We start from the raw sequence: 72,089 nt of genomic DNA on the forward strand, positions 1-72,089 counted from the left end.
CCTCTAGGTGGTCACAAAGCACCAAGCTGATCTCCCTGTGCTATGCGGCTGCTTCCCACTAGCTATCTATTTTACATTTGGTAGTGTATATATGTCCATGACACTCTCTCACCCTGTCACATCTCACCCCTCCCCCTCCCCATATCCTCAAGTCCATTCTCTAGTAAGTCTGTGTCTTTATTCCCGTCTTGCCACTAGGTTCTTCATGGCCTTTTTTTTTTTTTTTCCTTAGATTCTATATATATGTGTTAGCATACTGTATTTGTTTTTCTCCTTCTGACTTACTTCACTCCGTATGACAAACTATAACTCCATCCAACTCATTACAAATACCTCCATTTCATTTCTTTTTATGGCTGAGTAATATTCCATTGGATATATGTGCCACATCTTCTTTATCCATTCATCTGTTGATGGACATTTAGGTTGCTTCCATGTCCTGGCTATTGTAAATAGAGCTGCAATGAACATTTTGGTACATGAGTCTCTTTGAACTATGGTTTTCTCATGGTATATGCCCAGTAGTGGGATTGCTGTGTCGCATGGTAGTTCTATTTGTAGTTTTTTAAGGAACCTCCATACTGTTCTCCATAGTGGCTGTATCAATTTACATTCCCACCAACAGTGCAAGAGAGTTCCCTTTCCTCCACACCCTCTCCAGCATTTATTGTTTCTAGATTTTTGATGATGGCCATTCTGACTGGTGTGAGATGATATCTCATTGTAGTTTTGATTTGCATTTCTCTAATGATTAATGATGTTGAGCATTCTTTCATGTGTCTGTTGGCAATCTGTATATCTTCTTTGGAGAAATGTCTATTTAGGTCTTCTGCCCATCTTTGGATTGGGTTGTTTGTTTTTTTGTTATTCAGCTGCATGAGCTGCTTGTAAATCTTGGAGATTAATCCTTTGTCAGTTGCTTCATTTGAAAATATTTTCTCCCATTCTGAGGATTCTCTTTTGGTCTTGTTTATGGTTTCCTTTGCTGTGCAAAAGCTTTTAAGTTTCATTAGGTCCAATTTGCTTATTTGTGTTTTTATTTCCATTTCTCTAGGAGCTGGGTCAAAAAGAATCTTGCTGTGATTTATGTCATAGAGTGTTCTGCCTATGTTTTCCTCTAAGAGTTTGATAGTGTCTGGCCTTACACTTAGGTCTTTAATCCATTTTGAGTTTATTTTTGTGCATGGTGTCAGGGAGTGTTCTAATTTCATACTTTTACATGTACCTGTCCAATTTTCCCAGCACCACTTATTGAAGAGACTGTCTTTTCTACACTGTATATGCTTGCCTCCTTTATCAAAGATAAGGTGACCATATGTGCGTGGGTTTATCTCTGGGCTTTCTGTCCTGTTCCATTGATCTATATTTCTGTTTTTGTGCCAGTACCAAACTGTCTTGATTACTGTAGCTTTGTAATATAGTCTGAAGTCAGGGAGCCTGATTCCCCCAGCTCCATTTTTCGTTCTCAAGATTGCTTTGGCTATTCGGGGTCTTTTGTGTTTCCATACAAATTGTGAAATTTTTTGTTCTAGTTCTGTGAAAAACGCCAGTGGTAGTTTGATAGGGATTGCATTGAATCTGTAGATTGCTTTGGGTAGTAGAGTCATTTTCACAATGTTGATTCTTCCAATCCATGAACATGGTATATCTCTCCATCTATTTGTATCATCTTTAATTTCTTTCATCGGTGTTCTATAATTTTCTGCATACAGATCTTTTGTCTCCTTAGGTAGGTTTATTCCTAGATATTTTATTCTTTTTGTTGCAATGGTAAATGGGAGTGGTTTCTTAATTTCACTTTCAGATTTTTCATCATTAGTGTATAGAAATGCAAGAGATTTCTGTGCATTAATTTTGTATCCTGCTACTTTACCAAATTCATTGATTAGCTCTAGTAGTTTTCTGGTAGCATCTTTAGGATTCTCTATGTATAGTATCATGTCATCTGCAAACAGTGACAGCTTTACTTCCTCTTTTCCGATTTGGATTCCTTTTATTTCTTTTTCTTCTCTGATTGCTGTGGCTAACACTTCCAAAACTATGTTGAATAATAGTGGTGAGAGTGGGCAACCTTGTCTTGTTCCTGATCTTAGTGGAAATGGTTTCAGTTCTTCACCGTTGAGGACAATGTTGGCTGTGGGTTTGTCATATATGGCCTTTATTATGTTGAGGAAAGTTCCCTCTATGCCTACTTTCTGCAGGGCTTTTATCATAAATCGGTGTTGAATTTTGTCAAAAGCTTTCTCTGCATCTATTGAGATGATCATATGGTTTTTCTCCTTCAATTTGTTAATATGATGTATCACATTGATTGATTTCCGTATATTGAAGAATCCTTGCATTCCCACTTGATCATGGTGTATGATCCTTTTAATGTGCTGTAGGATTCTGTTTGCTACTATTTGGTTGAGGATTTTTGCATCTTTGTTCATCAGTGATATTGGCCTGTAGTTTTCTTTCTTTGTGACATCTTTGTCTGGTTTTGGTATCAGGGTGATGGTGGCCTCGTAGAATGAGTTTGGGAGTGTTCCTACCTCTGCTATATTTTGGAAGAGTTTGAGAAGGATAGGTGTTAGCTCTTCTCTAAATGTTTGATAGAATTCGCCTGTGAAGCCATCTGGTCCTGGGCTTTTGTTTCTTGGAAGATTTTTAATCACAGTTTCAATTTAGTGCTTGTGATTGGTCTGTTCATATTTTCTATTTCTTCCTGGTTCAGTCTCGGCAGGTTGTGCTTTTCTAAGAATCTGTCCATTTCTTCCAGGTTGTCCATTTTATTGGCATAGAGTTGCTTGTAGTAATCTCTCATGATCGTTTGTATTTCTGCAGTGTCAGTGGTTACTTCTCCTTTTTCATTTCTAATTCTATTGATTTGAGTCTTCTCCCTTTTTCTCTTGATGAGTCTGGCTAATGGTTTATCAATTTTGTTTATCTTCTCAAAGAACCAGCTTTTAGTTTCATTGATTTTTGCTATTGTATCCTTCATTTCTTTTTCATTTATTTCTGATCTGATCTTTATGATTTCTTTCCTTCTGCTAGCTTTGGTGTTTTTTGTTCTTCTTTCTCTAATTGCTTCAGGTGCAAGGTTAGGTTGTTTATTCGAGATGTTTCCTGTTTCTTGAGGTAGGCTTGTATTGCTATAAACTTCCCTCTTAGCACTGCTTTTGCTGCGTCCCATAGGTTTTGGGTCATCGTGTCTCCATTGCCATTTGTTTCTAGGTATTTTTTGATTTCCCCTTTGATTTCTTCAGTGATCACTTCGTTATTAAGTAGTGTATTCTGTAGTCTCCATGTGTTTGTATTTTTTACAGATCTTTTCCTGTAATTGATATCTAGTCTCATAGTGTTGTGGTCGGAAAAGATACTTGATACGATTTCAATTTTCTTAAATTTACCCAGGCTTGATTTGTGACCCAAGATATGATCTATCCTGGAGAATGTTCCATGAGCGCTTGAGAAAAATGTGTATTTTGTTGTTTTTGAGTGGAATGTCCTATAAATATCAATTAAGTCCATCTTGTTTAATGTATCATTTAAAGCTTGTGTTTCCTTATTTATTTTCATTTTGGATGATCTGTCCATTGGTGAAAGTGGGGTGTTAAAGTCCCCTACTATGATTGTGTTGCTGTCGATTTCCCCTTTTATGGCTGTTAGTATTTGCCTTATGTATTGAGGTGCTCTTATGTTGGGTGCATAAATATTTACAATTGCTATACCTTCCTCTTGGGTCGATCCCTTGATCATTATATAGTGTCCTTCTTTGTCTCTTGTAATAGTCTTTATTTTAAAGTCTATTTTGTCTGATATGAGAATTGCTACTCCAGCTTTCTTTTGATTTCTATTTGCATGGAATATCTTTTTCCATCCCCTCACTTTCAGTCTGTATGTGTCTCTAGGTCTGAAGTGGGTCTCTTGTAGACAGCATATATATGGGTCTTGTTTTTATATACATTCAGCCAGTCTGTGTCTTTTGGTGGGAGCATTTAATCCATTTACATTTAAGGTAATTATTGATATGTATGTTCCTATTCCCATTTTCTTAAATGTTTTGTGTTTGTTATTGTAGGTGTTTTCCTTCTCTTGTGTTTGTTGCCTAGAGAAGTTTCTTTAGCATTTGTTGTAAAGCTGGTTTGGTGGTGCTGAACTCTCTCAGCTTTTGCTTGTCTGTAAAGGTTTTAATTTCTCCATCAAACCTGAATGAGATCCTTGCTGGGTAGATTAATCTTGGTTGTAGGTTTTTCTCCTTCATCACTTTAAGTATATCCTGCCACTCCCTTCTGGCTTGCAGAGTTTCTGCTGAAAGATCAGCTGTTTACCTTATGGGGATTCCCTTGTGCGTTATTTGTTGTTTTTCCCTTGCTGCTTTTAATATGTTTTCTTTATATCCAATTTTTGATAGTTTGATTAATATGTGTATTGGCGTGTTTCTCCTTGGATATATCCTGTATGGGAATCTCTGTGCTTCCAGGATTTGATTAACTATTTCCTTTCCCATATTAGGGAAGTTGTCAACTATAATCTCTTCAAATATTTTCTCAGTCCCTTTCTTTTTCTCTTCTTCTTCTGGGACCCCTATAATTCGAATGTTGGTGCATTTAATGTTGTCCCAGAGGTCTCTGAGACTGTCCTCAGTTCTTTTCATTCTTTATCCTTTATCCTGCTCTGCAGTAGTTATTTCCACCATTTTATCTTACAGGTCACTTATCCTTTCTTCTGCCTCAGTTATTCTGCTATTGATCCCATCTAGAGTATTTTTAATTTCATTAATTGTGTTTTTCATCGTTGCTTGGTTCCTCTTTAGTTCTCCTACATCCTTGTTAAATGTTTCTTGCATTTTGTCTATTCTATTTCCAAGATTTTGGATCATCCTTACAATCATTATTCTGAATTCTTTTTCAGGTAGACTACCTATTTCCTCTTCATTTGTTAGGTCTGGTGTGTTTTGACCCTGCTCCTTCATCTGCTGTGTGTTTTTCTGTCATCTCATTTTGCTTATCTTACTGTGTTTGGGGTCTCCTTTTCACAGGCTGCAGGTTCATAGTTCCCGTTGTTTTTGGTATCTGTCCCCAGTGGCTAAGGTTGGTTCAGTGGGTTGTGTAGACTTCCTGGTGGAGGGAACTAGTGCCTGTGTTCTGGGGGATGAGGCTGGATCTTGTCTTTCTGGTGGGCACGTCCACGTCTGGTGGTGTATTTTGGTGTGTCTGTGGCCTTATTATGATTTTAGGCAGCCACTCTGCTAATGGATGGGCTGTGTTCCTGTCTTGCTAGTTGTTTGGCATAGGTTGTCCAGCACTGTAGCTTGCTGGTCGTTGAGTGAAGCTGGGTCTTGATGTTGAGATGGAGATCTCTGAGAGATTTTCGCCATTTGGTATTACGTGGAGCTGGGAGGTCTCTTGTGGACCAGTGTCCTGAAGTTGGCTCTCCTGCCTCAGAAACACAGCCCTGATGCCTGGCTGGAGCGCCAAGAGCCTTTCATTCACACAGCTCAGAGTAAAAGGGAGAAAAATAGAAAGAAAGATAGAAAGAGGAAATAATATAGTGAAGTAAAATAAAGCTATTATAAAGCAAAGCTATACAGACAAAATCTCACCCACAAGCATATATATATACACTCACAAAGAAAGGAAAAGGGGAAAAATTAATATATCCTGCTCCCAAAGTCAATCTCCTGAATTTGGGATGATTCGTTGTCTATTCAGGTATTCAACAGATGCAGGCACATCAAGTTGTTTGTGGAGTTTTAATCCGCTGCTTCTGAGGCTGCTGGGAGAGATTTCTCTTTCTCTTCTTTGTTCGCACAGCTCCCGGGTTTCAGCTTTGGATTTGGACCTGCCTCTGCGTGTAGGTCACCTGAGGGCATCTGTTCCCCGCCCAGACAGAACGGGGTTAAAGGAACAGCTGCTTCGGGGACTCTGGCTCACTCAGGCCGGTGGGAGGGAGGGGTACAGAGGAGGTGGGTCAAGCCTGCAGCGGCAGAGGCCTGCGTGACGTTGCACCAGCCTGAGGCGCGCCATGTGTTCTCCCAGGGAAGTTGTCCCCGGATCATGGGACCCTGGCAGTGGCGGGCTGCACCGGCTCCCGGGAGGGGCGGTGTGGAGAGTGACCTGTGCTCGCACACAGGCTTTTTGGTGGTGGCTGCAGCAGCCTTAGTGTCTCATGCCCGTCTCTGGGGTCTGCGCTGATAACCGCAGCTCACACCCATCTCTGGAGTTCGTTTAGGCAGCGCTCTGAATCCCCTCTCCTTGCGTGCCATGAAACAAAGAGGCAAGAAAAAGTCTCTTGTCTCTTCGGCAGCTGCAGACTTTTTCCCGGTCTCCCTCCCAGCCAGCTGTGGTGCGCTAAACCCTTCAGGCTGTGTTCATGCCGCCAACCCCAGTCCTCTCCCTGCGACCAAAGCCCGAGCCTCAGCTCCCAGCCCTGCCCGCCCCGGCCTGTGAGCAGACAAGCCTCTCGGGCTGGTGAGTGCTGCTCAGTGCCGAGCCTCTGTGCGGGAATCTCTCTGCTTTGCCCTCCGCACCCCTGTGGCTGTGCTCTCCTCCGTGGCTCTGAAGCTTCCCCCCTCTGCTACCCGCAGTCTCCACCCGCGAAAGGGCTTCCTAGTGCGTGGAAACCTTTCCTCCTTCACGGCTCCCTCCCACTGTTGCAGGTCCCATCCCTATTCTTTTGTCTCTGTTTTTTCTTTTTTCTTTTGCCCTACCCAAGTATGTGGGGAGTTTCTTGCCTTTTGGGAGGTCTGACATTTTCTGCCAGCATTCAGTGGGTGTTCTGTAGGAGCAGTTCCACGTGTAGATGTATTTCTAATGTATCTGTGGGAAGGAAGGTGATCACCGCGTCTTACTCTTCCGCCATCTTCTCTGGTTCCCCCTCCTACTTTTTCAAAAAAGAAACTCGATTAGTGAAAATGTTATGGTAGAACATAAAAAAAAATTAATGAAACATTTCAGAATTGTGTAAATTGTTTGCTTTAAAACATTGCTACTAGTATGTGAATGGAAAAAAATCTGACATTACAAAACTCCTTGTTTAAAAAATATCTTTAATTATACTATAATTTAAGTACATAGGAATTATTTCCCATATAATGGAATTTGCTCTTCACCAAAACAATGAAGAGCTATAAAACTGATTAACATTAGCTAACAAATTATTTTATTACTGAGAATGATTTTTACTTTTTAGTAATTTGTTAATTTTAGTTGACATTTTCCAAGTAACTGAATACATTAACAATTTATTAGAAACAATTGTGCTTATTTAAAATGTAATATATTCTCAAATTATAATGCAGCCATTGTGTTCTTTATTATGTAAATATCGGTTGACCACTATGCAGAGTTTTCTTTACCTGAGGATTTGACTATTCCCACATTGTCAAGGATAAAAATCCCCAATTGTTATGCATTATCACCAGTGTAGCGTACAAAATAAAGGCACTGTGTGGCAAGGAGGAAGCGGTCAACATCTCATTAGTCCACTGAACAAGATTTACACTGCAACACATCCTCAAGCTTCAAACTATAAATTATATAGAACCTTTACCCCAAACCCGGGGACATATTTGAGGCTGCTATTCAAAAGGTAGACAAAAAAATCCTTTCATGTGCTGAATTTAAGTAAAGGCATGGGTTCTAAAAAAGCAAGTTTAACATAAACACTTTAAAGTTATGTAGATGGATAAATGTAATTTTTATAAAATAGTATTCTACAATGGTGGATATATAATATGTTTGTAAGTCTCTTTAAAATACATAATAAACTAAAGGGCAGATAATTATATGAGATTAGAACTTATTTTATAAAAAAAGAATTGATAATTATTTTTGAATAACTTGTATTTAGGCCTTAAGTGTTTGTGTGTTCTTCTGTACTCTGGATTTATTTTTCCTCCAGAGGTCTTAAAAATAGAAAAATAGCATAAAGCCTATTCTATTAAAACACCAAAGGTATTTTAAAGAGGCAGAATAATAGTTTTCTAGAGTAAGTTGGGGAATTTATTATGTATCTTTCACAATTCTGATAAACGGAGAAAGAATTAATAGACATCATTTGGAAAAAGAAGTTAGTGGGACCCGAATTTGACAGCTGATGCTGTTAAGGGAACAGCATGTTAAGGGAACATGATTTAAACATTCTGATGCTCAGTTTGCTCATCTAATAAAATGGGGGTAACCATTTCTAATAATAATTATGAAACAAAAACTTGTGTAAAACTCTTAACATATGTGCATTAGGGTCCCTCAAATAATATGCATCTCTAAATATATAGGCTATTGTTGTTTTATTTTTATTCTTGGCCCTAACAAATGTCTTCATTATTACTATTTGTAATGACGCCATAGTGACTTATCAGTAATGTAATGTTTTAGAGCCTCTTATTCATTACATCATCACCCTATTCACAAACTTTCTTTTAATTTCTTTAATCAAGTGTTTAAGTGCTTCTACTATTTTTCCCCTAAAATCTATTTTTTCTTTCCTCTAGCTCTCTTCCCCAAACATACACCTCTGTCAAACTATATGACTTCATATTTCTTAGAAATTTCTTCCTCTGTGCCTTTATCCGCATCATTGTTTTCTCATTCTCAATTACCTTTCCCTCACTGCTGGTCTGGTCTACAGAAATTTCTCATTTTTAAAGAATCAGTCAAATCCTGTATATAATTTTTACTGACTCTCATCTTTCCCCTCCTTTGTGCTGTTTTTGTGTATAATATTTATATAACATACATAATAAATTGCTTTATGTTACAATTGTATAAACTTTTCATTTACTTTCATGAATTATAAAACATTTGAAGGCCCCACTACTGTCTTATATATCCCTATAACCATGACATCAAGTATATTATATATGTAGCTTTTTTCTTGAAGAGTAATACTGTGCATTGAGTTTACCTGAAATCATGTCTGCTCACAGAAATGAATCAGTTCCCAAATGAAAATCAAACAATTTGATGTGCTTTTTTTTTTTGGCCATTAAACTTAACACTTAAATATGGAATATATACTACACTGTGTGATAGTATTGCAGTCCCAGTTTTATGTAAATGGCTTCTGACAATTTAGAAAACAGCATGAGTGCAAGAGTGATAACCTTGAAACAGAATTTTTAAATTATTTTTTCATATTTACAAAAGGTTAAGATGTAACTTTGTTGAGAAACATATATATCTGGAATACCAAAACACACATTTATTGAAAGTATTCTACAAATGAAGGCACAGAACAATTTTACAAGGCTGTATTATGAGATGATTATAAGCTAACCTTGAGGTTAATGGAAAGTTTGCTTAAGAGTACTTTACAAAAAAAAAAAAAAAAAAATCAAAACCTGGTAATACTCAGTAAGCCAATGTCACTAAAAACTTTCAAGGAAAAGGGGTTATTTTATAATCAATATGTTGTTTAACCTGTAATTTGGATAAAAATCAGAAAGGAGCATGAAAATATATTCAGACTGACATCTTTTGCAGGAAAAATCTGGCAGCAGCATCCAGCACCAGCTGGAGTTTATGCAGGTTCCTCTTGGGCCAGAAGCCAGGAGAGGATTGCAGTAATCTAATTCTGAAATAGCAAAAGCGTGAAAGACTATTTCAAGGTCTAATTCAAATAGACATGATTACAACCTAATGGGGGTTCCTTTAGGAGAAAGGAAGATAGAATACCTTCCCTAGGAAATTAAATATTTTAAAACAAAATAAATCTAGAAAATATAGAAAGCAATAATAATCTTTTATGATTAGTCATTTCTACCAGCAATTAAAACATTTAGTTCAATAGAAGAGGAAAACTTCAAAAATAAACTACCATATGAAAGATAATTAATACAGAAAAGGAGCATATTGCAGCTTCAATTATTTCTGTAAATATTCTTCCACAGTCCATAGTGAATATATATCATACAATTATACTGTAGATAATCTGGCTGGCTAAATTATAGGAACCAGGAAAATATATACTGCTACTGACTATTCTTTTTGCTATATGATTGGAATCTAACTCCACTAGAAATATTTTAAAATGTATAAAAATAATAAGCAATACATTAAAGTGATGAATTAACAGTTAATAATAAAATATTTGTAATAAAATGAAGAAACATTTTAAAAAGCCAATTGTATAACAGACTGAATAAAGAAGAAAAATAAAAGACAGAACTGTTTTGTGAATAAAAATAGTAAATTTATATTACATATATGTGATTATAAATTGCTCTGATTGAAGCAGTTATATATGTTATACACTATGGCTGCCATCAAATGTCAAGTTAAGCTCAAAGGGAATCAGTCGACCTCAAAATAATAATTTTGTATTGTTATTAGCACTATTGGTACTTAAATATAAACAGAATTTTATATTCAAAACATTTTCAAATCTTGAATTTCTGTTCAGTTGAGACTATCAAATTATTTTAACTTCTCAATTCATTCAAACCAGTTCATTTGATCTCCCTTTCCCCCCTCATCCTCAATCTCCCTCTGTCTCTTCCTCCCTCTCTCTCTCTCCACACGCAGACACACATAGGACACCTATTATATAATCTGCTTATCATAACTGAAAACTATTTATTAACTTTGATATTTAAAATGCTAGGTTCACCTATAGCTCTATAAGTTCACATGAAGACTGAGCTGACAGATCTTTTGACCAATGGTTAGCATTCCAATCCTTAAATTACACTGCAGGCAGATGTGACCCTCTAGGTCACATTGAAGGAATAGAAATGGTCATGCCCAGATCTTTTATCGATCCTAATGGTAAAGATCTGCTGATATTCCACAGCATCCTAAATGAAGCATTTATAAATAATTACTTGATAAATTTATGGAATCTATCCATTCCTTGAGATTAAGCAGTCAAAATAAGAATTGTGGTCTTGATAAACTAAGAAGAAGTTTGTTGTAATATTTACCAAAATACCCACAATAAATTATGGTATAAAATATCCAAATGTTTAAACCATTAAATTTAAAATATATCTATTCATCCATTCCTTCTTAATAAAGAAGAAATAGAGTCTATTCTATTCAACCATACCTAACAACAATTTCTATTCATTAAACAATCAATTTGGAAACAAGGATTATGAGACTATAAAAACAGATCAAAATCTTAATAGATGCTTGAAGCTTCTATTTAGTGAAAATTTGAGTCATTTTGAAAATTTACGAAGGAACAGTTCTACATTTCCCTTTGTGAATTTTATGTAAGAGAGCTTGAAGACCAAAATATGGAATACTATTAAGGCCATACTGAGTTTGGCACTAAAATACAAAGAAAAAAGTGCGTGTAAAATAGCTCTTTCTAAAGAAGGTAGAGAAACAGAAGAGGAAAAAAAAAAATGGAGGAGCTGAGTTCAAGCACATAAGCTTAGGAAAATCGAAGAGAAGTTTACAGAGTAAAGTGGTTAAAATGTTCCCCCTGGATTGTTGTAATGAAGTCATGAAAGTAAACTGTTTCTGGAGGGAAAAGCAGGTCTTTGATCTATACCTCACCTCAAAGCCTGAGGGGTGTAGGTGGATTATATTTTGAAAGCAAGGTCAGAAGTCTGTAAGAAACAACCAAAAAATCTATAAGGAAATATTTGGTGTTGGCAAAGGAAAGAGGTCTTGTCTTATTTATTCATATTATCAAAGGAGTCAAGATTCCCTGACTCTCAGGACAGTCTCTGATACAGACAAACCAGGGTCCTCTCGTCTTATCTTTTATCGTTGATTTTTGAACCTAGATAAAGACCTTCAGATTTATCATCAGAAAATCATTTTAAAAGAGTACAACCTTCCAGTTTGGGGAGTCTTGCTTTTGAAAAATCAAAAAGTAACAGAAGCACAATAAATTATTATCAATGATATAGCTTCCCTCAGCACCTAAGCTGCAGAACTGTCGATTGGTAGGAGTTCTATTGGGAACTATAAACCTCAGGGCTGCCATTAGTCCTCATGTCTACCCTTCAAGTCAGAGGAGAATATTTTTTTTCTTTTTCTACCTTCCAAATATCATGTAAGTATGTAGTTTGGACAAAATTCAAACCAGATTTTTGCTGACAACATTGTCTGGAAACATGATTCTTGTTTGCCAGTATGTTTCATAATAGAAAAAATTCAAGAGGACATAGATGATCATTCTATCAAAATACAGTATCCAGAAATATTTAGCCATTAGTTAACAATCAGAAAACTAAAGTCAAAAAAAAAAAAAAATTGAAAATGAAATGTAGATGCTGGATGTGAAGAGCAGAGAAAGATCCAGAACTTTTTTGTTTTTTGGTCTAGCAGTACATATTGGCTGAAATCTGGAGTGGAAGAGAATAGGTAGGTGAAGATCAACAAAAATAGATTTACAAGTGCTACCAAAGTTATTGAGGGAATACTTAAGAACCTTTCAACTACTTACATATTTTCCTAGGACTGACCTTTACACTTTTCTCAGTGAATCAACCATGGTAGAGTGTAAGCACGTCCATTTGTAACTAGAGTGTGTAATCTGATATCTCTGAAGAATAGTGGCCAGGTATATTTACTGAGGTTGAAAATAGCATATAATGAAAAATAGTAAATAGTAAAAAATAATAATTAATTAATTGTCATATGACTGTTATATGATTTATTAAGAATTAAATAGAAACACTGCTATTGAGAGCTGGAATTATCTTTAAAGATCAACTTTTCCAATCATCTTATTTTAAGTATAAAGAAACTGAGGCTCAGAAAGTTTAAGTGTCTTGATACCACACATCTAGTAAATAGATCTATGCATAATAACTTTGTCTTCTTATTCCTAATATTGTGCTTCTTTGTGATACCATCTTTAGGTTATGCAGTAGACAACTCTTGTTTTTCCCCATTCAGCCTCCATTTTGCTACTTCTAGTATTATTCCTGTCTTGGTTAGGGAACAATCATACCATTGTTGAATCATTGTTGAACCATTAAACAAGTTGCCAGATAATCCTTCTTTCTACATTACAAATTACATGTTTCCAAGTTACATGCTCCTAACAAAGCCAGGCTAAATAAATGCTCTATGCCTTAAATTTAATCAGTAGTAAAGTATATAGGACTGAAAAAAATTAGCAGTCCATTTCTACAGTGGTGTCTTAAAGAAACCATGTATTAAATTCTCCTACATAGCTCATTTCCTGTTTAAGAATAGATATTTTTTCTTTAAATTCTGTGATATGATTCACATAACTTCAAAACATTCCTTCCTGCATCCAGTAGGCAGTATAATTATTGTTATTTGCAATCAATCCTAATCATACAGAAATTGTTACCAGAGAATGAACACTCAGAACAGATGGTCAGGGAAATGTACATGATTTTGTAATGTGGGGTAGAGTAAAAGACAGTGAGATTCACTAAATATTAGTTCTGAGTTTATTTGAATCTTTCATAAATCTGGATATCACTATTATCCTTGAAACAGAGTCATGTATTATAGGAATCAGATGACAAAGTTTGATTTTATAGTGAGATCCTTTATCAAAACTTTGCCATTTCCTCCATTCTTGAGTACATAATAGAAAAAGATATACTCAGCTTCTAGAAAAGTTCTAGCATAAAATTAGAGTAATTTTGGTTTTGAGGGCTAAATAGAAGACATTGAATCTCTTACTACCTACCATGTACATTCCTGCATAACTACTTGAAACATTCAGTAGTAAAGATTTTAAAAACTAGGTAAGGCAATGACTCCAACTATAATTGCTGTTCCAGATATGGGCTTTCCATAAATTGATAAGGCCTCTGGTTCTTGGTATATGGTTATCAGCTTGATAGATGCTTTTATCTGCAAGGGAAATATATATACATATATGTATATATATACACACTATATTAATATAATGTGTATATGTATAATGCATACACACTATATTAGTAGAGATTGATTAAAGCTGCTGAGCCAGTTATATAGAAATAAGGGGTTTATTATAGATATTAAACCATATGCAATTGAGGGAGCTGGTGGAGAAGTCTAAAAGGCTGTTGCCTCTGCATACCGTGTTAGACTTTAAGCCACCATAATTAAGTGAGGCTGGTAGTCATGGTGTGTAATGGCAGAAAGCATGGAAAACTGAAACACAAAAGGAAAAACTGAAACTTATAACAATATGGAACCATCAAGGACAAAATGGGATGATGAATGAAAAAGTGGAACTCATGTTTGCCTGGTGGGATTATGGAGCTGGCTCATTAGCCCATGAGAGGCTAAATGGTAAATGTTGCTTTTGTTGTGGTCATCCATGTACCATGCTTGGTGTCAGACTATTTATCTCTTGTAAAAATAAAATACAGTGTGTGTGTGTGTGTGTGTGAAAAAATAAATAAATAAATAAAGTCTATTTTGTCTGATATAAAAAAAAAAAAAAGAATTTGTTGAGACAGTTAACATAATATTGGTAGGTTGAAATAGGCCATGGTGAGAAAATTTTCACCATTAAATTGGCAAATTCTTCTAATTAGAGATTTTATTTTCTGGAAATCCAACTTCTAAACTTTACCACTACAACACTGCATCTACCTCCAACCACCTCCAACCCCAATGACGTCACTGACTGATGTCACACCCTCCACCACCGCGGAGCAGCATGACTGCTTAGCCCAGGACTCCGAAAAGCTGAAGGAGAAAGTTTATGGGAGCTGGAGCTGCAAGCTGGGTGATCCCACACTCAAGGAGATGAGGCAACAACAACATGTGATCTGATGTAAGCTGAACACCTTGCCCTGAACTTCAGAGCACAAAAGCAGCTACAGCTTCACTTCTCCCTCCAAATGTTACTCAATTTTTCCACATTGTAAACTCTATGTCAGAAATATTCAGGGAAAAGAATTCTAGAAAATGTAGTTCCAACTAAGCTAAGTTGACAAAGCACAAAACCACTACACAGCCAGACACCATGCATTTGCACTTGTCTGGGACAGGTATAGTTGTTTCCCATTTTGTTTCAGAGACATGTTAGCTCTCTGAATATGTACCATTCTGCAGAACTGTTAATCCTCTACCATGCTGTTGATACTGTGTTGATAAAATCTGAAAAATGTGTGGTATTTAGATTTCCAATTAGGGGTCTCAAAATAAGCCCTCTTGGTGTCCTGGATCACATGTACAAATAACACTGTGGCAGGTAAGTTTCATTCCCAATTCTTCATTTCTCCTTAGTACTACAATAAGCCACATGCTCGCAATGGTTTCACTGTGAGAGGAACACACTTCCGTTTTCCCAAACCATAATTTTGGTGAGGCCATGCAACTTGCTTTAGCCAATGAAATGAACGCATCAGCATGAGATATGTATGGATGTTCGGATTTAGTACTTTTGTGCTTCTGCTATTGCAAAGTGAAAGAAATACTCCAGACAGCCACTATCCATGATGTCTGGAGCCGAGGCCAGCTGAGCCTAGCAGAGGCCAGCTGAGTTCATGGAAATTTCAGCTAACCTGCAGACTTGTGACTTGAAGGAGAAGCATTTTAGCTAAACTGGAGAGCTATGGAAAAGAAGATAAAAGAGGATAAATGCTTATTATTGAATATCAGTGAATTTTCTGGTAGTTAATAAGCATTATGGTGGCAAGAGCTAACTAACACAGCTACTTATAAGGAGACTTTCTTTTGGTGCAGAAAACATGTTTTAAATTAACTGAAAACAATGTGTGGCTTAAATAGATATTTTATAAAACTTGATTATAATATGTCGGTTTGAATCTAGACAAAAACATTTCTATTTAAAATGTTAAGAGTGAGACTGGCTTTTAGCTTTGTATAAATTCGATGGTTTACTTGCTGAGTCAGTCCCAAAACTCAAATTCAGGACTACTACCAATGGACTTCATAAATATAAATAATCAAATGACCATCTTTCCAGGACAGTGTGAAAGAACGGAACATGCATGCTACTGATGGCAAAGATATAGCATCTGCAAACAGCCATTGTCAGATGTGTTCTTCCTGCCCCAACTGTATGAGAAAGGACACAATGTGGTACCTGACAACACATCATTGAGGCCTCTCTCAATATTCAGCAGGCACCTTCTGCCTTGAGTGACAAGAATCACCTCTTTCATTACTTTTTGCTATCACCCTTATCTTTTGACCTGAAATCAGTGGAAATTGCCTGATAAATAATATTTCTCAAATCTCTTAAGGATCTGTATTACTTTCTTAGGGTTGCTGTAACAAATAACCACAAACTAAGTGGCTTGAAACAATAGGAATTTATTCTTACATAATTCTAGGGACTAAAGGTCTGAAATGAAGATTTTGCCAGGGCCATGATCTCTCTGAAGGCTCTAGGAAAGAATCATTCCTTTCCTCTTCCAGATTCTAGTGGCTTCCAGCAATCCTTGTCATTCTCTAGCTTGTGACTGCCTTCTAATCTCTGCCTCTGTCTTTGTATTGTTCTCTCCTCTTTATAGGACACTAATCACTGGATTTAAGGTCTACCCTAATCCAGTATGATCTCATTTTAAATAATTACATCTGAAAAGATCCTATTTCCAAATAAAGTTGAATTCTGAGGTTAAAGGTGGACATGAATTTTTGACCACTATTCAACAGACTATAGTTTGCCCTTGGGTCCCCTAAAATCCATACCCATCTGACATGCAAAATATTTACATTCATCTTGTCTCAACATCCCCCAAAGTCTTAACCTATTCCAGCATTAACTGTAAATCCAAACTTTAATCTAAATATCATCAACTGAAAATATTCCAAATCTTGTCATCTATATCATATATGGATGAAACTCTGGATATCATCTATTCTGGAACAAAATATTTCTCCATCTGTGGACCTGTAAAATTAGAAAGCAAGTTATTTACATTCAAAATGTAATGGTGGAACAGGCAGAGTATAGGCATTCCCATTCAGAAAGGAAGAAAATGGAAGAAAAAAATGGGATTACTGCTCCAAAGCAAGTTTACAGTCAAGCAAATCAAATTCCATTAGATTTTAAGGCTTTGGAATAATGTTTTCTGGTTTTATGCTCTGTCCTCTGGGACCTTGGCTGCAGTGGTGGCTCCACTCTGCAGACCAAACCACAGAAAACTTAATGTCTTGAATAATAATTTATTATTATCACTAAGGATTCTGAGGTAAACTTGGCACAGCTTGTGGTACTTGCTTGGATTTTTCATACTGTTACAAACAATCTGGGGCTAGAGTCCCCTTAATGTTGGGCAAGCCAGATGGTTTGTTGAAAAGACTGATAATTAATATTTACCATAGGATGGGACTGTTTACTAACTTATGACATGGCCTCTCTGTGTGTCCAGGCTCTCAAAACATGGCATCTGTCTTCCAAGAACAAGAGTTCTAAGAACAAGAGTTTCAAAATGTAGAAATCTACAGCTACTGGGCAAATCAAGGGCTACTTCCAGAACTACTATCATGCCACTTCTACCATGTTTGATTGGTCATAACAGTCACAATCATGTTCAGTGTCAAGAGGTCTGAGAAACAAAAGCCATATCTTGATGGAGGAGTTTCAAAATCACATTGCAGAAGAGCATATGAGATGGGAACTACTGTTTCGACATCTTTTTAGAGATACTAGTTTATTAAATATATATATATGTTTTGCATGTTATCTTGTTATACTATGTAATATGGGTATATTAGTAAGGATTTTCCAGAGAAACAGAATCAATAGTGTGTGTGTATATATATATATATATATATATATACTCACACAGAGAGAGAGAGAGAGAGAGAGAGGAATTGGCTCATGTGATAATGGAGCAAGTTGAGAAGTCCCAAGATCTGTCATCTACAAGCCAGAGATTCAGAAAAGCTGATGGCATAATTCCCATCCCAGTCCAAAGGCCTGAGAATCAGTGGAGCTTATGCTGTAAGTCCTGTTCCAAGGGCAGGAGAAGATGGATGTCCCAGCTCAGCAGAAAGGCAGGAAGCAAAAGGGACAAATTCCTCCTTCCTCTCCCCTTTTTGTTCTATTCAGGCCTCAATGGATTGGATGATGTCCACCCACACTAGGGAGGATAATGTGCTTTACTGAGTCCACCAATTTATATGCTAATCTTATCTGGAAACACCCTCACATACATACCCAGAAATAATGTTTAATCTGGACACTACTTGGCCTAGTCAAGTTAACACATAAAATTAACCATCACAGTGGGTCACATTTTTCTCCAGCATCCAATGAAAACTTTTATTTCTTCCAATCTCCTGAAGGCCTTCAGATCTCTGTCCTCTGCACAATCCTAATACTAATGTCACATAATTATTTTTTAATAACAGTATCTCATTCCAGGAAGTAATTTCTGTTCCAATTATCTATTCTTGCATGCCAAGCTACCTCAAAACTTCATAGGTTAAAACAATCATTTATTATTAACCTTTGTATTTCTGTAGATTGTCTCAACCTAGCTAAGTGGTCTTTCTTAGCTCTCTCATCCATTAGTCAGGTGACAGGTAGGACTGGAGTTGCCAAGTAGGGTCACTGACATGGCCTTTGATGCTGTCTGTCAATTGGGAATCTCACCTGGAGCTTTCAACCAGAGTACCTATCCTCTTAATGTGGTTTGCGCTACAAACAGGATGGCATCTTTGTTCCAACTGGGAGCATCTCAAAAATCAGCATCCCAAAATATGTGAAGCTGCAAACTTGATTGAGGACTACCCCCAGAACTGGCAAGGTGACATTTTTCCTAATCTATGTGTTAAAGCAGTCTCAGGCCCTGCTGATATTCAAGGGGTTGGAGAAATAAATGCAAATTCTTGATGAAAGTGACAAAGCCACTTTGCAGAATAGCATATGGGAATGAACATATGGTTGTGGACATCTCTGGAAAATATGATTATGGAAGGGGTTTCTCTTGTAAGAGAGACTAAAAGGTAACTGCTCTGGTCTGATGTTTTGCCTCTTCAAAATTCATACATTGAAATCCAGTCCACCAAAAGTCATGGTACTGGGACATGGGACTTTTAGGAGGTGCTTAAGTCATGAGGCTGGAACTCTCATGAATGGGATTAGTGTCTTGTAGAAAGGCTCCACAGAACTCCCCAGCCCCTCTGACCATGTGAGGATACAATGAGAAGTCTGTGATGCAGAAGAGAACCCTCATTCAACCCTGCTGGCATCCTGACCTCTCTCTTCCAGTCTCCAGAACTGTGAGAAATATGTTTCTGATGTTTATAACTACCTAGTCTCAGGTGTTTTCCCATAGTAGCCTGAATGGACTAAAACAGAAACCATCTAAATACATTTTCATTTCACTTTAGGCACAGAGCTAGAAGACATTTGTAGTTTCTTTAACTTTTAGGAATGGCCATATCACTGACATCTTAGAATGAACTTAGAAATATGTGTACCACCTCCATACCTGAACCATGATTCTCCCCATTGAGTTATTTCTGACTATTTTTCTGTTCTTAGTTGGCTAGGACAGTGAAACCCAAGGGCAATCTGGGAAACAACATGTTGAAGATGGCAGAATCTCTGTAACCCTGTGTCCCAAAGTGACTGTGTGGATTAGACAGAGCCATCGCTGACATAAGCCACTTACCTTGATTCTTCTGTGTGTAATGTGTAATGAGTGTAGAATTCTAATATGACAACTCCCACCCCATGACCATCACCCTAATTCCCTCCTGTTGAATGTGGACAGAATCTATAAATATGATGAGATATTTCTTCCATGCTTTTATTACTGTTATATTCTATAGCAAATGAGATTTTGCAGATATAATTTTCAAAATCATTTGACTTTCATATTGGGAAATTATTTTAGGTAAGCTGGACCTAAGGGGCTCTTTCTGGTGAAAAATATTCAAAGACAGAAATGTGAAGCATAAGAGGGATTTGATGTGATGGAGATTCTACATTGTTGGCTGTGGCAAGGAATGTAGATGACATTTAGGGCCTAAGAGTGACTTCTGGATGACAATCAGCCAAGAAATGAGGATTCCAGTCTACAGTCACAAGGAACTGAATTTGTCCAACAACCTGAATGAGCTTGGATGTGTACCCCAAGCTCCAGATGACCACACAGACTGCCAAAACCTTGATTTCAGCCTGGCACAGCCCTAAGCAAAAATCCCAGCCACATAGAACCTCAACTTCTGATGTACAGAATAATGGGGGTGTGTTGTTTTTAAATTTGCTATATTTTCCCTTTATTGTACAGGTAAACCAAGTGTAATTTTAAAAATTTAATAAACTTTTTATATTTTAGAAAAGTTTTAGGTTGACAAAAACATTGTGTAGAATGTACAGAAAGTTCTTTCTCTGTGCACAGTTTCTCCTATTAACATATTGTATTATTGTGGTACATTTGTTATAACTGATGAACCAATATTGATACACTATTATTAATCAAAGCCCATAGCTTAATTAGGATTTACTCTTTGTGTTGTGTAGTTCTATAGGTTTTGACAAGTGCATAAAGTCATGTAACAGCCGTTACAGTACTGTAGTATACAGAATAATTTCACCGATCTAAAAATTCTTTGTTCTACCACCTTTCCCTCCTAAACCCCTAGCAACCAGTGATCACTTTACTGTCTCTATAGCTTGTCTTTTCAGAACGTCATTTAGTTGGAATCATACAGCATACAGCCTTTTCAATTAACAATATGAATTTGTTTCATCTATGTCTTTTGTGATTTGATAATTTCTTTTTATCACTGAATAATATTCCATTTTATGTATTTACCAAAGTTTATCTATTCAACTATTGAAGAATATCTTGGTTGCCTCCAATTTTTGAGTAAAGTTGTCATAAACATTTATGTGCAGGTTTCTTGTGTAGACATAAGTTTGCAACTCATTTGGACAGATATGTAAGAATATGATTGTTGGATCAGATTCTAAGACTATGTTTAACTATGTGAGAAACTGTCAAATGGTGCTCTGAAGTGGCTGTACAATTTTGCATTCCCACCAACAATGAATGAGTGTTCTTATTGCTCCACATCTTGACCACCATTGGGTGCTGTCTGTGTGGTACAGTTTAGCCAGATATGTAGTACTATCTTGTTTTCATTTGCAATTCCCTAATGACTTATGATGTTGAGCATCTATTCATTTGCTTATTTGATGGCTGTATATCTTCTTTGTTGAGATGTCTGTACAGATCTTTAGTCTTTTGGGTTTTTTTTTTTTTTTTTTTTGGTCTTTTTTTATTATTGGGTTTAAAGAATGTTTGGTATATTTGGATATAAGTCCTTTATGAGATGTATGTTTTGCATATATTTTTCTTCCAGGCTATGACTTCTCTTTTCATCATCTTAACACTAACTTTCACAGAGCAAGACTGTTTAATTTTAATGAAGTTCAACTTATATTTTTTTTCATGGATTGTGCCTTTGGTGTAGTATCTAAAAATGTATCACCAAATTTGAGGTCACCTACATTTTTTCCATTTTTATCTTCCAGATATTTTTATAATTTTGTATTTTACCTTTAAATCTATATTCCATTTTGTGTTAATTTTTATGAATGTTGTAAGGTCTAGAGAGTTGTATGTAGATTTATTTTCTTGTATGTAGATGTCAATTTTGTTCTAGAAGCATTAATTGAAAAAAAAATCTTTACTGCATTGAATTATTTGCCTTTACTTTTTTGTCAAAGATGAGTTGACTATGTTTGTCTGTGTCTACTCCTGGGTTCTCTATTCTATTCTATTCATGGTTTTGACTATTCTTTCCCTAATACCATAATTTCTTATTTGCTGTACACTTATAGAAGTACTTGAAGTCAGGTAGTGTTAGTCTTCTGACTTTGTTTTTCTTCTCCGGGTATTGTTTTAAGCATTCAAATTTGTGGTAATTTCTTACTAATCACTGGAACAGCTACATAAGGTTAGAAATGAGTAAACATTGTTATCTTTACAACACAGTTTGTGTGTGTATGTGTTATTTCAATACAATCTATCCTAAATACACCACTTATTATTATCCAGAAAAGTTTGGTAATTTTGGAATCTTTTTGTTCCATGAATGTTTTGTAGAAATCTCTGCTTGAAACTTTCTAGCTTTAAGTGTTATATATGGAAAGGTTGATTACTGATTTGAATTTTCTAAACTTTATAGGAGTATTCATTCTTACGTATTTATGAGTCAGTAATGCAAATTTTGGTTTTCTAGGTATTTTTCCATTTAATTCAAATATTTGGGCATAAAATTTTGTTTAATGTTCCTAATTGATTTTTTGTGTCTTCACCATCTGTTGTGATATCCCGCTCTTGTTGCTAATATTGTTAATTTGTACATTCACTGTCAGTTTCATGCTCATGAAAAAAAAATTAACATTACTACATCTTAACAAAGACTTTTTTGAGCAAGATGCTGGCTTAATTAAATTTGGTCTTTCTATATTTTTCAATATTTGATCAATTTTTGTAAATGTTTTATGTATGCATAAAAGGAATGACTATTTTATTATAATTAAGTACATTTTTCCATATATGTATATTAGGTCAATTTTTAATTTGTGTTGTGCAATTCTGTTATATTCTAATTATTTTTGTCTTCTATAAATTACCAGAAAAGATGAATTAAAATCCCAATATGATTGGGGATTTGTCTCTTACTCTTTACAGTTTTCTCTCTCCTCCTTGTTCACCTCCCTCTCTCTATTTCTTTCTCATTCTCTCTCTCTCTATATATATATATTTATATAATATATTATATACATATAATAGAAAATAGAAATAGTCATAGAAAATATTTTTACTTCTTGTAAGTTTTCTAAGGCATCAGTTGTTTCCTTTCAGCATTATTAAAAGTATCATGCCTCTATCTACTGACTTGCATTGTGATCTTCTACTTAACTCCATGTCCTTTGACTTCTTTTCCATCTTTTCCATCTATTTATCTTTCTTGTTACTACATCCTGGATAACTTTTTTGAGCTGTTTTCCAGTTCACTAATTTGTTGCTAACCTATGTCAACTGGGTTGTTAAACCTGTCCTGTGAGTGTTTAATTTTGATTATTATTATTTTTTCCAGCTTTAGAACACTTGAAGATTTATTTTTCATTCTTTAGCCTTCAAATTACATTGATTATTATTTTTTAAATCTTTATTCCTTAATTTTCTAAATGTCACTGGACTCAGTCCATATTTTTAACTTGATTTTATTTTTTCAAACATAGTAATATTTTTAATGTTTGTGTCCAATAATTCAAGTCTCCTTATACACTTGTATTAATCTATTAGTGCAATACACTATGTAACTCTTTCTGCTCTCTCTTCCCTCTAATATTTCTCTCTCACTATGTTTCATTTTCTTCTGTGTTAGGATATTTTTTACTATCTTTCACATGTTTTTTTTTTTCTTTTGACCACCATCCTTCAATATCCCCTCTCCCGTCCTCTGTCTCTGGTAACCATAAGTCTGATCTCTTTTTCTATGCGTCCCTTGTTTTTTGTTTGTTTGTTTGTCTCTTTGTTTTTTTAGATTTCACTTAAAAGTGAGATCACACAGTATTTGTCTTTCTCTGTCTGAGTTATTTCACTTAGCATAATACCTTCAAGATCCATCCATGTTGTTGCAAATGGTAGGATTTCCTCATTTTTTTATGGCTGAATAATATTCTAATGTGTGTGCATATATACACACACAAATATATATCACATATTCTTTACACATTCACCCATCAATGAACACTTAAGTTGTTTCCATGTCTTGGCTATTGTAAATAATGCTGCTATGAACAGCAGGGTGCCAATACGTTTTTGAATAATGTTTTTGTTTCTTTTGGATATATTGCCAGAAGTAGAATTGCTGGATCATAAGGTAATTATATTTTAAATTTTTTGAGGACTGTTCATACTGTTTTCCATAGTGGCTGCACCAATTTACAATCCTACCAACAAGGGTTTCCTTTTCTCCACATCCATGCCAGCATTAGTTATCTCTTGTCTTTTTAATGATGACCATTCTAACAAGCATGAGATGATACTTCACTGCAGTCTTAATTTGCATTTCCCTTATGACTAGTGATGTTGAGCATCTTTTCATGTACCATTTGGCCTTTTTTATATCTTCTTTGTAGAAATATCTCATTAGCCTTTTTCACTCATTTTAAAACTGGGTTATTTTGTTTTTGTTTTTCTGTTTTGTTTTTAATTTTTTTGCTATTCAGTTGTATGAGTTCTTCGTATCTTCTAGATATTAACCACTTGTCAGATATATGACTTGTAAATAATTTTCCCATTCTGTAAGTTGTCTTTTCACTTTGTTGATGGTTACTTTTACTGTGCAGAAGCTTCTTAGTTTGATGTTATATATATTATAATTTTTGAAGTATTATTTATGAGATATCTTTGAAGGCTGGGATAAAGATATTATCTTCAAGAGAGTATTTGGGTATGCTTCTTGTAGACTCAAATCAATACATATTTAGTTTATAATTTATAGCTTGAAGTTTATGGGACCCTGGGGATGAAAGCTTGGGCTGTAAATCAGTGTGCATGCCAAAGGTATTTGCTGCTTCTCAGAAACAGTTTTTCTTCTTCCTGCCCTATTCGTCAACAAAGAATCTAAGTGTCAAAGTATTTACTACTGCTTCAATTGTCTCAAGAGAATGTATCTCTTGAGGTATTCAAACTTAATACCAGGAAGATCTCCTTTAGGCTGCTCAATTTGGTAGTATCTGGACTATGATTTCTGAAGTCCTTATTCTACTAGGTCATCAAAATTATAGTAAATTTCTTTAATATTGACAAATGCTGTCAGGAAAGATGTGGTGTTTTGTCTTTCCTTCCTCTCTGTAATCTAGCTTTCTCTTAATTTTAACCTTTATGTTTATAAAACTCCTATGTTTTAAGAAGACTTTTAAATTGTTCATCCACATTTTTAGTTGTTTTCAGTAGGAGACAGGACTAAATATTCCAGTACACTGTATTCCTGAAATAAAATAATGTGTACCTTAAATAAAAATCTTGTCACATTTACCTGGAGCAAGAGCTGAAGAGAGGTCAATATGTAAACTAATTCGTGGGTGGTGGCTAATTAACCAGCCAGATGTTAAGTAACCTGTCTGTAGCAAAAATAGATGGTTAATGTCAATGATGTTTTGGAAGGAAGAGGAAAAAATAGACCTCTTTAATTACACAGAAATTAAGACTATCCATTGACTGTGTATGTTTATCAAGAGATTCAAATTACAGAATATGTTCTTAAAAATCTGCTAGAGAAGGTGACCATTCTTAGATTAATGAGCTTGTGAGCAGAATGAGAATTGTGATAAAAATTTTGACTACAAATGGGCTCAACAATATGGGCTGACAGAGACCTTCAAGATGGTGAAAGAATAAGATGTGGAGATCACCTTCCTCCCCACAAATACATCAGAAATACATCTATATGTGGAACAACTCCTATAGAACACATACTGAACCCTGGCAGAAGACCTCAGACTTCCCAAAAGGCAAGAAACTCCCCACGTACCTGGGTAAGGCAAAAGAAAAAAGAAAAAAACAGAGACAAAAGAATAGGGGTGGGACCTGCACCACTGGGAAGGAGCCGTGAAGGAGGAAAAGTTTCCATATGCTAGGAAGCCCCTTTACTGGTGGAGATGGGGGGTGGCAGGGGTGGAAGCTACAGAGCCATGGAAGAGAGCACAGCAACAAGGGTGCAGAGGGCAAAGCGGAGAGATTCCCACACAGAAGATCTGTGCCAACCAGCACTCACCAGCTCAAGAGGCTTGTCTGCTCACCCACCAGCCAGGACGGGTGGGGGCTGGGACCTGAAGCTCTGGCTTCTTCGGAGATCAGATCCCAGGGAGAGGATGGGGCTGGCTGCATGAACAAAGCCTGAAGGGGGCTAGTGTGCCACAGCTACCTGGGAGGGAGTCCGGAAAAACTCTGGACCTGCCTAAGAGGCAAGAGACCATTGTTTCAAGGTGCACAGGGAGAGGGGATACAGAGCACCACCTAAACGAGCTCCAGAGAGAGGTGTGAGCCATGGGTATCAGCGTGAACACCAGAGACGGGCATGAAATGCTAAGACTGCTGCTGCAGCCATCAAGAATCCAGTATACAAGCACAGGTCACTATCCACAGCTCCCCTCCTGGGTGCCTGTACAACCCGCCACTGCCAGGTTCTCGTGCTCCAGGGACAACTCCAGGATAACACATGGTGCACCTCAGGCTGTTGCAATGTCACGCAGGCCTCTGCCACTGCAGGTCAGCCCACTTTCTCTACCCCTCTTTCGCCCTGGCCTGAGTGAACCAGAGCCCCCTAATCAGCTGCTACTTTAACCCTGTCCTGTCTGAGCAAAGAACAGATGCCCTCAGGAGACCTGCATGCAGAGGTGAGGCCAAATCCAAAGCTGAACCCCAGGAGCTGGGTGAACAAAGAAGAAAAAGGGAAATCTCTCCCAGCAGCCTCAAGAGCAGAGGATTAAATCTCCACAGTCAACTTAATGTACGCTGCATCTGTGGAATACCTGAAAAGACAACGACTCATCCCAAAATTGAGGTGGTGGAGTTCGGGAGCAAAGACATATAGATATTTTTCCATTTACTCTTCTTGTGAGTGTGTATGTGGATGCTTCTTTGTGTGATTTGGCCTGTATGACTTTACTTTTACCATTGTTCTAAGATTCTGTCTGTCCTTATTTTTTTTTCTTGATTTTTTTATTTTATTTTTTTTTAGTATAGTTTTAGCACTTGTTAACATTGGCAGATTTGTTTTTTGGTTTGATTCCTCTCTTCTTTCTTTCTTTCTTTATTTAATTACTTTTTAATTTTTAATAACATTTTTAAATTTTTTATTTGAATAACTTTATTTTATTTTATTTTTTTCCTCTTTCTTTCTTTTTTTCTCCCTTGTCTTCTGAGTCATATGGCTGACAGGGTCTTGGTGTTCTGGCCGGATGTCAGGCCTGTGTCTCTGAGGTGGGAGAGCCGAGTTCAGGACATTGGTCCACCAGAGATGTCCCGGCTCCACGTAATATCAAATGGCAAAAGCTCTCCCAAAGATCTCCATCTCAATGCTAAGACCCAGATCCACTCAACGACCAGCAAGCTACACTGCCAGACACCCTATGCCACACAAAGAGCAAAACAGGAATGCAATCCCACCCATTAGCAGAGAGGCTGCCTAAAACCATAATAAGGTCACAGACACCCCAAAACACACCACTGGACGTGGTACTGCCCACCAGAAAGACAAGATCCAGCCTCATCCACCAGAACACAGGCATCAGTGCCCTCCACAAGGAAGCCTACACAACCCACTGAACCAACCTTAACCACTAAGGGCAGACACCAAAAACAATGGGAACTATGAACCTGCAGCCTGCAAAAAGGAGACCCCAAACACAGTAAATTAAGCAAAATGAGAAAACAGAAACACACAGCAGATGAAGGAGCAAGGTAAAAACCCACCAGACCAAAAAATGAAGAGGAAATAGGGAGTCTACCTGAAAAATACTTCAGAGTAATGATAGTAAAGATCATCCAAAATCTTGGAAATAGAATGGAGAAAATACAAAAAAGGTTTAACAAGGACCTATAAGAACTAAAGTGCAAACAAACAATGATGAACAACACAATAAATGAAATTAAAAATTCTCTAGAAGGAATCAATAGCAGAATAACTGAGGCAGAAGGATGGATAAGTGACCTGAAAGATATAATAGTGGAAATAATTACTGTACAGCAGAATAAAGAAAAAAGAATGAAAAGAACTGAGGACAGTCTCAGAGACCCCTGGAAAAAAATTAAAGCACCAACATTCGAATTAGAGGGGTCCCAGAAAAAGAAGAGAAAAAGAAAGGGACTGAGAAAATATATGAAGAGATTATAGCTGAAAACTTCCCTAATATGGGAAATACAATAGTTAGTCAAGTCCAGGAAGTGCAGACAGTCCCATACAGGTTAAATACTAGGAGAAACACGCCAAGACACATATTAATCAAACTATCAAAAATTAAACACACACACAAAAATTAAAAGCAGCAAGGGAAAAACAACAAATAACGTACAAGGGAATCTCTATAAGGTTAACAGGTGATCTTTCAGCAGAAACTCTGCAAGTCAGAAGGGAGTGGCAGGACATTATTTAAAGTGATGAAAGGGAAAAACCAACAACCAAGATTACTCTACCCAGCAAGAATCTCATTCAGATTTGATGGAAAAAATGAAACCTTTACAGACAAGCAAAAGCTAATAGAATTCAGCACCACCAAACTAGCTTTACAGCAAATGCTAAACGAACTTCTCTAGGCAGGAAACAAAAGAGAAGGAAAAGACCTACAATAAGAAACCCAAAACAATTAAGAAAATGGTAATAGGAACACACATATCGATAATTACCTTAAATGCAAACAGATTAAATGCTCCAACCAAAAGACATAGACTGGCTGAATGGATACAAAAACAATACCTGTATATACGCTGTCTTCAAGAGACCCACTTCAGATCTAGAGACACATACAGACTGAAAGTGAGGGGATGTAAAAAGATCTTTGGTGAAAATGGAAATCAAAAGAAAGCTGGAGTACCAATTCTCATATAAGACAAAATAGACTTTAAAAGATAGACTACTATAAGAGACAAAGAAGGACGCTACATAATGACCAAAGGATCAATCTAAGAAGAAGATAGAACAGTTGTAAATATTTATGCATCCAACATAGGAAAACCTCAAAATATAAGACAAATGTTAACAGCCATAAAAGGGGAAATCAACAGTAATACAATCATAGTAGGGTACTTTAACACCCAGTTTCACCAATGGACAGATCATCCAAAGGAAAATAAATAAGGAAACACAAGCTTTAAATGATACATTAAACAAGATGGACTTAATTGATAAGTAAAGGACATTCCATCCCAAAACAACAGAATACACTTTCTTCTCAAGTGCTCATGGAACATTCTCCAGAATAGATCATATCTTGGTTCACAAACAAAGCCTTGGTAAATTTAAGAAAAGTGAAATCGTATCAAGTATCTTTTCCAAACACAACGCTATGAGACTAGATATCAATTACTGGAAAAATCTGTAAAAAATACAAACACATGGGGCTAAACAATACACTATTTAATAACCAAGAGATCACTGAAGAAATCAAAAAGGAAGTCATAAAATACCTAGAAACAAATGACAATGAAAACATGATGACCCAAAGCCTATGGGATGCAGCAAAAGCAGTTCTAAGAGGGAAGTTTATAGCAATACAACCCCACCTCAAGAAACAAGAAAAATCTCAAATAAATAACCTAACCTTACACCTAAAGCAATTAGAAAAAAGAACAAAATAACACCAAAGTTACCAGAAGAAAAGAAATCATAAAGATCAAATCTGAAATAAATGAAAAATAAATGAAGGAAACAATAACAAAGATCAATAAAACTAAAAGCTGGTTCTTTGAGAAGATAAACAAAATTGATAAACCATTTGCCAGACTCATCGAGAAAAAAGAGGAGAAGACTCAAATCAATAGAATTAGAAATGAAAACGGAGAAGTAACAATGGACACTGCAGAAATACAAAGGATCATGAGAAATTACTACAAGCAACTATATGCCAATAAAATGGAAAGCCTGGAAGTAATGGACAAATTCTTAGAAAAGCACAACCTTCTGAGACTGAACAAGGAAGAAATAGAAAATATAAACAAACCAATCACAAACACTGAAATTGAGACTGTGATTAAAAATCTTCCAACAAACAAAATCCCAGGACCATAGGGCTTGACAGTTGAATTCTATCAAACATTCAGAGAAGAGCTAACTCCTATCCTTCTCAAACTCTTCCTAAATATAGCAGAGAGAGGAACACACCAAAACTCATTCTACGAGACCACCATCACCTTGATACCAAAATCAGACAAAGATGTCACAAAGAAAGAAAACTACAGGCCAGTATCACTGGTGACCATATGCTAACACATATATATGGAATCTAAAAAAAAAAAAAAAAGGTTCTGAAGAACCTAGGGGCACAACAGGAATAAAGATACAGACGTAGAGAATGCACTTGAGGACACAGGGAGGGAGAAGGGTAAGCTGGGACGGAGTGAGAGAGTGGCATGATCTTATATATATTACCAAATATAAAAATAGATAGCTAGTGAGAAGCAGCTGCATAGCACAGGGAGATCAGCTCAGTGCTTTGTGACCACCTAGAGGAGTGGGATAGGGAGGGTGGGAGGGAGATGCAAGATGGCGTAGATATGGGGATATATGTATATGTATAGCTGATTCACTTTGTTATAAAGCAGAAACTAACACACCATTTTAAAGCAATTATACTCCAATAAAGATGTTAAAAAACAACAACAACAACAACAAAAACAATATGGGCTATTTTTACTATAAGTATCCTTGCCTCTGCTTAAACAAGTATTGCACAATTTTCTAGAAGCAATGCCTAACATGAACTCCCAATATATTAGAATGGTCGGTGATTTGTCTTTCATGTAGTAAGTAATTATTTTGTATTTTTATTTGCTTTTTCTTAACCTTATTTTTTTATCACTATTATAATCTGGACATTCACTGGAAATCTTTATGATATACAGGATTGCTTCCAAAAAGTAATTCATATCACAGTAGAAAGCTAGTACCCATGAAATATACATTTCCTAACATTTACCTTATCAGTGGAAGCAATTTGATTTTACTTTAAAATGGTGGTATGGTTTTGAAAATCAAAATGCTCTGACGCTTTCCAGCAGAATGTGGAATATGCTATAGATTTGTAACTTATATATGATCATGTTCCTTCCGTGTCAAGAGTACATGTTACTGGGGACTAAGGTATGAGGGTAGAAGAAGGGTCTATTATTATTATTCCTAGATATATTCCCTAAATATTAACTTTCTTATCAGGATACAATGGGCTGCGTTTGTTCTTTTAGATTTTCTAATATTAAAACAAGGAATACTTTCACCAGAGATTGCTTTTAAGACAGCAACTTATCCATTCTCAAGTCTTCAGGGCACAGGGTTAGCCCTTCTTTCCTAAAAAGAAGAAATGCTGTGATGACTGTAGTGATTTGTTCACATTTACACATGGAAGTAGGAATGCTACCATATAGTGAACACTGAGTATTGGTGAACTCTGAAGAGGCCCATGGGTCACCTTGTGTCCTAATGTGGCTGGGGATGACTTTAATGATTTGATGGTGTCAGAGTTGATGCTGGAAGATCTACTTCTAAAAAGCCTTTTTCAAATGTATGCACCTGGTGCCTTGATGCGGGTGAGTAGAAGGCTTGGCTCAGCTGGGTCTCATGTTCACAGATATAAACACAGACTCTCTAGCATGACAGTTTCTGCATAGTTGGGCTGAACTCAGCTCGGTTTTACATCAAACAAGATGGAAACTATGGGACATTTTATAACTTGGCCTTAAAAATTACATAGCATCATCTCTACAGTACTCTGTTTGTCAAAGTAGCCATAAAATCACCCTGAATTGAGACAAAGGGATACAAATCCCAACCTTTCAGTGGTAAATACATTACAGAATTTTAGACATAGAATTAGACACAGAAATGCATAGACATTTAAAAAAATAATCTAAACTCACTCTCTGATCACAAATTAATTACATACCTTTTACATATAAAATAAACTCCCTTCCAGGATCCCCAAAAGTCCAATCCTTTTATGATATCAGTTCAGGCTCATGGTTGAAGATCTCAATCACATCAGAATACATATGAGTATCTTTGGATTTTGTTCTTCAGGTACAATTTCTATCAATCTGTAAACCAGTGAACTAAAGAGACCAATTTTCTGCCACCTAATAATCAACATCAAATGGAAGAAAAATAATTACATAACCAATAACCACCTCTACTCACAATGGAAAAAAGGAAGGTGTACAGAAAGCACTGGTCCTAGCAAATCTGCAATCAAGCCAAGCAGACATGTCTCGTTTCTTGATTAGGCTCCAATCCTGCTTCCTGGGACTTTTGGTTATATCTTCTGGACATTAAGTTCTACCTTCTCAGTCACCTTTCCTTTTCCATTATAAATAGGCAATGTCTGTAGCTGAGTAAATATCTCAACCTCCTTCCTGCCCATAGAATTTTGGAGTCCACTGAGATATTTTCAGGCTGTATTTTGTGCATAGAGTCCAGGTTGCTACAGTATTTTTAAACTGTGTTTCTTATGAAACTTTTCATAATTTAGTCCATTAAACAAAAAACTATGTTCACAAATTTCCTTGAAATTAACCTTTCTTTACCAAAGCTTCCTCTGAGCTTGCTATAAGACTACAATTATAAAATTCTTAGAAATCCTGTTGTTTCAGAGAGAGGGACAGTGAGGCACACCTTTGTTTTCCTTATCTGAAAGATTCTATGAGACATTAGCTTAAGATATTTGTCTGTTTGTTTGTTTGGTTTTGAGGTTTTTTTTCACTTTTTCCTTTTTATCTTTTTTATTTTTTTGAATTTTATTTTATTTATTTTTTATACAGCAGGTTCTTATTAGTTATCTATTTTATACATATTAGTGTATATGTGTCAATACCAATATCCCAATTCATGTGACAACGACCCTCTCCCCACCTGCTTTCCCACGTTGGTGCCCATACGTTTGTTCTCTACATCTGTGTCTCTATTTCTGCCTTGCAAACGGGTTCATCTGTACCATTTTTTCTAGGTTCCACATATATGCGTTAATATACAATATTTGTTTTTCTCTTTCTGACTTACTTCACTCTGTATGACAGTCTCTAGGTCCATGCACATCTCTACAAATGACCCAATTTCATTCCTTTTTATGGCTGACTAATATTCCATTGTATATATGTACCACATCTTCTTTATCCATTCCTCTGTCGATGGGCATTTAGGTTGCTTCCATGAGCTGGCTATTGTAAATACTACTGAAATGAACATTGGAGTGTATGTGTCTTTTTGAATTATGGTTTTCTTTGGGTGGATGACCAGTAGTGGGATTGCTGGGGATATAGTAATTCCATTTTTAGTTTTTTAAGGAACCTCCATACTGTTCTCCAAAGCAGCTGTATCAATTTACGTTCCCACCAACAGTGCAAGAGGGTACGCTTTTTTCCACACCCTCTCTAGCATTTGTTGTTTGTAGATTTTTTGTTGATGGCCATTCTGACCAGTGTGAGGTGATACTTCATTGTAGTTTCGATTTGCATTTCTCTAATAATTAGTGATGTTGAGCAGCTTTTCATGTGTTTCTTGGCCAACTCTATGTCTTCTCTGGAGAAATGTCTATTTAGGTTTTCTGCCCATTTTTTGATTGCCTTGTTTGTTTTTTAATATTGAGCTGCGTGAGCTGTTTATATATTTTGGAGATTAATCCTTTGCCCATTGATTCATTTGCAAAGATTTTCTCCTATTCTGAGGGCTGTCTTTTCATCTTGTTTATAGTTTCCTTTGCTGTGCCAAAGATTTTAAGTTTCATTAGGTCCCATTTGTTTATTTTGGTTTTTATTTCCATTACTCTAGGAGGTGGGTCAAAGAAGATCTTGCTGTGATTTATGTCAAAGAGTGTTCTCCTATGTTTTCTTCTAAGAGTTTTACAGTGTACGGTCTTACATTTAGGACATTAATCCATTTGGAGTTTATTTTTTGTATGGTGTTAAGAGTGTTCTAATTTCATTCTTTTACATGTAGCTGTCCAGTTTTCCCACCACCACTTATTGAAGAGGCTGTCTTTTCGCCATTGTATGTCCTGCCTCTTTTGTCATAGATTAGTTGACCATAGGTGCATGAGTTTATCTCTGGGCTTTTTAGCCACTTCCATGGATCTATATTTCTGCTTTTGTGCCAGTACCATACTGTCTTGATTACTGTAGCTCTGTAGTATAGTCTGAAGTCAGGGAACCTGATTCCTCCAGCTCCGTTTTTCTTTCTCAAAATTGTTTTGGCTATTTGGGGTCTTTTGTGTTTCCATACAAATTGTGAAATTTTTTGTTCTCGTTCTGTGAAAAATTCCATTGGTAGTTTGATGGTGATTGCATTAAATCTGCAGATTGCTTTGGATAGTACAGTCATTTTCCCAAAGTTGATTCTCCCAATCCAAGAACATGGTATATCTCTCCATCTGTTTGTGTCATCTTTGATTTCTTTCATCAGTGTCTTATAGTTTTCTGAGTACAGGTCTTTTACTTCCTTAGGTAGGGTTATTCTTAAGTATTTTATTCTTTCTGTTGCAATGGTGAATCAGATTGTTTCATTAATTTCCCCATCTAATCTTTCATTGTTCGTGTATAGGAGTGCTAGAGATTTCTGTACATTAATTTTGTACCCTGCAACTTTACCAAATTCATTGATTAGCTCTACTAGTTTTCTGGTGGCATCTTTAGGATTATCTATGTGTAGTATCATGTCACCTGAAAACAATGACAGTTACTTCTTTTAAAGTTGTATTACTTTTATTTCTTTTATTTCTCTGATTGATGTGGCTAGGACTTCCAAAACTATGTTGAATAATAGTGGTGAGAGTGGACCTCCTTGTCTCGTTCCTGATCTTAGAGGAAATGCTTTTGGTTTTTCACCATTGAGTATGATGTTTGATGTGGGTTTGTTGTATATGGCCTTTATTATGTTGAGGTAGGTTCCCTTTATGCCGACTTTCTGGGGAGTGTTTATCATAAATGGGTGTCAAATTTTGTCAAAAGCTTTTTCTGCATCTATGGAGATGATCATATGGTTTTTATTCTTCAATTTGTTAATATGGTGTATCACATTGATTGATAAGCATATATTGAAGAACCTTTGCATCCTTGGGATAAATCCCACTTGATCATGGTGTATGATCCTTTTAATGTGTTGCTAGACTCTGTTTGCTAGTATTCTGTTGAGGATTTTTGCATCTATATTCATCAGTGATATTGGTCTGTAATTTTCTTTTTTTGTAGGATCTTTGTCTGGTTTTGTTATCAAGGTGATGGTGGCCTTGTAGAATATGTTTGGGAGTGTTCCTTCCTCTGAAATTTTTTGGAAGAGTTTGAGAAGGATGGGTGTTAGCTCTTCTCTAAATGTTTGATAGAATTCACCTGTGAAGCCAACTCGTCCTGGACTTTTGTTTGTTGGAAGATTTAAAATCACAGTTTCAATTCCATTACTTGTGATTAGTCTGTTCGTATTTTCTGTTTCTTCCTGGTTCAGTCTTGGAAGGTTATACCTGTGCAAGAATTTGTCCATTTCTTCCAGGTTGTCCATTTTATTAAAATAAAGTTGCTTGTAGTAATCTCTTATGATGCTTTGTATTTCTGCAGTGTCCGTTGTAACTTCTCCTTTTTCATTTCTAATTTTATTGATTTGAGTCCTCTCCCTCTTTTTCTTGATGAGTCTGGCTATTAGTTTATCAACCTTTTTTATCTTTTCAAAGAACCAGCTTTTAGTTTTATTGATTTTTTCTATTGGTTTCTTTGTTTCTATTTCATTTTTTCTGCTCTGATCTTTATGATTTCTTTCCTTCTACTGACTTTGGGTTGTGTTTTTTCATCTTTCTCTAGTTCCTTTAGGTGTAAGGTTAGATTGTTTATTTGAGATTTTTCTTGTTTCTTGAGGTAGGCTTGCATGGCTCTAAACTTCCCCCTAAGAACAGCCTCTGTGGCATCCCATAGGTTTTGGATGATCCTGTATGCATTGTCATTTGTCACTAGGTATTTTTTGATTTCCTCTTTGATTTGTTCAGTGATCTCTTGGTTATTTAGTACTGTATTGTTTAGCCTCCATTGTTTGTGTTTTTTTACTTTTTTTTCTCCTGTAATTTATTTCTAATCTCATAGTGTTGTGGTCAGAAAAGATGCCAATATGATTTCAATTTTTTAAAATTTACCAAGGCTTGATTTGTGAGCCAAGATGTGATCTATCCTGGAGAATGTTCTGTGTGCACTGGGGAAGATAGTGTTATCTGCTGTTTTCAGATGGAATGTCCTGTAAATATCAATTAAATCTATCTGGTCTATTTTGTCATTTAAAGCTTGTGTTTCCTTATTAATTTTCTGTTTGGATGATCTGTCTATTGGTGTAAGTGATGTGTTAATGTCCCCCACTACTATTGTGTTTGTGTCGATTTCCTCTTTTATAGCTGTTAGCATTTGCCTTTTGTATTGAGTTGCTCCTATGTTGTGTGCATATATATTTATAATTGTTATATCTTCTACTTGGATTGATCCCTTGATCATTATGTAGTGTCCTTCCTTGTCTCTTGTAACATTCTTTATTTTAAAGTCTATTTTATCTGATATGAGTATTGCTACTCCAGCTTTCTTTTGATTTCCATTTGCATGGAATATCTTTTTCCATCCCCTCACTTTCAGTCTGTATGTGTCCCTAGGTCTGAAGTGGGTCTCTTGTAGACAGCATATATATGGGTCTTACTTTTGTATCCATTCAGCCAGTCCGTGTCTTTTGGTTGGAGTAATTAATCCATTCACATTTAAAGTAATTATCAATATGTATGTTCCTATTACCATTTTCTTAATTGTTTTGGGTTTGTTTTTCTAGGTTCTTTACTTCTCTTGTGTTTCCCACTTAGAGAAGTTCCTTTAGCATTTGTTGTAGAGCTGATTTGGTGGTGCTGAGTTCTCTTAGCTTTTGCTTGTCTGTAAAGCTTTTGATTTCTCTGTCAAATCTGAATGAGATCCTTGCCAGGTAGAGTAATCTTGGTTGTAGTTTCTTCCCTTTCATCACTTTAAATATATCATGCCACTCCGTTCTGGCTTGTAGAGTTCCTGCTGAGAAATCAGCTGTTAACCTTTTGGGAGCTCCCTTATATGTTATTTGTCATTTTTCCTTTGTTGCTTTTAATAATATTTCTTTGTCTTTAATTTTTGTCAATTTGATTACTGTGTGTCTCTGCGTGTTTCTCCTTGAGTTTATCCTGCCTTGGACTCTCTGCACTTCCTGGACTTGGGTGGCTATTTCCTTTACCATGTTAGGGATGTTTTTGACTATAATTTCTTCAAATATTGTCTCTGGTCTTTTCTCTCTCTCTTCTCCTTCTGGGACCCCTATAATGCAAATTTAGTGCATTTAATGTTGTCCCAGAGGTTTCTTAGGCTGCCTTCATATCTTTTCATTCTTTTTCTTTATTCTTTTCCACGGTATTGAATTCCACCATTCTGTCTTCCAGGTCACCTACCTGTTCTTCTGCCTCAGTTATTCTGTTACTTGTTCCTTCTAGTGTTTTTTGTTATTTTTTTTGTTTGTTTTTCATTTCAGTTATTGTATTGTTCATCTCTGTTTGTTTGTTCTTTAATTCTTCTGGGTCTTTGTAAAGAGTTCTTGCATCTTCTTGATCTTTGCCTCCATTATTTTTCCAGGTCCTGGATTATCTTCACTATCATTTTTCTGAATTCTTTTTCTGGAAGTTTTCCTATCCCCACTTCATTTAGTTGTTTTTTCTGGGGTTTTATCTTGTTCCTTCAACTGGTACATAGTCCTCTGTCTTTTCATTTTTTCTGTCTTTCTGTGAATGTGGTTTTCATTCCACAGGCTGCAGGATTTTAGTTCATCTTGCTTCTGTTCTCTGCCCTCTGGTGGATGAGTCTATCTAAGAGGCTTGTGCAACCTTCCTGATGGGTGAGACTGGTGCTGGGTAGGGCTGGGTATTGCTTTGGTGGCAAAGTTCAGTAAAACTTTAATCTGCTTGTCTGCTGATGGGTGGGGCTGCTTTCCTTCCCTTTTGGTTGTTTGCCTTGAGGCCACCCAGCACTGGAGACAACAGGATCTTTGGTGGGGCTAATGATGGATGCTGGGAGAGCTCACACCAAGGAGTACTTCCCAGAACTTCTGCTGCCAGTGTCCTTGTCCCTTTCCTCTAGGTCCCCTTTCCTCCAGGTTCTAAACGACATTTTTCTTTTTTTTTTTCAATTCTTATTAATAACTTTTTGTAGGCGTATCAGGCTTCTCTAACAGTGTCTTCAAAACTCTGCCACATCCTATCTGAATAGCCAAAGCAATCGTGAAAAAGAAGAATAAAGCTGGAGGCATAATGTTTCCTGATTTCAAACTATATTATAAAGCTATAGTAATAAAAAAAGTATGATATTGTGTAAAAAAAGACACACAGATCAATGAAACAGAATTGAAATAAGAAATAAACACATGCATATATGTTAAATTAATTTACAAAAAGGAGCCAAGAAAATACAATGAGGAAAGGACAATCTCTTTAATAAAATGTGTTGGGAAAACTGGACAGCCACATGCAAAAGACTGAAACTGGACCATACACACCAAAATTAACTCAAAATGGATTAAATACTTGACTGTAAAATCTTAAACCATAAAACTCCTAAAAGAAAATATAGGTGAGAACATCCTTAACCTTGGTCTTGGTGATGATTTTTGGATTTGCAAAAACAGTAAAAGCAAAAAAAGCAAAAGTACACAAGTGGGATTTCATCAAACTAAAAAGCTTCTTCACAGCAAGGTAAACATCAACATCTAATACCTATATTAGATAATAGTAATCTATCACTTGTAAGAAGCAAGGAGCTGAATGACAGTGTGTGCCCTGAGGGAAACCCCTATCTCCTATAGCTGCAATACTGAGATTGCTTAAAATCAAACACAGAATCTTATCCTGTAACTGGGTGAATTACAATGCAAATTGAGCTCCAAGCTTGGCAGCATGTTTACTTTTAAAGGGAGGGCATTGATTGGGAAAAAATGGTATCTTTTAAATTATGATGATGGCATATGGGAAGACCCTTGATGAAACTGGAGACATTAGGTCCCTAAATTCTGCTGGAAGAGGTCTCCAGACTTCCAGTGACATTTGCCTTCCTATCCCCATCTGCATTGCCTAAGGAAACTCTCATGGCCTTCCCTGAGGCAGTAGCCATGCAAGACAATGCTAATTCTCCTGAGTACCCACCCTCAACACTCTTCTTTTTTTGTAGACCTTTAAGTAGACTCAAGTGCCAACAGGCCCATAAAGGTGAGGTACAAAGTGTATTACACTACAAAAGAATTATTTGCATTTTTAATTTATACAGAGAAATACAATTAACATGCATAGGAATGGATACTAAGGATGTGGGATAATAGTGGAAGGAAGATATAGTTGGATCACATTGAATTTATGGATGTGGGTTCACAGAACAGAGATTCTGCATTTAATGTGGCAGCTCCAGGAGTCAGAAAGCGTTGTAACAGTTTTTTTTGTTTGGTTGCCTGAATCATGGACCAAAATGTCACCCACCGTGAGCAAACTGGGAATGCCCAAGCTGCTTTGGTTTAATATGGATGAAGGGATTCAAAGGCTTAAGGAGATTGGAATTTTGAGGGAATTTTTAATATAAGACCTACTCACCCACATTGGGGGCTCCAAAAAGCATGGCTTCCACTAAGACTGTGAGAAATAAGTTTTCAATGGGCTCCCCAGTATCCTTGAAGGGCTCAGGGATTGCTCCTCTATATAGGACAGACCTTAGTAGCAACTGCAGCCACTGAACTGGGAAACTTAAGTGCAATGGGAGTAGTTGTATCCCCAGGTATCAGGGACCAAGTGGCAGCATTAAACCACTAAAGGAAAGTTGGGTTTGATTACCTTAATAGACAGGGGAGTCAAAGTAGCAATCAGAAAAGTCTGACTCCTGCAAATCTATGGCACTGGTTAATCGATCACGGTGTTCTTAGAAGTGAAATAGGTATGAAGCCTACTAAATCCTTATCTGATCTGTATAAGTAAGAAAGTTCTAGATCACACACTCACCAATGCCATGACAGTTTGGAGGTTAACTATAAAAGGCCAAAAATTGGGAAGTGGTCCAATTCTTGGAAATCCCCAGTCCTTCCCTGAAATAGTTGGAATAATCCACCACTCATTAGCCTCCGAAATTACCCAGCCCATAAAAACTAACCACAGCATATTTTGGGGCCTCTCGCCTTCTGAGATAGCCCACACTCTGTCTGTGGAGTGTGTTTCTCTCTAAATAAATCCACTTCTTACTTATCAAAAAAAAAAAGAAAGTGCCAGATCAAGTGAACAAAATTCTAGCTTGAATCATGAAAACAGTGAGTCACAATCCTCCAGTCAATTCTTAGATTTGTCTTTTACAAAACCAGAATCCCTTGAGTGAAGAAGAGAATAGATCTCCTTGAAGAAGGACTCTGGTTCATGCCCCAAAATTTATACTGTGAATCTTTTTCCCAGCCTTTTCCAAAGGGAGCTACAATCTTTTACCAGGGTAACTATGCTTTGGGGAAAAAGAAATAATCAGACCTTTTGGAGACTAGTAGACACTGGTTCTGAACTGACTCTAAATCCAGAAGACCAAAAACATCACTGTGGTTCACTACTCAGAATAGGGGCTTAAAGAGGTTAGATGATCAATGGAGTTTTAGCTCAGGTTCATTTCACAGTAGGCCCAGTGTGCCTTCCAAACTCATCCTGTGGTTATTTCCTCAATTCCCAACTGAATTATTGGAAAAGGTACACTCTGCAGCTAGCAGAAGGTTCACATCACTTCCCTGACCTATAGAGGGAGAGCTATGATGGTGAGAATGGCCAAGTGAAAGCCACTAGAGTGGCCCTACTTATGAAGGTAATAAATCGAAAGCAATACCACATTCTTAGAGGTATGGTAGAGATTAGAATCACCAACAAGGTCTTGAAGGGTGTAGCGGTGGCGATTCCCACCACATTCCCATTCAGCTTTTCCCTAGTTGGCCTGTGCAGAAGACAGATGTATCTCCAAGAATGACAGTGACTCTCATAAGCTTAACCAGGGTGGTGACTCCAATTGCAGCTGCTGTACCAGATATGGCTTCATTGTTGGAGCAAATGAACACATTCCCTAGTACCTGGTATTTAGCTATTGATCTGGGAAATAACTTTTTTTTCTCCTTTCCTGTCAATAAAACCAACCATAAGCAGTTTGTTTTCAGCTGAAAAGGACAATAATACACCTTCACTGTCCTTCGTCAGAGGTATCAACACTCCAGCTCTATGTCATAAATTAGTTTGCAGGAATCTTGAACACCTTTTCATTTTACAAGATATTACACTGATACATTACATTGATTGAGACTAGTGAGCAAGACGTAACAACTTATTTGTTAAGTAAACATTGGCAGTAGTACTTATTGGTAAGATATTTGTGTGCCAGAGAGGGGGGAATAATTCTGACAAAATTCAGGGACCGCTATGTCAGTGAAATTTTTAGGGGTTTATTGATATAGGGCATGCCAAGATATTCCTTCTAAGGTGAAGGATAATTTATTACATTTAGCCCCTTCTATAACCAAAAAAGGCACAGTGCCTAGGAAGCCTCTTTGAATTTTGGAGGCAACATATTTCTCATTTGGGTGTGTTACTTCTCCCTATTCACTGAGTGATATGAAAATCTGCTAATTCTGAGTGGTGCCCAGAACAAGAGAAAGCTCTGCAACAGGCCCAGACTGCCAAACAAGCTGATTTGTAACTTGGGCCATATGATCTAGGAGATCCAATGGTGCTTGAAGTGTTGGTGGCAGATAAGAGGAGTATTTGAAGACCTTGGCAAACCGCTCTAGATGATTTGTAGAGCAGGTCTTTAGAATTTTAGATCAAAACCCTGTCATCCTCTTCAAATAACTCCTTTTGAGAACAGCTCTTGACTGGTTATTGGGCCTTAGTGGAATCTGAATGCTTAATCGTAGGCCAAAAATTGTGTGTGCACGGCAACACTCCATCATCAAATGGAGACGGTATATACATGATGGGGAAAGAACAGACCCTGAAGGCATAAGTAAATTACATGAAGAAGTGACCCAAGTACCCATGATCCCCACTCCAGCCCACCACCTTCCCTCTTCCAGTCTGCACATGTGGCTACATGAGGGATTTCCTATGATCAGTTGACAGAGGAAGAGAAGATTCAGATCTAGTTTACAGATGGTTCTGCACAATATAGAGACACTGCTTGAAAGTGGACAACTAAATCCTTACAGCCCCTTTCTGGGACATCTCTGTAGGACACTGGTGGAGGGAACTCCTATTAGAGGCATAAGTTCAAGCAGTGCACCTCTTTGTTCATTTTCCTTGGAAGGACAAATGGCTAAACATGCAAGTGCATACTGATTTATGGGCTATGACCAATGGTTTGGTTGGATGGTCAGAGACTTTGAAACAACATGATTGGATAACTGGTAACAAAGATTTTTGGAAAGAGGTATGTGGATTGACTTTTCTGAATGGGTAAAAACTGTGAAGATATTTGTGTTTTCTGTGAATGCTAACCAAATGATGACCTTAGCAGAGGAGGCTTTTAATAATCAAATGGATAGGATGACCCATTCCGTGGATACCAGTCAGCCTCTTTCTCCAGCCAACCCTGTCATCATCCAATGTGCTCATGAACAAAGTGTTTGTGGTGGCAGGGATGGAGGTAATGCATTGGCTCAGCAAAATGTTCTTCCATTCACCAAGGCCAACCTGGCTATGGCCACTGCTGAGTGCCCAATCTGTCAAAAGCAGAGACCAACACTAAGTCCCTGATATGGCATCATTCCCTGGGATGATCAGCCAGCTACCTAGTGGCAAATTGATTACTTTGGACCACTTCCATCAGGGAAGGAGCCTCCTTTTGTTCTTAATGGAATAGACACTTACTCTGGATATGGACTTACCTTACTTACACACGTGTTGCTGCCAAAACTAATACCCATGTATTTATAGAATGCCTTATGCACTGTCAAGTAATTTCCTACAGCATTACTTCTGATCAAGGAACTCACTTCACAGCAAAAAACCCTTCAGCAGTGGGCTCATGCTCATGAAATTCACTGTTCTTGCCATGTGCACCATTTTCAAGCAGCTGGTCTGATAGAATGATGGAATGACCTTGTGAAGATTTAGTTACAGCATCAACTAGGTGGCAACACATTACAGGGTTGATGCAAGGTTCTCTATAAGGTTGTATATGCTTTGAATCAGCATTTAATATATAGTGCTATTTATTTCATAGCCAGAATCCATAGGTTTAGGAATCAAGGGATAGAAATGGGAGTTGCGCCATATACTATTATTACTTTTGCTTCAAGTTTCCATGACCTTATTCTCTGCTGGTGTGTGTGTGTGTGTGTGTGTGTGTGTGTGTGTGTGTGTGTGTGTGCATAAAAGAGCCTCCATATCCCTGGAATGAATGAACTCAAATGCACAAATTATATCCCTGATTTTCTGTCTTGTAGACAAATGTAGAGCACTTACATTTATATTGTTTCTTATGTGATTTTTCAAAACAGTTTTATTTTCTTAGATAAGGAAATTAAAGTTTAAAAAATTAATTTACCTGTTTATTCATGATAAATTTATTAAATTTATCTATTTATTAAAAATAAATTCAAAATGAATTAAATACTTAAATGTAAGACTTGAAATCATAAAACTTTAGAAGAAAACATAGGTGATATACACTTTGACATTGGTATTCATAATTTTTTTTGGATACGTCTTCTTGGTCAAGAGAAACAAAAGCAAAAATAAATAAATGGGACTACATCAAACTGAAAAGCTTTTGCACAGTGACAAAAATTATCAGCAAAGCAAAATGGCTGCCTACTGGATGAGAAAATATATTTGCAAACAATATATATGATAAGAGGTTATATCCAAATTATACAAGTATCTCATACAACTCAACATCTAAACAAAAGCAAAAACAAACGACTCAATTAAAACTTAGGCAGAGAATCAGAATAGACACTTTTCCAAAGAAGACCTACATATGGCGAACAGGCACATGAAAAGATGCTCAACATCACTAATCATCAGAGAAATGCAAATCAAACCACAATGAGATATCACCTAACACCTTTCAGGATGTCTATTATCAAAAAGACAACAAATATCAAGTGTTAGCGAGGATATGGAGAAAAGGGAACCTTCACACACTGTTGGTGGGATTGTAAATTGGTACACCCACTATGGAAAACATTATGGAGATTCCTCAAAAAATTAAAAATATAACTACCATATGATCCAGCAATACCACTCCTGGGTATTTATCCAAAAAAAAATAACCAAAAACACTAACTTGAAAAGATATCTTCCCCCTCATGTTAACTGCAGCATTATTTACAATAACCAAGATATGGAAGCAACCTAAGTGCCCATCAATAGATGAATGGATGCATATATATATATATCTCATTTCTTCCATATAATATATAAAATGGGATATAACTCAGCTACAAAAAAGAAGGAAATCTTGCCATTTATGACAACAGGGATGGACCTAGAGGGTATTATGCTAAGTGAAATAAGTCAGATAGGGAAAGGCAAATACTGAATGATTTCATTTATATGTGGAGTCTCAAAAAGCAAAACAAATGAACGAACGTAAAAAATTATAAACAGAATTATAGATACAAATAAACAGGTGCTTACCAGAGAGGAGGAAGGTAGGGGAAGGAAAGAAATAGGAGAGAGAGATTAAGTGGTACAAACTTCCTGTGGCAAAATAAATGAGTCATGGGTATGAAATGTACAGTGTGGGGAATATAATCAGTAATGGTGCAATATCTTTGTATGGTGACATATTGTAACTAAACATCATGGTGATCAGTTTGAAAAGTATAGAAGTATCAAATCACTATGTTGTGTAACAAGAACTAACATAATGTTGTAGGTAAATTATACTTCAAAAACAAACGAACTCATAGAAAAACAGATCAGATTTGTGGTTACCAGAGGCAGGGTTGGGCATGGGGGGAATTGGATGAAGGCAGTCAGAAGGTACAAACTTCCAGTTATAAGATAAATAAGTACTAGGGTTGTAATATACAACATGATAAATATAATGAACACTTGATGTATGTTATATATGAAAGTTGTTAAGAGAGTAAATCCTAAGACTTCTCATTACAAGAAAAAAATTTCTTCTATTTCTTTAATTTTGTATCTGTAGGAGATGATGGATGTTCACTAAACTTATGGTGGTAATCATCTCATGATGTATGTAAATCAAATCATTATGCTACACACCTTAAACTTATACAGTGCTGTATGTCAACTATATCGCAATAAAACGGGAAGAAAAAAATAATTTATCTAAGTTTACAGGGCAAGTATGTGGTGGTCCTGGAATTTATACAACTTTCAAAACTATGTAGCAAAATCAAAATTTAGAAGTCAACATTGACTTTATACTTTGGGGCCTTGATGTCTTTCTTCCTATTTTTTGAGAAATCAGAATGAATTATTCAAGCATGAAGAGAGGTAGGTTTGTTATGACATTAATAAAGTTTGGGTTTCAGGATCTCTTTGTACTCCCTAATATAAAGCCTCCTAAACTAGGCACAGTTTTCCAGATGACCCACCAGATTTTATTTCTCTTGTACTTCAGAACCCCCACTTGTAGGTTCTCCATGTCATCATATGAACATAATCATCTACAGGGCTTTACTTTGGCCTTGTGTTCTAGAAGAGCTTATGGCCACCTTGAAAAAAAAATAGTGAGCACTGTGTGGTTATAACCATAGATTCTCTCCCTCAGAATAATACACTTTACATCCTTTTTCAAGTGGTTCTTAAACTTCAGCTCTATAGAACTTTTCAGAACTTTGGCCTTGAGTGTAAGAGACTTGAGAGCAGAGATCATGTGTTACTCATCATTTTACTCCTAGTACCTAGAATAGTGCTCATCAGTAAGTACCTTGATAAGTTGAAATATTCCTCTTATTACAGATGTAGTTATTTCAGGCAAGAATAAAAACGTTAGTGTACTGAGGGTTATATACATTTATGAATAAATAAAAACTCTTCAGAAACAGTAAATATTTCCAGCAGGAATTAGCTAAGAATGAAAGGTATGGGCCTTCTCAAATATAGGAGATCAATATGGGTGGGCTTTAGATAAGAGGGAAGAAAATGCTCTGCTTATCTCTGACCCCAAAATAAAATTCAAATTGAACATGTATCCTCTTTATGGATGCCGACTGAGAGCAGAGAAACTGAGACCTCAGAGTAAATTATAACCTGGAGATGTAATGAATAGGCTAAATTACATGATGCCATGCTATTGTCTGTGTATATTTCTAGCTATCTAGATATATGTATACAGCTTTCATCCTTGGGTTTTACTGTATCACACAACAGTACATTTTTTTCCACATTTCTTTGTTTACTGATATAATACTTTTACTACCAACAAATATGCAGAGGCACACCCATACCTAATAGGCACTTGCACACACATACACACTTTAAAAACAAAAATTTTGGCACTAGGTCTTTTACCTATTGGGGTCTTTATGTCTTTCTTTTATTTTTTAGGAGTTTTCAGCATTATTAGAATTACATTAAAATAACATTAAAGACCTTATTAAATTTGTAAGTTCAATTAAAGAACAGCAATTTTTGAAGGGAAAACGTCTCAAATGTATTACTTTTAAAAAGTCCTCACTCATCAACTTTCTTAAAAGAAAATTCAGGGAAGAGCCCAGTCAACTATGCAAAAATTGATGAGCTCAAGGGCAGGGAGAGTCAGAAGAATTAGAGCCCTAGTGGAAAATCTAATATCATATACACACTCAAAATAACCCTTATATTTGAAGAATCTAAAACATGTTCAATTATATTGATGAGGTTGACAGAAATAATAGTGTCTGAAGCAATAATTATATCACTAAGTATATTAAAACATAAAGCATTATGTGGCAAAGCAATGGTAATTCTTATAACAAAAATTAGTGGTTTGGATATATGCAGCAGATGCCATTTTATCATAATGTTACTCCCTGCTACCAAATGAGTAAAGTCTAAACGGTGTTGTAAGATATAAAGTCCTCCATGAGCTGACCTTGACCAACCAACGTCCTTAGACTCAACACCTGACCAAACCTGCATGCTTTCTCATCCTCTGACTTTGTACAAGATGTTCTCTATAGCAAATAGCTGCCTAACCCCAACCTATCTTGCTCGTCCCTCATCCACATGCGAAAACATCAGTGTCAGTATCTCCCGAGAAACATTTTATGGCCCCTTGCTGAGCTAAATACTTCTCAATTTCCTCTACTAGAGCATGAGCTTCATGGTGTCATAGGTTATTTCTTTCTTCCATTCACCAGGGACAAGGTGAAGAGAGAAGCACCCTTTCTTACCTATCAATGTAAACATTTTTTCTTCTGTGTTCAGGACCCACCTCTTTCCAAGATAAAGATTCATTCCTACAGGGAAACAATACTTCTTGATGTGACTTTGCAGGTCCAGCATAGGGTATACACAATGCATAATTAGTCAATGTACAAATCAATTATGGCTTTTATTTCCTTATTTGACAAAAAGAGAAGAAAAATTAGGTTATAAGAAAATGATGAAGCAGAGATAGAAGATGGCAGTGTGGGAAGATGTCAAGTTAGCATCTCCCCACAACTAGGATGCCTGCAGGCCACTGGTGGGGGACCCTGACACCTAAGGAGATGGGAGGAACCCCAAGTGAACTGGTAGGAAGTGGGGGAACTGAAGAGGGAGGAGAAGTGGAGGCCAGATCGGATCAGTGTCCCTGAGGCCAGGGAGATCAGGAGAGGCAGGCAGGAGGAGCCCTCTGGCAGGAGCAGGAGAGGAGAGGAGAGTATTTACCCTGCCCACTCGAGCCAGGGAAGACTGCTGGGCTCCCAGGTGAGGTTCCCCACCCTCTGAGACCAGGGGTGGGGGACACGCCTGGGACCCTTCTATTCCATTGAGCCTAAGCCCCACCCCCCACAGCCCTCGGGGCCTTTTACAGCCCTGTGGGTCCTAAGTATAGGCCCCACCCACTGCCCTTGTTTAGGCCCCACCGTCCTCAGCCAAGGCCTTCCCCCTCCCTTTCTTTTTTTTCCCTCATCTTTTTTACTATTGTGGTATTATTGTACCTTCTGGTTGTTGGTTCATCTATAATTTTATATTTTTATTCTTTCAAACATGTTTGTTAGTTTCCTAGTCTAATTTTATTTTTTACTTTGTTCTGTTTTTTCTTTTTTTTGCCACCCCACATGGATTGTGGGATCTTGGTTCACAAGCCGGACGTCAGGCTGAAGCTCCTGCAGTGGAGCTCTGAGTCTGAACCACTGGACTAAACAGGAAACATCAGACCCCAGGGAATATTCATCGGAGTGAGGTCTCACGGAGGTCCTCACTTCAACACCAAGATCCAGCTCTACCTAACAGCCTACAAACTCGAGTGTTGGAAGCCTCAGGCCAAACAACCAGTAAGACAGGAACACAATCCCACTCATAAAAAAAAATAATAATAAATGGCAAAAAATACGTCACAGATGAAGGAACTGGGTAAAAACCTACAAGAACAAATAAATGAAAAGGAAATAGGCAATCTACCTTAAAAATAATTTGAAATAATGATAGTAAAGGTGATCCTGAAATTCAGAAATAGAGCAGAGGCACAGATTGAGAAAATACAAGAAATGTTTAACAAGGATCTAGAAGAACTAAAGAACAAACAGATGAACAACACAATAACTGAAATTAAGAATACACTAGAAGGAATCAAAAACATAATAACTGAAGCAGAAGAAAAATAAGTGACCTGAAAGACAAAATGGTAGAAATAACTGCTGAGGAGCAGAATAAAGAAAAGGAATGAAAAGAATTGAAGACACTCTCAGAGACCTCTGGGACAACAATAAACACACCAACATTTGAATTATAGGGGTCCCAGAAGAAGAAGAGAAAAAGAAAGGGTCTGAGAAAATGTTTGAAGAGATTATAGTGGAAAACTTCACTAACATGGGACAGGAAATAGTTACCCAAGTCCAGGAAGCACAGAGAGTCCCATACAGGATTAACCCTAGGAGAAATACACCAAGACACACATTAATCAAACTAACAAAAATTAAATTCAAGGAAAAAATATTAAAAGCAACAAAGGAAAAACAAAAAATAACACACAAAGGAATCCCCATAAGGTTTTCAGCTTATTTTTCAGCAGAAACTCTGCAGGCCAGAAGGGAGTGGCAGGATATACTTAAAGTGATGAAAGAGAAAAACCTACAACCAGATTACTTGACCCAGCAAGGACCTCATTCAGATTCAATGGATAAATCATAAGCCTTTCAGACAAGCAAAAGCTTAGAAAATTCAGCACCACAAAACCAGCTTTACAAAAAATGCTAAAGAAGCTTCTCTAGGTGGCAAACACAAGAGAAGAAAAAGACCCATAAAAACAAACCCAAAACAATTAAGACAATGGTAATAGGAACATACATATCAATAATAACCTTGAATGTAAAAGGATTAAATGCCCCAACCAAAAGACACAGACTGGCTGAATGTATACAAAATAAAAAGACCCATATATATGCTGTCTACAAAAGACCCACTTTAGACCTAAGGACACATACAGACTGAAAGTGAAGGGATGGAAAAAGATATTCCATGCAATGGAAATCAAAAGAAAGCTGGAGTAGCAATACTCATATCAAATAAAATAGACATTAAAATAAAGACTGTTACAAGAGATAAGGAGGGGCGTTACATAATGATCGAAGGATCAATCCAAGAAGATATAACAATTATAAATGTTTATGCACCCAACATAGGAACACCTCAGTGCATAAGGCAAATGCTAACAACCATGAAAGGAGAAATCGACAGTAACACAATAACAATAGGGGACTTTAACACCCCACTTACACCAATGGGCAGATGATCCAAACAGAAAATGCATAAGGAAACACAAGTTTTAAATGACACAATAGACCAGATAGATTTAATTGATAGTTATAGAACATTCCACCCAAAAGTGGCAGAATACACTTTTTTCTCAAGTGCACATGGAACATTCTCCAGGACAGATCACATATTGGGTCACCAATCAAGACTCAGAAAATTTAAGAAAATTGAAATTTTATCAAGCATCTTTTCTGACCAAATTGCTATGAGATTGGAAATCAATTACAGGAAAAAAATTGTAAAAAACACAAATATATAGAGGCTAAACAGTACACTTCTAAATAACCAAGAGATCACTGAAGAAATCAAAGAAGAAATTAAAAAATACATAGAAACAAATGACAACAACAACACAAAACCCAAAACATATGGGATGCAGCAAAAGCAGTTCTAAGAGGGAACTTAATAGCAATTCAATCTCACCTCAAGAATCAAGAAAAATCTCAAATAAACAATCTAACCCTACACTTAAAACAACTAGAGAAAGAAGAACAAAGAAAACCCAAAGTCAGTAGAAGGAAAGAAATCATAGAGATCAAAGAAGAAATAGAATAGAAACAATGAAAACAAGAGCAAAGAACAATAAAACTAAAAGCTGGTTCTTTGAGAAGATAAAAAAAAAAAAAAGTGATAAACCCTTAGCTACACTCATCAAGAAAAAAAGGGAGAGGACACAAATCAATAAAATTAGAAATGAAAAAGGAGAAATCACAAATGACACCACAGAAAGACAAAGTATTATAAGAGACTACTACAAACAACTATATGCCAATAAAATGGACAACCATGAAGAAATGGACAAATTCATGGAAAGGTACAATTTTCCAAGATTGAAATAGGAAGAATTAGAAAATATAAGCAGACATATTACAAGTAATGCAATTGAAACCATAATTAAAAATCTTCCAACAAACAAAAGTCCAGGACCAGATGGCTTCACAGGTGAATTCTAACAAATATTTAGAGAAGAGGTAACACCCATCCTTCTCAAACTCTTCCAAAAAAATTACAGAGGGAGAACCACTCCCAAATTCATTCTATGAGGCCACCATCACCCTGATACCAAAACCTGAAAAAGATATCACAAAAAATGAAAATTATAGGCCAATATTACTGATGAACATAGATGCCAAAATCCAGAACAAAATACTAGCAAATGGAATCCAACAGCACATTAAAAGGATCATACACCATGATCAAGTGGGGTTTATTCCAGGGATGCAAGGATTCTTCACTATACACAAATCAATCAATGTGATACACCACATTAACAAATTAAGGAATAAAAACCAAATGATCATCTCAATAAATGCAGAAAAAGCTTTTAACAAAATTCAACACCCATTTATGATAAAAACTCTCCAGAAAATGTGCTTAGAGGGAACCTACCCCAACATAATAAAGGCCATATATGACAAACCCACAGCAAGCATTATACTCAATGGTGAAAAACTGAAAGCATTTCCACTAAGATCAGGAAGAAGACAAGAATGTCCACTCTCGCCACTATTATTCAACATAGTTTTGGAAGTTTTAGCCACTGCAATCAGAGATGAAAAAGAAATAAAAGGAATCCAAATTGGAAAAGAAGAAGTAAAACTGTCACTGTTTGCAGATGACATGATACTATATATAGAAAATCCTAAAGATGCCACCAGTAAACTAGTAGAGCTAATCAATGAATTTGGTAAGGTTGCAGGATACAAAATCAATGCACAGAAATCTCTGGCATTCCTATACACCAACAATGAAAAATTAGAAAGAGAAATTAAGGAAACACTCCAATTTACCATCACAACAAAAAGAATAAAATACTTAGGAATAAACCTGCCTAAGGAATCGAAATACTTGTACTCAGAAATCTGATGAAAGAAATCAAAGATGACCCAAACAAATGGAGAGATATACCATGTTCTTGGATTGGAAGAATCAATATTGTGAAAATGACTATATTACCCAAAGCAATCTACAGATTCAGTGCAATCCCTATCAAACTACCAATGACATTTTTCTCAGAATTAGAACAAAAAATTTTACAATTCTTATGGAAACACAAAACCCCAAATAGCCAAAGGAATCTTGAGAAAGAAAAATGGAGTTGGAGGAACCACGCTTCCCGACTTCAAACTATACCAGAAAGCTACAGTAATCAAGACAGTATGTTGAGCTTCCCTGGTGGTGCAGTGGTTGAGAATCTGCCTGCTAATGCAGGGGACACAGGTTCAAGCCCTGGTCTGGGAGGATCCCACATGCCGCAGAGCAGCTGGGCCCGTGAGCCACGGCTGCTGAGCCTGCGCATCTGGAGCCTGTGCTCTGCACAAGAGAGGCCACGATAGTGAGAAGCCCGTGAACCACGATAAAGAGTGGCCCCCCACTTGCCACAACTAGAGAAGGCCCTCACACAGAAGCAAAGACCCAACACAGCCATAAATAAATAAATAAATAAATTAATTAATTAATTAAATGCAACTGTGGGAAAAAAAAAAAGATAGTATGTTACTGGCACAAAAACAGAAATATAGATCAATGGTATAGGATAGAATACCCAGAGATAAACCCACGCACATATGGTCACCTAATTAACTACAATGGAGGCAAGAACTTACAATGGAGAAAAGACAGCCTCTTCAATAAGTGGTGCGGGGAAAACTGGACAGCTACATGTAAAAGATTGAAATTGGAACATTATCTGATACCATACACAAAAATAAACTCCACATGGATTAAAGTCCGAAATGTAAGACTGGACACTATAAAACTCTTAGAGGAAAACATAGGAGAAACACTCTTTGACATAAAAGACACCAAGATCTTTTTTGACCCACCTCTTAGAGTAATGGAAGTAAAAACAAAAATAAACAAATAGGACTTAATTAAACTTAAAGGCTTTTGCACAGCAAAGGAAACCATAAACAAGACAAAAAGATAACCCTCAGAATGGGAGAAAATATTTGCAAATGAAACAACAGACAAAGGATTAATCTCCAAAATAAAAAACAGCACATGGATCTCAATATCAAAAAAAACAAAAGATCCAATTAAAAAATGGGAGGAAAACCTAAATAGACATTTCATCAAGGAAGACATACAGATGGCCAAGAGGCACATGAAAAAATGCTCAACATCACTATTTATTAGAGAAATGCAAATCAAAACTACAATGAGGTATCACCTCACACCAGTCAGAATGGCAATTATCAAAAAATCTAGAAATGGTGTGGTGAAAAGGGAACCCTCCAGCACTGTTAGTGGTTATGTAAATTGATACAACCACTGTGGAAAACAGTATGGAGGTTCCTTAAAAAATTAAAAATAGAACTACAATATGACCCAGCAATCCCACTACTGGGCATATAGCCTGAGAAAACCATAATTCAGAAAGAAACATGTACCACAATGTTCACTGCAGCACTATTTACAATAGCCAGGTCATGGAACCAACCTAAATGTCCATCGACAGATGAATGGATAAAGAAGATGTGGCACATATATACAATGGAATATTACTCAGCCATAAAAAGAAATGAAACTGAGTTATCTATAGTGAGGTAGATGGACATAGAGTCTGTCATACAGAGTGAAGTAAAGCAGAATGAGAAAAACAAATACCATATGCTAATGCATATATATGGAATCTAAAAAAAAAAAAAAATGATACTGATGAACCTATTTGCAGGGCAGGAATAAAGATGTAGACATAGAGAATAGACTTGAGGACACGGGATGGGAGGGGCAAGCTGGGGCGAAGTGAGAGTAGCTTTGACATATATACATTAGTGAATGTAAAATAGTTAGCTAGTGGGAAGCAGCAGCATAGCACAGGGAGATCAGCTCAATGCTTTGCTATGACCTAGAGGGGTGGGATAGGGAGGATGGGAGGGAGGCTCCAGAGGGAGGGGACATGGGGACATATGTATGTATATGGCTGATTCACTTTGGTGTACAACAGAAACTAACACAGTATTGTGAAGCAGTTATACTACAATAAAGATCCATTAAAATAAAAAAGAAGAGGCAGAGATAAATTTCAAAAAGAAAGAGACTGATGAGAATTTTGAAGTACATTTAAAAATAATATTTTATAATATGCTAGAAATTCACCATGAATAATCAAATGAATTAATGAAATATAAATATTCATGTTTTAGGGATATAGAATATTTTCTGAGTCTATTTGTTTTCATTTCCCTCTCTCATTTGCTATTTTAGCAAATTTTCTAACAAATATATTTGAATTTAAGAATTCTTACTCAAAAATCATGTGGTTTCTTTATTTTTTAAAAACTATTAGTGAGCAAGAATGCTGCTAGTTGAACTTATTTAAAGCACTGAAATACTTGGTTTTGGTAGAATTATGTAGAAGAAATAAGATAATTAAGCAGTGAAGAGAAGTGGCCAGGAAATCAAGGTCTGAAATCAGATTCGTGCTCAAATCTCATTTCTGATGCTTGCTAACTTGTGACTCTGGACAAGATCATATTGAATTTTCCTGCTTATAAAGAGGAAATAATAAGAGTTTTTCCACTTGGGGTTATTGGAGGGATTGAATGAAATAAGAATTATAAAAAAAATTTCACAGTGCCTGGAACGTAGTAGATGTTAAATAAATATTAGCTATTCTACACTTTAATAATAAGAGGGAACTAGCATAATCAATAATACAGGAAACAATGTGAAAAATGAAACCAACCCAAACTATCCAGGCTCTCTAGTTGAGGATCCCAGGAAATACAGAGATACTAGGATTATGCATTGTAAGACAGATGAAAGTCTATGTGAAAATTGGAGACTGAGATAGGAGGGTCCACTAACGACCTCGGGGAGAAAAAACAATCAGCAGAATCACGGATCCATAAAACATGCTGCAAGGTAGCCTAGAGGAGATCTTTGAAAAGAGAAAATCAGCACAGAATAAAGAGGCACAGAATTACAGAATCAATTTGGAGAAAACCATTTTGAGAAGTTTTGAATTGGTTTTTAGTTTTACTTTCAAAGACACCTTGATGAAAGTTCTTTAAATGTATTCTGCAATTATTCTTTTAAAGTCTAAAGGAAAGAAAACAAATGGAATAGATGCTGACTGCAAAAGAAATTCTAAATAAACCATAAAGAAAAAATATCCTATTTTTATTAACACATTTGATATCATAAAGTATATAAGTAGAAATATGCTTTCTTTGTTGTGTCAATGAAATATTGTCACAAACTTATTTTTTTAAGGAAAGGTAAGTTGTTCATTTATTTCATGATTTTAAAATGTACTAACTTTTAATTGGTATCATTCTCTAAGGAACAGATTCAAAACTGTATTATTTTTAAAAAATCAGCAATGTGATAGTGGATTGAAGAACACATATAGCTACATATTGCATAAAAGGAAAATATTAAATCAATATATTGTAATACAACTGTAATCCTGTTACCGATAACCCAAGTTTTCAGTAAATCTGCAACATAGTTATATTTCTGTCTGGGAATTTTTTAAATTTTTAATGGCATGAGTAAAAGTTCCAGCTAAAGGAACCCCAAACTATTCTTCTTTCAGATATCTGCCTTTTAATATGGTAGAGAAGTAAGATGATCCAGAATTTGGTAATTTCAGTGAATTCTGAAAGAAAGACCAAGGTGAATTGGTTGGTTCAACATTGTGATAACCTCATTCTTCGATAATTTCTCTCACTATGCCTTGGGTCTCTGGTAGTACTGATATCCCTCTATCCTATAAGAGATATGACTGAAATACTTCTTAATGCCAAGATGTTAGAAATGATTTAAGAATAAAACTTGATATAATCTAGGAAAACAATTTTGAACAAAGAAGTTGCATAAGCAGATAAGTAGCAAGCAGAAAAATCTAGGTACAAATTACAAACTAGTTTTAATTTCAAACCAAACAAAAAAAAGAGAGAGAGGTGAATTTTTAAAAACCTTTTATTTTGAATGTTTTGGAATTAAAGTAAGATCACCCACCTCCCCTCAAAAAAAAGTACAGAATTCTTTTATACTCTTCACTCTGCTACCCAGGAGGCAAAAGTGTGAGGAGAAATGGAATTTGCAAAATCTCAGTATCTCTCCCAAGATGCTCATCATCTACCACAAGAGAAATGGTAACTCATGCTGCCGTTGAGAAACAGGGCAGACATCGACTAAACCACGTGATTAAGGTAAACATCTAATGAGAATCTCTATCATAAATGCCTGAAAATAAATGTTTATTTTTAACAAAAGGAAATCTATCACCAAATGTTCCATAGCACACCTTGGATATTATACAATGAGAATCTCAATCACTGTTCAGTAATAAGTTCTGTATCGGACAACCCTAAAGCAAAAACCCTAAATACTATTTAAGAGAAATGATTCTACCTAGAAATGTGTTTATGTAATCTTCATAGAGTTTTAAAAATGAGGACATTTTATAGTAAATTAAGAGAGTTTTTTTTTTTTTTGGTTTGGTTTTTGTTTGTTTTTTTTGTTTGCTTGTTTGTTTGTTTTTGGTCTTTTGAAAAGCTGGAAGATCTTGCCAACCTAGGTTTGCATTCTCACACAGTAACTGCCTTCTTTAGACAGAGAGAAACTCTTCAGTTAGCCCCTGTCCCCACCACTTCCATGGCCTTACTTCAGAGAAACTTCACTTTTCTATGTTACCTGGTTAACATAGGTAAACCAGGTAAATGCCTGGTTATGTAGACATTTGATTCTGTGCTCCCCAATGTGTAATATTGTGCCACGTTTAACCCTACCCTCACCTTCACTGTGGGTATGTGTGTGTGTGCATGTGTGTGGAGATTATATATATATATATATATTTGTTAATTATTTATTAACTTAGAGGAGGATAGGAGAGGAACTACAACAGACTTAACACTTATCTCAGAGTTTATATAATTAGAATGGGATGGTGAGAAGGTTACTTACTTTTATTTTTGTGCTTCTCTGTATTTGTATTTTTAAAATAAACAGGTATTACTTTTGAATTCAAAACAAATCTCATAGCAAAGATGCTATTAAAGACAAAAAAAGAATGAAAGACATAAAGATAGACATAAGGAAAAAGAAAGAAGCAAATTATCACTGGGATCAAGAAGCATGGCCACATACATTCTACCAGGATCTAAGTGTGGGAAAGAATTCAGCATAAACAGGTCTAGTTTTGCCAAATCTCAGCATATAGTCAATATTAAGAACTTATAGTTAACATGTACTGGAAAAAAAGAAATTTCAGGAGGCTGAAGAACCTAAATCCCTTTCCTTGAGGGATTCACAGTCCATTGGGAGAATATGAACAATAACAACAAATTAACCAAAAACAAAACAAAACAAAAATAGCAAACAAATAGATCAGAGCATAGTTTAAACCTTAAAAATTGAGTTCAATTTTCTAAATATGTGTAATATATATGTTTGCAAGTCTACTTTTCAAGTCTATAAGTCCATTAACTTATGTTCATAACATACTTAGGAAATAAGGAGGTGTGTATCATCTTTCTTGTATTTCAGGTGAAAAAAAATGCTCAGAAAGGAATTTAAATCATCATGTTTACACCAAGCTGGAAGAAAAAGCAAAATTGTCTGATTTTCCCTTAGACAACTTTTACTACAATATTCCGTCTTAGAAAGTATTTTAAAAAGGTCATATGATTGAGTATTCAATTTCATCTTCATAAAATGGAGATAGATTCCTACAAAGTTGATATTTGAACTTCATTTTGAGCGGAGACCTATTAAGTTATCTTTAGAACATTTTCTCTTAATAGCTGTCTGGCATTGGTCAGCCTCATTAGAATCTTCTGATGGTGATAAAACCCTCAAATTTTCAGTTGATAAAATACAGATTTTTAGCACCAGTGCCATATATGAATCAATAGGTTTGGGCTTAGTATAAAAAACGTGCATTTTTAAACAAACTTACAAAGTTTTCTTGATAAAGAAACTTCTGATGTTTATACAAATGTGAGATCTCTGGTTGCTAAAATGAAAAGGAGAGAGAAGAGAGTTCATATATATTGACAATGTGAGGGGAAAAAAATAAGGATTCTGAATAGGTTTTGTTGTAAAAGAAGAACAATGTGCAGACAAACTTGCCTCGTGTGGAACATTTAAAAGTTTAATCAGGACAACTAGTGGATTTGAAAGGCTTTGTCAACTCGGCTCCATCTGGCCTTGATTCTGCAATTTTGAGAGTAGCTTCTCTTTCAACTCAAGGTCAGCATCAATGTAGTCTTAAAACATCAATGGGAGTAAATTTGATTCTGCAGGATCCTGGAGCTATTGCTTGTATTTCTCTGGTTCTGTGTCTTTAACTGAATGACCATTCAAATAATCATTCACATTAACCACTGCGCCACCAGGGAAGCCCCACATCATATATTAATAACAGAAATTTTAGGTTAGGTACAATGTTTCTAACAAAAGTGCCCTGAGGAAAATTATCCTGAATTGATTCTATAAACTTTTAATAAATTGAAACTCTTTAATCAGTGCTTAACATTTACATTGCTTTGTTTTGGGTCGAAGAGTTTTGCAAGGTGTAGGGTCAGTTAAAGGAGGGAATGATCAAAGACTGGGTGAACAGGAAGAAAATTATTTAATAATCCCCATAAAATACGATAAAGATTTGAACTAATGTTAAATGGGAATGGAATAAAAAGGCATTTGTGAACGAATTCAGCAAGAAAGATTTGAAAATTTTTGATGACAGAATAAATATAGAGGTAGATAATTAGATAAATATCAAGAATGTTGTTGAGTTTAGTTTCCTAACAAAATTATGATGCTCTTTTTTTTTCTAAAAAAATAAAAAAAAGGAGGTCCAGAGAATAATCTGATTTTTAAAAAAATATTGGTGAGTTTTCTTTTCAGCATGTTGAGGAATTTAAGGTGAGAGGAATGCTAGATGGAGATTAAAATAATTTATAAACTTGAATGTTCAAAATTGACTCTAAACTTAAGAAGCAGTTATGCATAAACTCTTAGACAGAGGAAGAGCAAAAGTAGTTCTTTATATTTTGTATCAAATTCTGTGGTGGTTTTAAAATATTTCCCCTGAAATTTTGGACATTCTCCCATTGAGAGATGGAGTGTATGGCCATCTCCTTGAATCTGTCCTGTTTTATGACTGCTTTGAAAGATAGAGCCCAGCAGAAGACACAGTATGTGACTGCCAAGTCCACTTGGTCCTCTCAGGATGCTCTCTCTCCATCAACCCCCTCTCATACTGTCCCTCTAAAACACAGCCACCATGATGCAAAAAACATAAGCCAATGACAAAGCCATCTGTTGGCTCTTTGGTTTGTAGTCCCAGCTGAGCCCACCCCACGGTCATTCCAGACCTGGTTCCGGACATATGAATGACAAAGACATCTTAGAAATGGATCCTCCAGGCTTAATTCTTCTACTCCTTAGCCATTTGAGTCTTTCCAGCTGTAGTTCCATCTTTAAATTCCCAGTACGCAGAATCTGTGAGCTTAATAAAAATTTGTGCTATTTTACACAAAAAGATTAAGACGCTGTGTTGCATAGTAATAGTACCAGAGCAACCTCAGTTGGTCACTCTCAGTCAGTCAAATCGTCCCAGCTGAGGCCTAGGCATTATGGTGCAGACAGAAGCCATACTTGCTGTGCCCTGTCAGAACTCCTGATCCACAGAATCCATGAACATTATGAAACTTTTTTTTAATACCACTACATTTCATTAGTTCATTATCCAGCAATAATAAAAACATAGCCTTTTGAAAATGTGATGAAATTCATGTATGACTTCCTTATATTGCACCCAAAATGTTGCTTACAACTCTGAGGAGTTCTCAAACATTCTTGTTTTTATCGCACTAATAAAAACAGTTATCATTGAACAGATGCTTATGGGAAAACGTACCAGATGATTTCTCTGAAGACATTGATCTGTCTTTCATAACAAACTGTGGAGGTAGGTACTCTAGTGATCTTTATTTAACGTATACAGATCACTTCGCCAAACTCTATAAGGTAATTATTACTATTAGTTCAATATTACATATGAAAAAACTGAAGCTCAAAAAGAGTAAGTAATTTTTCTAAGTTTATGTGATGATTTAGCTATGGGGAAAGTGTATAAATTCACAGTCTAGCTTGAGACTCTATGCTCTTAACCTCTATATTATGATGGATCTCAACTAACCCTAGAGAGTACACATACCTCAGCTAAAATTAAACCCTTAGTTACAGATTGTATCTAAATTCAATTTTTGTTTCTTAACTCTAATTCCATGCTCCTTCATTCAGTCTGCCTCAACAAATCACTAATTAATAATTCTACTTTTCCATGTGAATTGAACAGTGATTAAATTAAGATGTCTTTTACTAAAAATATAAGGCTGAAAACCTACACACGAAGTACGTACATTGAGCATAGCAGGATACCAATCAGGGTCATTAAATAAGAGTAAGTTAATTAAGGTCATTAAACTGTTTCTAGGCATGGTGATCTGACCTAAAACTATGCAGCCTTTTTCTGCTTTATTGTAGATCTCTCCCTTTTGGAAAAAGCTAAAGTATATCTGGAAGAAAATCAGAACATTGGGGAATATTCACAATCTCATAAGAATCTTTCATTATTTGAACTTGTCTCAAATTGTTTTCATTATGGATGTTTTAACAAGAGATGAATGCTTATCATGAAGGAAGAGTAATTTTTTTTTTCAAGGTTGATATTCCTTTAACTAGGAGGGATACATGTGAACTGGGGAACGACAGAAAGGAAAGAGGTATGTCAGCTAAATCAAGTGATTCACATTCTGTTAATAGAGGGACAGCTGTTCATCTTAATCACTCTCAGGCCCTCTTTCACTGCTCTGTATTTCCATACTGTTATCTTCACAGTTCCCTTGGGTGTGTGCTATCGCTTCTGCGCCAACATGCTAACAGTGGTTAGCTATAGAAGGCAATGTGCACATGACATTTGTGTGGCACATTTCTCTTGCAAGCATCTTCAACATAATGTTGATTCTATTATTTGTGGTCCTGTTCATTTCAATCATGCAGATATAGATAAGCTTGGATAAAATGACAAAACTCTCCTCTATTTAATGACCTTTGTTGTCACACCTCTACCAAGTTTTTGGTTTTGTTTTGTGATAATATAGTTCTTCAATGCAATCAGTTCTCTATTTCTACAGTTAAACTTTGAAATTTTCTCCATCACTCTCCTTATTAATGGCTTCCTTCTTGATATCTTATTTATTTTATAAATTTATTTGATATTACTCATTTCGTGCCTCCTTTCTTACAGGAGATGACAGACAAACTGATTTCTGATTGTTTCCTAAATTGTTGCTTAGGTTTAGAATAATATTTCCTTTTCCGTCAAATCACATGTAAGTCATATGCAAGCAAACAGGCATCAGAGGCAGCTTTTCCAAACTTGTTTTCTAGTTACTTTTTAAGTCTTTTCCCACTTCCACAGTTTAGTTTTACTCTCTTCATTCTTTATATTAAATTCTTTTTATTATTGGATTTTATGTCACTACAAAGTGAACAGTAACAATTCTCTCTAATCCACTCTTTATTTTTACAACTTTGGTACCATGAATTTCTCCTTGACAACATTTATTTTTAAATAAAGACTGTCATTTCCATGTGACCTTTTGATTTATTTTCTTGATTTTCTGATGATGATGTATATTATATACTATACATATGTATGTATAATTTGTTATTTATAATAATGTAAGTATTGAATTTATCTTATATATTATAATATACACATATTAAACTTTTATTTTTTTTTAATATTACATTAATTCCTGTCTATGTTAGTGATCAATTCAAAGTTAATATCCCTTTTTGATCCTTAGCTAAATATCTTTTAATTATAACATATTTCTTCTTATGATCAAGGGTCCATCATTTATAGAAGTAATAAGATGTACATCAAGATCTTTTCATTTTATACAAAACCTTTCATTATAGAGTTATTGCTCATCTATCTGGTCCCAGCCCTTGTCATGACCCTTTCCTCTCTATACTACAGCAATAATAAACTAATTGTAATTTCTGAGATATCACAGTTACACCATAGAATAAAATGTTTGTATCAAAGGAACTCTTGTGGAAAAGAAAGGGAAATGAAGAAGGACTGGGAAGAAGTTATCCTGAAATGAAAGCCCTGCAAACCCTCAGTCAGTCCCATCAAGAGCTCTGTAACAATATGGCTTTTCAGAGGTGTTCTGCAGAGGCTCAAAATAGCTGCATTTTTATACCTCTGGCTGATGCAGGCTGTTTAGGGAAGGGACCCGTTGGTAAAAGTGGTTCAATGAAGTTGCAACAAACCTTGAAATAGATAACATCTGGAAAATGTATTGGTACCTGGCACAATTTCTTCCCTTTGACAGGGATCTAGGGAGCAAATCCCCATGTTCCCTTGAACTTGGAAGATATAATGAACTAGGGTTTTCCTCTGAACTAATATGATTTAAAAAATGTGAATGCTTTATAAATGAACTGGCTATGAAAGAAGGAGAGGTGGCTGGGTTAGAACTGGTCCCATATCCCATGGTTTGTCAGAGTGAAGGATGCTTAGAACACATACCCCATGTGCCAGATAAAAGCTATGAACCATAGGGAGCTAGCATGGGTTGCATAGAACTCTTCAAGACAGCTTGCTAAGGGGATGAGAAACCTCAATAGAAAGCACCTAGAGGTGTACCTCCAGATATCTAGGCATCAACCAAGGAGTTGAAAACAAGCCAGAATAAAGATGCATGTTAATTATTGAAGTCAAGTTGTCTTTATGACTAGAAGTGCCTAAAAATATCTTTTATTATTTGAGAATCATCAGAAGAATATAGAATGCATCCTAGTTTTCTTCTAGAAAGATAGGGAAAAAATTCATCTTGCAGAATAAGATAAATGGAGAGTGATATAAAAGTTTCAGGTTCTTTTCTCATTATTTTCTGTACACCCTACTTGTTCAACAAAATAGTGTACTCACATTGAACTTCACATTTTTATGCTTGTTTAGATCATTTTGCTTAAATTATGTGTAAAAAATATACTTTCTAAAATAGGAAGTAAGGTTAAATTTATGATATGAAGTTATCGTGTTTCATTTCTTCTTTATATATACTTAACCCTTTCATATTTTGAGGTATTTTTTAAAAAATTTGGTAAACAAAGCTTCTACAGAAATTGCACTTTAAAACCACTGGAAACGTCAAAATTAGGAGGAATCAAAATATCATATTAAGCAATTTCAAGTGGAAGAACTTGGATTGTGTGCTGGGTCCCTATACTTATTCCCTTATCACTTGAAAAAATTTGCCATCTTGCTCACAGAATAGAACAGCAAGCCTAGTCTTTGATAATGACATAGCTTTGTTTAGACCAAATTAGGAGAGACTTTAATAAATAATGGGTCTTAATACATAATAATTACTGGAAAGAATGGCTCTGTAACTACAGTTTTTCTTTTCTCTTTTACACACAGTTTTGCCTATTAGAACACATAGTGGTCATTTAATCCTTACTTGACTAACCTGTCATACTCTATAATCAGTAAAATAACTCAGCTGTAGTTTTAACTTGGAGTGTTTTCATTGACAAATTACAATAGAGTGTAATCAGAAACTCAAAAAGGAAATGACTGCATATTGCTTTTTTCACCCACTTAATGTAAGTTACCATACTTCATAGTTAGTGAGTGACATTATTGCTGGGAATATTCACCTTGTGTAAAAATAGAAATCAATCACTGGAGTAATCATATCCTCTGGGAATAATAGCATAATAGAGCTAGAAGGATCTTAGCAATTATCTAATCCATTGGAGAGCTGGATGTGTGAGAATTCGCTTCTCCCAGGGATGCCACAGGGACTGCCTTGGGAAAAGGGGACCGATTTCTGGGTTTCTTTCTGTTATCTCACCTAAAATGCATCAACTTTTTATCTATTCAATAGATTAGGGGAAAAAACAATTTGATTTATTAAAAAAAAAAATATTCAAAATCACAGAGTTCAAAACACTTGTCCTGCATATAAGAAAACCAAAGCTCAGGAGAAGAAGTTTCCCAAACATGGATAAAATGAAGTAGTAGAAGAGGACAGGTTACAGTGATATAGATATGGATTAGCTGTCTGTGACTTATTTAAGCAAAATTTATACCTTGAAGTATTTCTTTATCACCATAGAAGATTCCTACATTTCATGGCTACAATTCATGCCCCCCTTTAACTCTTAGTATAATATTTTTATTATTTTTCTTTTTGACAATTGTAATAGTTTCCTAACTTGCCTTATTGCCTGTATCCTTTCCATCTCTAGTCAATAGCCTTATGCTACTTCCTCTACTAAATTTCCTTCATTGGCTCCATCACTGACAAGATGCATTTTAAATGCCTTAACAAAATTGACTAATTATTTTATAACTAGAATCCACCACTCATTCCAATCTCAGCTTTAACCATTCTATCCTATACACCCTATGCTACACTCCCACTGCTCCCTGTTCATACAATGTTTTTCCACATGATCCCCAGGCATATTATTTCCACTTCCTGGAATAATGATTAGATGTCTTTGCCTATTAATTTTTCTTTTTCCAGAATCTAGTGTAAACTCCTCCATGAGGCTATCTCAGGCAGGTCTAGCCACTGCTGCTTCTGTCTTCACCGATGTTTTCCATATATCCATTGTGATGTGGATTGTATTATTTAACCAAAGTGTGTGTGTGTATACACACACACACATATATGTATATACACATTACCTCATATTTGTAAAAGAGATGCAAACCTCCAAGAATAGGAGATCCTTCCTCTGATCATTTGCCAACTAATTAGCACATTGTTTTCCATCCAATTCCTTTTCTGGATACTGTCTTTTGCCATTCCAGTGCATCAGCAAAGAGGCATTTTTATTCTTAAGAAGACTAATCTTAATAGAACTAAATATGGTTTGAAGAGACAGTCCATTTTTCCTGGCTATGAGATCTGGTATCTGTAGTCCAGTGAGGTGCTCCACTGAGCTGTCTGGATATGTACTACCAGTGTTTAATTCCTAATGTCCCCTTGGTGTCTATGACAAATCACAACTATTGCAGAGCTATCTTTACTCCATCCCAGTCTTTCTTCTTTTATTATTTATAGCTCCATTTTTGAATGTTCCATGGTCTCAGGCAGCTATGTTAATGCATCTTTGTAACTGACACTGTCTCTGGTGTCACATTTCCCAGTGGCAATTATACAAAATTGTAACAGACTCATAGACATAGAAAACAAACTTATGGTTACCAAAGGGGGAAGAGGGGTAGGGAGGGGTAAATTAGGAATTTGGGATTAAAGTATACACACTACTATGTATAAAATAGATAACCAACAAGGAACTACTGTATAGCACAGGGAACTATACTCAATATCTTGTAATAACCTATAATGGAAGAGAATGTTAAAAAAGAATATATACATTTATACATATAACTGAATCACTTTGTTGTACATCTGAAACTAACACAACATTGTAAATCAACTATACTTCAATAAAAATTTTTTTAAAAAAGAAAGAAAATAGCAATATGTACAAAGACATGGAAGCATGAAAATTCCTGGCACTTTCTGGGAATTCCATAACTGATTTTGACTAAAGCAAACTATCTGAGGGGTGAAACAGCAGGGGCTGAACCTAGGGAGAGAGGGCTGTGACCAGATAGGGAAACACTGTTTATATAGGAATAAAGCTGCAGTCTCCATCTGTGACATGAAGGATACTGAAAGTTTCCACAATAGTGCTATATAGGGAATAGTGTCATATCTTAGAAAATCAGCTTAAATTCAGGAAAGATTGGTTTGGTACAAAGAATGGAAACAACAAGATAAGTTAAGAAAATTTTGAAAAATTCAAGGTGATGAGGAACTGAATGCATGTGGTGACCAACTTGATGAAGAGAAATGAATGTATTAGAAATCTCTTTGGAATGTTGATTATAGGACTTCATTGGCTATCATGAGTGAGAGAGAAGAATTGTTAATTACAATTGGATTTAATGCACTGGACATATCAGTCTCTAGTCTGTTTGATATCACAGTAATATGTTCATGGAGAATTTGAAGCTGAAATGGTTGAGATGCATAAAGCTAGTGTGAGCATTAAAAATAAAGGTCTTAATGCACTTTTAATTCTATGCAATTAGAGTTGAGAAGAATTTGTGTATGTGGGCTGAAAAACACCACTATTCTCTGTCAATGTTCTGATCTTTATCAAAAAACTTTTTAGCAGGGTCTAAAAGTTTTTGACTCTGAGGCAGAGTTAAAGCATAATAATTAGCCTCTGATTAGTCTTGTTTGCCTCTCAACATGATTTTTAGTTTTAGCAAGAACTGATTTACTGAGAAACCTCAGTAATCAGAAATTGGCATGCTTATTTACTCTCCTGGAAGTGAAACCCAGACTCTGAAGGATAGATTTCTGGAAATAACATTTTAGGAAACCCATAGGCAATCTTTACAACAAGTTAGCTAATTAGCCATGACTTTAATCTCCTAAAACAAAAACTTTTGGCCATCCTTTATTGTGGCTCTGCTTTACTAAGAGCATTATAAATAAAATGAATCATATAAAGTAATTAGAATATTCAAGAGCATAGGGTGACAAAGCTTTAAAAATGATCAATTTATATGAGATTGAAAATCAAAACTGATTATATTTTGTTATTCTGTGAATGAATTAAACCATACATAATAATAGCTAGTAGTTCTTGGGTCTTAAAAATCAGTGATAGTAGAAAGAGCAAGTGCCACTCCATAACGGTGGAGATTCTTGCCAAAGGCTATTTACTCTTGCCCTTTTATGATAAATACAAGCACAGATATTTATAAATACTAATTTTGGATGATTTGGGTATTGCTTGGCAGAAAGCACACAAAGTTGATTGGAAAAACTAGGAGTGGGCAAGGTTGGAAAATATTTGGTTAAGAAATGTTTGTGAAAAAAACACCTAAGAAAGTAAAAATGAAGTAACTAAGAGGTTATGCAAGTGTGGAATTAGGGAGAACTTTTGAGGGGGCTCTATTTTCATGTCTAGGAAAAGAAAAGAGCAATTCCTTTTTGTAGAAACTAGAAGGAAAAAGAATGTTTAGTTTACGTTGTCAGAGAGAGACCTTCTGGAAAGAGAGCAATTTCAGTGAAAACATGAGAGTTCTTTCTATGAGAAACCAGGAATAACAAAACAAAACAAAATAAACAAGTAGTATACAAAATATTCTATCTTGTTACTGATAAAGGATCTTACAGTTAACCTTGTTATTTCTGAAGCATAAGCAGGGGGAGACTAATCCAATAAATCAAGCTTTCCATTTGGACATTATAAAGCTATCTATACTGACTGTCCTTCATCAGAAGTTTGTTTGAATTTTTGAAACTGTCCAGAAGAAGAAATGCCTGCACACTGAGTGACTATATCATTTGAAAAAGTACTGTGGCTTTTGCTGAGTACCATTTTCCTTCTGCTTATTTGCACCTGTTACAATATCAAAAGTTCCTCAAATTGAACTTGTTTTGTTTGTCTAGCTCCTGTGCTCAGATTAACTCTTTACCTTTAGTCATCCCTGATTTGAATCACTTCTATTTTATTTTTTAAATTCATTCTTCCTCAATTGATGTCTGAATAATTTCAGCTTCTATATTCCCACCACCTATCTTCATTCTGTGATTGGCCTAAGCTTGGGAAATCTCCAGTTTTACTCAACTTTACCACAAACAGCAGGTCCCCATTTATGGCATGTGTCACAATAGTTGGCAGAATTTCATCTGGGCACAGTAGGGTAATTTACTTACAGATTGCGAGTCACATCATTATTAGCAGTCTCTTAACTGCTCTGAGGCCAAGGCTGAAATACTAAAAAGGTCTGAAGAGAATCTCCAGATATACTTGTGGAATTCCCATTTTATATGATGTGATGAAAACTAGTAGGCAACACTTCATAAAATTCTCTGAGAATGAGTTGATTACATTTTTATAAGCCAGCTGACAAGCTAGGCAGAGAAGTGGGTTAGGCCAGGTATAGGACTAAAGTTTGCTTAGATCAGTATAAAAAAGTCATGGTTGAAATATGACAAGGTTTTGGAAACTCCTACATGCTACAAGATGTATAATCACAAGCACACAGTTACATCATGGGACCAGGAATCAGTCTAACAGGAAGCAGCACCTTCTTCCTCCCAGCTCAGGGGATGATTGAAACAAATCAATAGCTACCACCTACTCTTAGTGAAGAAAGTTTCTGAGAATTCTCTTGAAATGATTTTCTCTTAATATGCATAATAAATAAACTCCCCAACCTCATAATTCATGCATCTTGGTGGAGGTAATGTTCATATCTTAGATATAAGTCTAAGCCATCATCCTGTGTTAGCAATATTGTCCAATGGGGCTGATTTCAGAGATTGCCTTGATATAGCTGTGCATGTTGGATTAGCATGAGAGAAACCTAGCTTCTAATAAAAACACAACACCAGTTAGCTGAAGGCCAAACTTTGTTTCTAGTGTTGCCAACCTGATCATTGTATTTGGGTCTTATTTGGAACTTTGTTTCTCTGCAACATAGAATTAATACAATTAGCCCTTTCTGAATAAATTCCTACATCCCTACTTGTTTTGCCTACTATAATATCCTGAGTCCTACCTAGCTCTTGAAATTTCTCCAGGAATTTTTCCTTAATAATCAGAAACTCTCCTTTCTATATGCCACACACGTCCTGCCCTGGTTCAGCCTGTAACAAAAGCAGAGCATCTATGAATTGCTTATGATAGCTAATGGGTCAGTGTGGCCTGTTCCAAGATTGCACTCACAACCGCTGGCCACTGACATTCTGAACACATAGTAAGAAAATCTAGATTATGCAATTCATGTTGTCACAGCCTTGTGAGGTTTCAAAAGTGTGATGAATTAAAGACTCTCCCAGATACAGTTCATGCTAATCTAGACTGGTTGAGAATGCATTTCTGAAAAACAATTGAATCAACGGATTATACTATTAGAAGTTATAATATCCACATGACCCAGAAGTGAAAGACCAACTAATGCAAACTGTTGTGGGTTATTTTGAATGGACTCACTTTCTATATACTGAGATAAAGAAATGCAAATTTGTCTACCAAGGCTTCAGCATGGAGACATCTGCTCACACACTACATTACCTCCATTTATTTCTATTTTCCTTCTTGCACAAACCACTGGCCCTGGAGAGGGGAGTGTTCTCCTATGTTACAGGTTGCTTTCCATAGATAATAAACCCTTCTTGTTTCCCCGTTTTTCTGAACTATAATTTTAGACAAACTGAGGAGAAATGCATTTCAGCTTGTAAAGGAATATAATTCTGAAAATATTTTTAAATAATATACATTCATATTATCAAAAAAATATTTGACCATATGTCAGAACATATCCAGAATCTGATCATGTCTTGCCATTTGTGCTGCCACAGACCTGGTCCAAGCCACTGCCATCTTTAGCCTGGATTATTAGAACAGTTTCAAAACTGTTTTTCAGGCCATTGTCCCTGCCCCACTCTAGTGTATTCTCAAACTAAGCAGCCAGAGGGATTCTTTTAAAATATAAATCAGACAGTATTGTTTCTATGTTCAGATTTCCCACCACAATCAGTATAAGGGCAAAGCTTTTACTGTGGCCTGTATTACCATGGCCTCTTTTACCAAGGAGATTCACACCTGCCTTTTTCTGACTTTATTTCCTACTAGCTCACCCAGCACCCAGTCCCTGTCTTGTACATTCTGCTTGGGTTATACTAACCATCTCCTTCTTTGATCTCTGTTAGCACATTCCACCCTCAGAGTCTTTATCCTTGCTGTGAAACTCTCTTTGCACAAATATCTCATCCACCAGGCTCACTCATTCACATCCTTTGCATTTCTCCTCACGTATTACCTTAGAGAGCAGTCCTTCTCTGACAACACAAAATAAAACAGCACATGCTCCAACCCACTGCAGAGCATGTCTTTACTCATCCATGGCTATATTTTTTCTCCATAATACTAATGTGACTGATGTCTTAGCTTTGTCTGAATTCATTACTAGACTGAAGGCAATAATTCTGTCCATACTACTCATTTATGTTCCTGTAGCACCTGGAATGATGCTTAGCATCTGATAGGTACTAAATTAATGAATAACATTTGTTAATGTTACTGGGAACATTGGTTAATGATAGAATTTCACAACTACTAGATTTAATAACTGGTTTTAAAAACAACCTTAGATGGGTTAGGGCAACTTCTTCACTTCTAGTCACTTTATTTATTTATTTATTTATTTATTTATTTATTTATTTATTTATTTATTTATTTATTTATTTCTTTATTTAACATCTTTATTGGAGTATAATTGCTTTACAATGGTGTGTTAGTTTCTGCTGTATCACAAAGTGAATCAGCTATATGTAAACTTATATCCAGATAGCCCCTCCCTCTTGCGTCTCTCTCTAGGTGGTCACAAAGCACCAAGCTGATCTCCCTGTGCTATGTGGCTATGCGGCTGCTTCCCACTAGCTATCTATTTTACATTCGGTAGTGTATATATGTCCATGCCACTCTCTCACTTCGTCTCAGCTTACCCTTCCCCCTTCCTGTGTCCTCAAGTGCATTCTCTACGTCTGTGTCTTTATTCCTGTCCTGCCTTTAGGTTCTTCAGAACCACTTTTTTTTTTTTTTTTTTTTTTAGATTCCATATATATGTGTTAACATACGGTAGTTGTTTTTCTCTTTCTGACTTACTTCATTCTGTATGACAGTCTCTAGGTCGATCCACCTCACTACAAACAACTCAATTTCCTTTCTTTTTATGGCTGAGAAATATTCCATTGTATATATGTGCCACATCTTCTTTATCCATTCATCTGTTGATGGACACTTAAATTGCTTCAAACTCCTGGCTATTGTAAATAGTGCTGCAATGAACATTGTGACACATGACTCTTTTTTTTTTTTTTTTTTTTTTTTTTTTTTAATTTATTTATTTATGGCTGTGTTGGGTCTTCGTTTCTGTGCGAGGGCTTCCTCTAGTTGTGGCAAGCGGGGGCCACTCTTCATCGCGGTGCGCGGGCCTCTCACCATCGCGGCCTCTCTTGTTGCGGAGCACAGGCTCCAGACGCGCAGGCTCAGTAGTTGTGGCTCACGGGCCTAGTTGCTCCGCGGCATGTGGGATCCTCCCGGACCAGGGCTCGAACCCGTGTGCCCTGCATTGGCAGGCAGATTCTCAACCACTGCGCCACCAGGGAAGCCCCACACATGACTCTTTTTGAATTATGGTTTGCTCAGGGTATATGCCCAGTAGTGGGATTGCAGGGTTGTTTTTTCAGGTTTTTAAGAAACTTCCATACTGTTCTCCATAGTGGCTCTATCAATTTACATTCCCACCAACAGTGCAAGAGGATCCCCTTTTCTCTCCACCCTCTCCAGCATTTATTGTTTGTAGACTTTTTGATGATGGCCATTCTGACCAGTGTGAGGTGATACATCATTGTAGTTTTGATTTGCATTCCTCTAATAATTAGTGATGTTGAGCATCCTTTCATGTGTTTGTTGACAATCTGTATATCTTTTTTGGAGAAATGTCTATTTAGGTCTTCTGCCCATTTTTGGATTGGGTTGTTTGTTTGTTTGATATTGAACTGCATGAGCTGCCTGTATATTTTGGAGATTAATTCTTTGTCAGTTGCTTTGTTAGCAAATATTTGCTTCCATTCTGAGGGTTCTCTTTTCATCTTGTTTATGGTTTCCTTTGCTGTGCAAAAGCTTTTAAGTTTCATTAAGTCCCACTTGTTTATTTATTTTTTTATTTCCATTTCTCTAGGAGGTGGGGCAAAAAGGATCTTGCTGTGATTTATGTCATAAAGTGTTCTGCCTATGTTTTCCTCTAAGAGTTTGATAGTGTCTGGCCTTACATTTAGGTCTCTAATCCATTTTGAGTTTATTTTTGTGTATGGTGTTAGGGACTGTTCTAATTTCATTCTTTTACATGTAGCTGTCCAGTTTTCCAGGAACCACTTATTGAAGACAGTGTCTTTTCTACATTGTATATTCTTAACTCCTTTATCAAAGATAAAGTGACCATATGTGTGTGGGTTTACCTTGGGGCTAACTTGTTCCATTGATTTACATTTCTGTTTTTGTGCCAGTACCATACTCTCTTGATTACTGTAGCTTTGTAGTATAGTTTGAAGTCACAGAGCTTCATTTTCTCTCCAGCTCCATTTTTCTTTCTCAAGATTACTTTGGCTATTCGGTGTCTTTTGTGTTTCCTTACAAATTGTGAAATTTTTTCTTCTAGTTCTTTGAAAAATGCCATTGGATGTTTGATAAAGATTGCATTGAATCTGTAGATTGCTTTGGGTAGTATACTCATTTTCACAATGTTGATTCTTCCAATCCAAGAACATGGATATCTCTCCATCTCTTTGTATCACCTTTAATTTCTTTCATCAGTGTCTTATAGTTTTCTGAGTACAGGTCTTTTACCTCCTTAG

The 72,089-nt window shown here is 36.1% G+C and overlaps 1 pseudogene; it reads left to right on the forward strand.

Annotated features, from left to right (window-relative positions):
- Positions 1 to 14,537: 14,537 nt before the first annotated feature.
- Positions 14,538 to 46,204, forward strand: LOC118884050 (annotated as a pseudogene).
- Positions 46,205 to 72,089: the final 25,885 nt, after the last annotated feature.

The sequence above is a fragment of the Balaenoptera musculus genome, chromosome 18, assembly GCF_009873245.2.
Source record: "Balaenoptera musculus isolate JJ_BM4_2016_0621 chromosome 18, mBalMus1.pri.v3, whole genome shotgun sequence".
Classification (NCBI taxonomy): Eukaryota; Metazoa; Chordata; class Mammalia; order Artiodactyla; family Balaenopteridae; genus Balaenoptera; species Balaenoptera musculus.